Genomic DNA, 72,089 nt, shown 5'->3' on the forward strand with positions numbered 1-72,089 from the left:
TGTGAGATATGAGTTTGGTCCAGGAGAGACTGTTGCGGCGATAGTGTGTGCGAGAGACGTTGACAAGCAGATGAGATAGTACGAGCAAAAGGTGGGCAAATCACAGTCGTAAGAAGAAAAGGAGCCAGTAGAGAATTCTTGGAAATAAAAGGTTAGTTTGCTAAATGGTTAGTACTCTGCTAGTGTTTTATTTCTAGCCATTCGCATAACCTGAATTTCGATGTCACTTTGTCCATCTACAAAACTTTGGATAGTCAGTTGTTCCAGAAAGTCATCTGGGTCAGTAGGATAGGCTAGTCTGATAAGGTATGCTATATCGGCTTCAATTTCTTGTAGCTAATTTCTGCTGTCTGGGTCTTAACTGAGTTTAGTATACTTATTACAAATGTTTGTCACCATATCGCTTTTCCAATTGAGACACCAAGCTGGAAAAATTCTTTTGCTCTTCCTCACAGGTCGTCAGCAAAACATTCAGGGCTTCTTCTTGAAGGGAAATTACAAGTGCAGTGGACTTTTCTTCATCGGACTACAAATTGGCTTGTGCAAGAAACAGTTTCAGATAAACGGACCAACTAGTCGTGCCATCGAACGTTGGTGGTTTGATTTTAGCTAGGCTGAAATTGTGGGAATTGAAGACTAGAAGCAAAATTTACCTGACTCATTATGTCGGCTACATCATCTCTCAATTTGCGGTCCAATTACTGCATCTCTGTTTGCAGTTGCGAGGTATTCTCATTAACAGTCTCTTGTATTTCTGTACTTGTGTAGTATTATCACACACTTCCGCACGAAGTTCGGAACTGGTTTCTTGCATCCTCATCTCGAGCTCTGCGAATTTGATGAACATGTCGTCTTTAAGACCACCTAACTGTTTCGTGATTGGAGCTTGGTTTACTTTCATGGAATTCAGATTTTCTTGCAATGCAGCCTGACTGTCTTTCACATTTTCTTGCAATGCAGTCTAGTTTTTGGCCATCTTACTTGTTGAATTTTTTTGCAATGTAGTCATCAGACCCTGCAGCATGGCTAGTAATAAAGGATCTTGGTAGTTTTAAGATTCAACCAACTAAAACACCGATAATCTACTCATTCTTTAAATTAAAGTACATGCCCTTTGGTAAAAGTCAAATTATTAAAAAAAGAATATACAAAATTGTAAAATTTCAGTTTCACTATACAAACATTTTTTAGAAACAATTCTGTTTCCACGCCAACGACTTCGTCTGCGTTGTAGAGACTAGAGAGCGAGCGCCCCCAACTGTAGGGTGCCCACCGAATCGTTCCGCATCAGCCTCCGGTGTGGTTGGTGGCGCGGCATCGCTTTTTCTTTTGGAATAATGTGCGTCGTGCTGTGGCGTTGCGGCGCTAAGGGAATCCTTCTATCAAGTTTTGATTAAAGTAGGAGGGAAAGGGGACGTGTGTAGTTCCTCTTATATGATTAAAATATGTCGTGTAGCGACTTTTCTTCCTGGCGAAATGGTAAAAGGGAACTGGTCATTTTATTTTACTTGGCTCTGAACATATATAGAAATATTTTATTAGAATATATTTTCTTTTTACAGAAAAGCTAAAAAGCAAACATTGCTAGAAAGATTGGAATTTACAAAGTAACGGTAACCTCTATATCAGCCAAATATAAAACCGATTTTCGTCAAATGAGCATACTTAAACCTCTATGACATCATGGGCCCAAACGGGAATCCAACATTAATTAATTTTGTTAATAATTCATCATAAGTGGCTCGAAAATCCGTTGTGGATCTTAGCCTGCTCACAAAGAAGTCGCTACTTCTGTCAATTCCTGGCAACTTCCCTCCATCTCCTTAGAATCTGGAGGTCTTCTTCCACATCATCAATCCATCTCATTCGTGGTCGTCCTCTGCTTTTTGTGCCCTCTGGTTTTGAAAATGTTAATATATATTCAATCAATTATCCGGAATGAGAATAGACATAGGCGGTGGTAAATGTCTAACAACTTTATTTTTCACAGATGATCAGATGATCAGTAGTCGTAGCGAATGATGAGGAAGACATAGACATGTTTAGAAAACTAAAGAAATAATATGAAAAATGGGGCCTCAATATGAATATGTCAAAGACAGAGTATCTTAAAATAGGAGATGATGAAGAAGATCCAGAGTTAGAAATTAGAAACACAAAAACATGCCATGAATATAAATATCTCGGATCTATAATATCTAAAGAAGGCACTACCAAAAGAGACATCGAAAACAGAACGCAGCAGGGAAAAAAGCGGTAAACATTCTAAACTCTCTACTATGGTCTAAAGATATTGGAGAAGAAACGAAATTGACAATCTATCGAACCTTGGTAGAGCCGATTATGACTTATGGGGCAGAAGTTTGGCAGATCACGAAAAAAATAGAAAATGAATAGAAGTAGTATAAATGGATTTTCTCAGGAGAGCGTGTGATGTTTCCAAAAAAAATCATATCAGGAATGAAGGTATTAGAAGGAGGACAAATAGTGTATATTCCAGTGTAGACAGAATTGAAAAGAGACAACTAGGGTGGTATGATCACGTGAAGCTAATGAATGAAGATAGATGGCCAAAGAAAGCTTTAAATTACATACCACAACAAAGAAGAAGGGGAAGGCCTAACTCAGTTCAATTAATGAGTAAAGATTTTTTGAACAAAGCGCGTACGTCCTGATTTCTCAATATATCGCCAAACTACCACACACCTACAGTCTGTCCCAAACCCTTCTTTCAGTGCGTCACTAATTTTGACGTCATAGGATTTAAGAATGTCGAGAATTATTGCATGGCATTTTAGTTAAATCGGACAGTTGAAGGATCGTAATCGGCTAAATGTGAAAAGTTTATTTTTTGAAAATGTGGAGTAAAAACTTTAAGAATTCAATTTTTTTTTTAATTTACATATTAGAGGAGCCGTCCTGTATAAAAATTTTTATTGTGCATTATATTGGAACGGCAGTTTGTCATAATTCCTATTCTATACATTCCAAGGAAAGTGCTTAATTAGCTAAGATTTATTTATGTATTTATTATTATTTATTACAAACACTATGGCTAAAATGTATAGTATTTAAACTACTAATGTGAATATTTTTTAGAATAATTTAAAACTTACTTCAAGAACGGCAGAAACTGGTAATAAAGTTGTCCCAGCCTCTTTTTCTAATTGAAAATAATTTAATAATTTTAATATTAGTCTTTGTTCATTCTCGGTATATCTCGGCATATTTAAAATATTTTTATGACAATAAATACAAAATTAAATTTTCACTGTAAAATGTCTAAAAATACTATCCTGGAATGACAATTATCATTTTATCAGTTGACATTGTCAAAGTACTGTCACTATCGAGACCATCTGCGTCAAATTATATTTATGCGCATCATTGATTGGATATCTATTTAGCGTATTCTAAACTCCGACCAATTATATATCCGTAAGTAGAATTCGCTTTAATATGCAAATACCCGTGAACGAAATATAATTTTGTAAGTTCTATGTATAATAATCACAGACTCACGTTTTTTTCTGTCACTTCTAGCTTAATGCGTCAGAGAGAATTCGATAAACTGTGACGCACTGAAAGAAGGGTTTGGGATGAACTATACCACTGTGCCGACACGAGCGGCATCGCTGCGCGTCATAAGACCAACACTGCATTTTAACTGTGGCTTTTACTATAGTATCTTTGTTAAAATAGGTATAACTCCACAAATAAGAGTTCCGCTAATTTTGCGGAGCACTGTGTTTTTATGAATAAATCACAATTTGCAAAATACACTCTTTATTATTTATTTTCTAATTCCAGATTGAAAAACATTGTAATATACTTCTTTTGAAATAAATTTCTTTTGATAAAGAAACTTAATCGGTAAGTTGAAGCGATAATAATGAAAAATTAATCTTACACTTTTTAGTTTGTTCCCAGCAGATATAAATGCACTGACGTCGCTGTCCAACGTCCAACTATAACTTATTGTCAACTCCAACATGATACATCCATAACAAATTTTCAAAGTTAACAAATTACACCACACACAGTGTTCAAATTTTCATTAGTCCGAGTTCCAAATGTTATGGTGTAAAATAAACTATTTACTAGATGACGCAAAAGGGGATGAAGGGAACCCTCGCGCAATTTTGCTATATTGATGGCACTAGATTAATATTAATGGTCGTCAAAATGAAATTCCTACGCCGACGAAACTACCGCCACGCAATGGCGGCAACACGCGGTGCCGTCGTTTTAGTTTCAAGGGTAGAAGCACTAAAATGTAATTCTGTGCCGGTTTACTCATATTATTATTGGTTTTGTTCAAAATTAGCACAAGAGGAATGTTATCTAGATATATGGGTTTATGGCTTCTTCAAGAGACTACTACTCCTTTGAGTTGCACGTACCGATTTTATCAATAGTAAAATTAAGTCATTATCAGTTAATTATAATATAAAACCATAGAAATAAATATTTTTAATTTCTCATATTTACAGAAAATAAAAGTCTTAAACTTTTTTGGTTACTTTGTAATATTGTAGCGTTTACGCTACTGATGAAATTAATTGGATCTGTAAGTTTATGGTATTGTATTTAGAATATAAGTGATTAAGGTGTAATTGGTTTTTTTAGCCTTTCTTAACCCTTGGTATTATAAAATTAAATTAAATTATAGCGTTTAATAACTTTTGTCGATTACATATCCCTTCTGATTTTATCTGGTCTCCTGAGCAAATGGTGTGGCTGGTGAGCATAACATCAGCGTGGTCTGACACCAGAACGTTTTGGCTTTACTGTATCCCTCTTAAGGTTAATCCTGAAGCTAGTTCGTCATAGACAATAAAAAAAAATTCTAGGTTCAGAACATTCATAATACCCATGTCCTGATTGACGACAATGCCATCAGGTAATCTTTGAGTTAAACGCAGAGACATTACCAGACCGAGAATAATTTGGTCTACCAGAATAGGACGAATCAGGATTTCTAAAATTCTGACGAATAGGAGCTCTAGATACACTATCAGACGACCACGACAAAACTTCTTCCAGCTTCTTACATTTTTCAGTAAGATCAACAATCGAGGGAATATCTGTAAGTGCCAGACTAGAATGGTACGATGGCAACAAATTTTTCTTGATGATCCTGACAATATAAGGTTCAGAAAGAGGAGTCTCCAGACGTTTACACATACTAACAATCTTGTTAATAAAAATCATAACTTTCTCTTGTGAAGCTTGTTTACGAGACTTGATTTCATCGAGAAGATTATCCTAGTAGTTATAAGGGAGAAAATCTGATCTAAGTTTGGCAACTAACTCTTGCCAAGAAGCAAAACTACCTCGGTTATTGAGGTACCAAGTAAAGGCTGAATCCTTAAATAAGTCAGCAGCAGAAGAGTAACACTCTTCCTCGCTGTTACCACGTGCTATACACAGACATTCTTCCTTCTCCAAGAAACTAACAACATTTTCATTAGATTGTCCAGAAAAATGTACACCCCATTTATGAATAGGAGCAGACTTAACAAAAGGAAAGGAATTTACAGAAACACTAGCATTATGAGGAGGTGAATGAGCCTGTGGAGTCACTCTAAAATCTTCCAAAAGTTCATCTTCCAGAGTAAGAATTCTAAAATTAAGAGACTTTTTTAGTTCATCCTCTTCCTCTGTTGTAGATTCTAACAGATGAACTCTACCTGCAACATGACCTAACCGAGAAGTATAACGACCATTGGCAGTGTCACTAGGGGAACCAACAAAAGAACTAATTTTCACTTTCAGCTCTGCAAGAGTAGCCTCTATTTCAGGAATCTCATCACTAAACTTAAGATGGGAAGCTGACAGAACAACATGACTCCTATTTGGTGAAGCTTGCTTCAAAGCACCTCTCAACACATCCCTTCTTGTTTTTAAGTCTCCAATATTTGCAGGTTTCGTTTTATAAACAACATTCTTTAAATTAATCCACATAAAATAATCCAAAGGATTGAGGTCTGGCGACCTCGCTGGCTATTCCATATGTCCACGTCTTCCAATCCACCTGTTCGGAAAAATTTCGTTTAGGTACCTTCGAACATCTAAAGCATAATGCGGAGCATAATGCATAAACTTTTATCAAAACCTCCAAGATTAATTGTACTGGGGAATAAATTAACTAAAGTAGGTACGAGGTACCCACTTAAAAACTGAAGGTTTAAATTACCTTCGAAATAGTAGGGTCAGATGATTTTATTTCTTACAATGCCAGCCCATACGTTTACCTTTTGCGGGTATTGTGTATGATGTTTCCGCATCCAGTTGGAGTTTTCTTTTGCCCAGTATCTACAATTCTGACGGTTGACATCGTCATTTAATTTGAATGTAGCCTCATCGGAAAAAATAGTATTTTGAACCAAGAGAGGGTTTCGGTGGCTGATATCCATCATTATTTCGCAAAATTGTACTCTTTTATCTGGATCATCCTCGTTTAATTCCTGTACAACTGTGCATTTTACTTACTTTTACGTACTTTGTGTACCGTTGTTTTGCAAACATCGACATCACTACTAACCTTACGAACAGAAGTGTGCGCATCTTCTTCAAAAGCAAGTAGAACATCTAATGTTGTAACATAATTTACAGAGGGACGACCTGATTTGCGTGCATTTTTCAACCGTACCAGTTTCTAGAAATTTCTTTTCAATCTTACTTATTTTTAAAGAGGACTATTTTTATGACCGGTCTAGTAGACCGTGTGCGACTTCTGATACACAAAATTAAATTGCGTCTACTTAAAAGTTAAAAATTAAAGTTTTGTAATTGACACAGTCAAAAGACTGATGAGATCACAAAATATCCCCACAAGACTCTATCCTTCAACTATTAAATTTGTGTAGAAACCATGTTGGTTACTAACAATCACATTATATATCTGTAAAGATGAATTTGCAAGGAAGTCTTTGTAAATAGTTGTATTGAAAAAATTTTTTAAATACCGGAAGAATTGGTATCGGACGTTCTGGTTCACTTTTTTTATAAATTGGTAGCACTTTTCCAGTTTTTATATAATCTTGAAAGCCTATACTGGAAAGATATACCTTATCTATATTTTCGAATTCGAATGAGTAAAGCACGTTTACTTTTTTCTTTACCCAAACAATCTGTCCAATCATTTTTTTGTGCACTTCTCATTTCAAAGCGAAAATTATCTCTTTTATGCAAAGGTTTAAAAATTAATTATTAATTAAATTTCCAACCACTTACAAAACCGGAAAATTAAACATGTCGTTGAAAAATAGAGTAGTTAAAAGGATCTTAAAGAATATTATATATTTTCAGCAGACTCCAACGAGACTGGGAGTATATATGGCTTTATTTCAAAAGTATCTGAGGTATGGACGTAGTTATTACTTTTATAAAGTTTAATTAACAAAAATAAGCTCGAAAATTGAAATAAAGAAGCTGTGTTAAAATTCGATCTTAAATTTATATATTTTGCATTAAGTACCGTAAAACGGGGTCAATAGAAACAGTTTTGAGGCTTTGTAGTTAGGTTGCAAAAGATCAGTAGGAAGACGCCAGAACTCGTGGCTGAAAGACCTGAGATGGTGCGACCGCTCATCCGCAGAGATCTTTCGCGCAGCAGTTTCCAAAACTACAATTGCCATTTGGATCGCCAACCTTCGAAAGGAGACGGCGCAATGAGAAGAAGTTAGGTTGCTATTTATCTAATCGTTCACGAAAAATATGCAAAGTGTGTCACGGTTAATAGGTTTAAGGACCTAGTGAGCACATTTGAAAAAGATTCCCAATGAAAAAAAAATCGGTTGCCTGTAAAGTCGGTTTTACGGGCGAAGATTTTACGTGACAACGTCTTTTTCTCGGTAGAATATTTATTGATATGAATATTATTAAATTGCACAATAGGAACAAGGAATTGAATGAAAATAAGAATTGCATTACCGATTTATTAGCTATTTTATATATTATTTATATTTTATATATTATATTTTTATATATTATTTTATATATTATTTTATATATTATTTATTTTATATTATTGATCTTATTATTTTCTACAAAATTTATTTGAAAATTTTTTCGATATATCAATTAGTTGCGGAGATATCGATCATTGAAGTTATTGGTTGCTACCAGTATTTTATATATTTATTTTTTTCAGTTATAAAAAAATTACTATTTCCAATTGTGTCTACCAAGTATGGTCACATGTATTTGCCTACATATTAAATAATAATAAGTACAGATAATGTTATGTGACGTTCACTTCTGATTATATATATTTTAATATTTTTAATTTTAAAGAATCAATTTGAAAATCAAAACACTTATTCAGATCGAAGGTTCAAATTTTTGCTAAATAAATTTGAAATTAATTAAAATTTGTAAATGTAAATGGTAAAGTTGAAAATTAAAAAATTTACTAAAATTGGAATTTGAAATTCTTGCTAAACACAGTTAAATTCTAACTCCGCGCGTGGTGATTGGTCGGTTTAGTTCGTTTGTTTGGTCGCCCTGTTTTGACAGGTTAGAAGTTATAATTTGTTATTTTAAATGTTTGACTAGCAATACGCGCTGTTTCTTCTCAACCGACTGAATTACGATTGATTGCAGAGTGATTTAAACTAATAATTTACTTAACACTATCAACATTTGTCAATAGTATGACATAACCTATAAACTCAGTTTCTCAACTTTTGTGTCAATCTAACAATTAATCAATCAATCATAGTTTACGATAATGAAATATTAGTGTACAATTATTTACCTTTATTGTTGTAGTTGTTGTAAATGACGAATCTAAGCACTCCACATTTTCACTACAGACACAGCTGACGATACTTTCAACGATTTTCAACTTTAGCGATTCAACGCGCCTAATTCTCTAGTGCCGCGCGCAGCGGACCGATCATGTTTGAGTGGGAGAGAGACGCAAGGCATTCGCCGGTCCGGCGGGCCTCTCTCTCGTTCGGCGACTCACTGTAACAGACGTGAGCGGGCGTTACACTTTTTCTTAAATGACTCCGAGCCACAACCTAATTTAAGACGTTGTCACGTCAAAAAAAATAAAAAAAAAAGTAGTGTTTTTCTGTTCACCCTCCAAACGGCCGTACAGCCGAATTGTACGCCATCTTGGAAGCAGTAAGATTGCAAAATCGACTCATTCCTCCAAAGTAATAATAATTACAGACTCTCTAAGTTCCATCCACACCATCCAACAGTTATACTCTAAACATCCAATTCAGCTTAATAAAATCAGAATTATTATTTTTGAAGTTATACTTCTATACGCGCGTTCCACGTTGGAAATTTGTATGGGAGTGAATCTGTGAAATCATTACATATGTAAGATAATGGGTAAGAGAGAGACAGAAGATATATTTTCTCTCTCTTCCTCCCTGGAATATAAAAATGTTCCTTTTGTATATATATTTAATATTATATATATTATATATATACATATAATATTATATATATATATATATATATATATATATATATATATATATAAAATATTTATTAATACTCGTATTATTATTTATGTGATATGTTTTGTATTATTTATTAAATGTTCATAATTATATTAGTCTTTTGTATTTCAAAATAATAATCTCAATAAATCACTGTATGACCCAGAACTGTCAATTTTGAGATGCATTTGTGTCATGTATAGTAGTCATAGTATAGTAGTCAGTATCCCCGCCTGTCACGCGAGAGACCGGGGTTCGATTCCCAGTCGGGGAGGACTTGTTTATTAATATTATTACATGGTAAATTAAACATGTAAGTAGAAAAGTTATGTATATTATTGTCATTTTTAAACACTTATGAATATTGCATTTTAATTTGTATTGTATTATTATATTGAATTATGTTGCACTGTATTGTAGTGTATTTTTTTTATGTATATTATTGTCATTTTTAAATACTTATGAATATTGCATTTTAACTTGTATTGTATTGTTATATTGAATTATGTTGCAGTGTATTGTATTTTTATATTAATAACAAAATAAACAATGAATTTTACTGCAGAGTGTGTGTAAAAAAATTTTTGCATTCAACTCCTTTCATACATATATGAAAATAAAAATATACATTTTCATCAAAATATTGATTCAATCCTTCATTTACTATACTCCTATTACAGGTCAAATGTTTATTAATTGTTAGTAAGTTGTTATTAATTCTGTTTCTCTTTCTGCTATGTCTTATCTATAGCATGCGTGTATAGAATGCGTGTATAGAAGTGTAACTTCTACCGGCAGTCCCACTGGACTGCATCACCCGTTTTTTTCTTCATCAATTAGAAATTAAATTATTAAGGGTTCCATCACACGTAGGCATATAGGGAAATGAAAAAGCAGATTTTTATGCTAAAGAAGCAACAACCAGCACCAAAGCAACAAGAGTGTTACTCGACAAGAAACTAACATTCACGGAACATATCAACCAACAGGTATATAAAGCAAAAGCGTTGAAAAGTCAGCTCTCAACGCTCATAGGAAGAAGAAGCAAATTAAGATTCAAAACTAAAATCAGGGTTGCAAACAGCATCATCATGCCAGTCTTAACGTACGCCTCAGCAGCATGGGGACATACCTGCAAGTCGAATAGGATGAAGATTCAGAGATCTCAAAACCAAATCATACGAGATGCCTTAAAAATACCAAAATACGTACCTCTAAGATACGTATTCAGAGACTCAGGACAAACCAGGATCTTACGGACACTAGACGAAAGAGCATATGATATATTTAACGGATTAACAAATCACCCTAGCAGAATGCTAAGAGAGCTGACAAACTACAACGAAAACATCAGGACGGTACACAGAAGACCAAAACAGCAAATAGCAAGATATAGGGAGAACCGAAACGAACAATAAAGGATGTAATGGTGCATAGTCGTCAAAACCTCAAGATTAAGAAAGATAGGAAACCGACCAAAAAAATCATCTCTGGCGAGAGGGTACGCTTTTTCTTTTAGGTTTTTAGGTAGATTTAAGTCCAATATACACCGGGGTGAGTGAGAGCAGTATACACTTGGGAATGCTCACCCCAACACACGCACACAAATAGGATTAAGGAAAAAAAAGGAAAGAATTGTTGCCCAGGCATATTATAGTTCCGAAGCTCCAAGGAAGTCCACAAAAAACAAAAAAAAACAAAAACAAAAAACAAAAAAAAAACAAAAAACAAAAAAAAACGGTCTCACTATCTAAATCACTTTGGATCCATCCAATACTTAAATCTTTTTCACTCTACATTTATTGTATCTTTCATCATAGACCAAATATGGAGGGCCCATCTGGCTCTACATATACCGCTTCAACGGACTAGGCCCTTAAGGCAGATGAGATGAATACTGATATTCTCGCTAAATCCGAGCACTGAGGTCTTGTGCAGCATACAGGGGCTCAGTGGCCGGACCCCACTCGGGTGCCCGGCCGGCGAGGAGAACAAAATTTATTTTGCCAAATCGGCGGCCGAGTGACCGAGCACACACTCTTTTCCGAGCATAGAGTCGTCAGCCAAGGCTGGGGGCTCTATGGTCGGAACACACGCTTTTTTCTTTTGTTTTAGGGACTCAAGTCCCGAAGTCATGATAGAGTAACTTCAATAGAGTCAGTAACGTAAATAGGGAGAAAAGCCCAGATGTGGCTACCCCTACAGTTAGGTGGCATAACCACAGTCATTAAAAACAGAGGGTGTTCCATTACCCAGGACACCTTAAGTAACTTTCAGATCATAAGCTTCCTCACGTAAGTCACACGATGAGGAGGGGTGGAGGATAAACCTGGGGGTCAGATAGGTACCACTTCGACTAGCGAAGTGTGACCGGTTTGATCTTCGGACATGTGGATCCCATTCTTAGATTGGTATACACATGTTCCTAGGGGCAGGGTTGATCACTGCGTGTGTGTGTGTGTACGTGAAGTAATAGCGAGTGATATGAAAGCGGTTATTAAAAATAAAATAATGTGTATGTGGCAAAACAAGTGGAATTCGGCTGCAGTGAAACTTAAAACAATAAAACCGAGTGTAAAACCGTGGAAACAACTAAATATTGTCGTGTGAACCAAGTAAAAATTGACAGGTTATGCCTGGGTCATACAAGACTAACTCATTCTTACCGATTGAATAGAGTCAATCCTCCAAGTGTGAAGATTGACACAACAATATAAGAACTAACCATAACCTTGCAACTAACCTCACATCTATTTTAAAAGAAGACTGTAATTCGGTAAATGTTATAAACTTTTTGAAGAATGTAACTCTATTTCATCAGTTGTAATTGTAATGTAAATATATTTGTAGAGCAATGTAATGTAAGTGAGAGTAGAGAATAATACCACTGAAGAAATTGAAATAAAGCGAGGTGTGAGACAAGGGTGTGTACTGTCACCAACCCTGTTTAATCTCTATTCCGAAGACGTAATGAATAGAACACTCTCTGAGCATTCCGTAGGTATTAAAATAAATGGTGTTAGATTAAACAATCTGAGATTTGCCGACGACTCCGTTCTGATCGCAGAAACACTTGAAGAGCTACAGACATTGGTGAATAAGATAGCAGACTGCAGCGAAGAATATGGACTATCTTTGAATATAAAGAAAACTAAATTTATGGTAATATCGAAATCAACACAAAATGTCCAAAATTTATATTTACACAATGAAATTATCGATCGAGTTAGCAAATACAAATATTTAGGCACTTTTATAAATGAAGACAACGATAGCTCAGCAGAAATCAAAATAAGAATAGAAAAAGCCAGATCCATATTCACTAAAATGAAGAGAGTGTTCTGCGGAAGAGATTTGAGCCTTGAAATGAAACTTCGCCTGATGAGATGTTACGTACTTTCTGTGCTGTTCTACGGAATGGAGTCATGGACGTTGAAAAAGATTGATACCAAAAAATTAGAGGTATTTGAACTGTGGATGTATCGCAGAATCCTGAGAATATCATGGACCGAGAGAGTCACAAATGTCGAGGTCTTGAGAAGAATGAATAAAGAAAAGGAAGTCATATTTACGATCAAAAAACGAAAACTGCAATACTTGGGACACATTACAAGAGGCGAAAGATATGAACTGCTTCGAATAATTAGGCAAGGGAAAATAGCAGGAAAAAGGTCCATAGGAAGAAGACGAAACTCCTGGCTAAAGAATCTACGGGAATGGTATAGCTTTAGCAGCAACGAATTGTTTCGGTCAGCAGTTTCGAAAATACGTATAGCCCTGATGATCGCCAACCTTCGGAACGAAGATGGCACTTGAAGAAGAAGAAGAGGTAATGTAACTTATGTCGCTAATAACTCTTAGTATTTAATGCGAATAAATAACAAAAAAATTAAAGGCAAAATTTGCAAAACAGTTATCAAACCAATAATGCGATAGAAAGATGATGCGGATGAGGACGCAAGAAATCTTCTCACCGTTACCTCCAGACCGTTACGGATGGAGAGGTTTGATGAGGAAGGCCAGTGCTCGCATTAGGCTGTAAAGCAATAGGATGGATGGAACTTATGGACTTTGTTTCTGACCCCAGAATATAATGTTCTTCATCATCTATGCCAGATTTTCGAAGGGTTTCTATTAACTTTTTTGTTATACACTGTCGAAGGCCTAACGATAATCTACATGAAATCAGTAAAAAAAAAACGGAAAGGAAATCATATATAGAGGTCAAATATAATCGAAATAACTATTCAATTTTATTTTCTTTTCTGAACATATACATACATGTTTGCTTTTTAAATGTGAGTATATAAAAAAATGAAAAATAAGTGTTATTCCTCGAATAACCAATAAAAAACCGTTAAAATCTTACTGGAAACATAGTAAAACATTGTTCGGAGTTTCTAGGTGTACAAGATAAGCCCGTATCACAAATTTAGAACAGGATATCCTTTTTAGCGGTGTAAACGTTTTATTAAATAGTTAAAATAAAACCGAATGGTGTATGTCATCGGCTGACGAATAAGACCAAAGAAAAATTCCCACATTTTTCATCCAACGGAGACAAAAAACTGTTGAACATAAATTAAGTTACCTACCTGACAATTGCAAAAAGCTTTAATGTGTTGCTGTTCCAGATTTTTTTGTTTTATATATTCTTCTTTTTTTCTGCTATTAATTTTAGTGTTGTGTTTAATGGCCGGTTTTCACGCTACGTCTTATTGTACGTTTTGTTGAATAGGACAAATCCTATACAATAAAACGTGGCATGTAAACAGCAAAACGTACGTCTTGTCGAATCGAAATGAAATCCAAGGTCAGATCGTAGAAATGATGAGAGAAGCATAGTTTTGCGAGAACTGATAGGATAAAACGTTACGTGAAAATACATGTTCAGACAAATCGTCCGATCTTGACTTATTTGACGACTAGTTCCACTGCAGTTCGTTTCATTTTTCCCAAAAAAAGCCTAATAATGTCAGATTTGCGGCAATGCACCCACTATTTTCTCGGGGAATTTATTGAATTGTATAAAAGTTTTTAAGTAGTTATGTTTTAAAACCAAGTAGATTGCATTACAGGTTTTAGGAATTATTTGGCTTAACGCTGTAATATGTATGGTGTTACCAACTGCTATTTTGGGCTCAAAAAGTAATGAAAACATGTTAGGATGTTTCGAAAGAAAAGTACTAAGGCAAATCTATGGAACAGTGAATGACAATGGAGTGTGGAGAAGATGATACAATTTCGAACTTTATAGAATATACCAGGAACAAGATATCGTAAAACATATTAAGATCGGACGTCTGAGGTGGATAGGGCACGTAATGCGGGTGGAACAAAATGACCCAGCTTCTTCCAAGAGGAAGACTAACCTTAATGACATCGATGAAGACATCAGAAATATGGGAATACGTGCTTGGTGGAGAAAGGCGATGGATAGGGACGACTGGAGAGAAATTCTTGAGGAGGCTAGTACCCACATAGGGTTGTAAGGCCAGAATGATGATGAGTTCTTCCGCTTAGCAAAATATATATACAGGGTGAGTCATGAGGAACTTTACATACTTGTACCATATGTAGAGTCCCTCAGGGAGCATATCATGTGGCCACTAAAAAATGTCAACTCCTCTTCTTTATTAATTAACAGGGTGATTTGTGTAATTGACCATTTATTTCATTTTACTGTAGTGTTTATACGGCTCATTTGATTTTTTTAATTTTTGCATGATACAGTACACTACTATCAAGCATTCGACTGGTATTAGCTAAACTAAAAAATTCCAGGACTGGCTTTGGAAAAATTAATTTAGGGATTCGTATTAAATATTACACCCTGTGTAAATTTTTTTTTAAAATGCAATAAGTGATTTTCAAACTACATAAATAGCCAATGAAAACGACATATGCGACAATGTTGTCGCACTTTTATTAAATTTTTAGTGAACGATCAAATCTTACCAAAAATAGAACAACCATAATGAAGTATAAAATTATAAGGTATTAATTTAAACAAATGTTATAAATTTTAAACATTTTAATTAAAATGAGTTCCTACAACATAATCTAATACGTAGAAAATTAACATCTTTACTGTCACTTTGTATTATCTCTACGATAGAATCAATTGTTTTTCAATTTTAAATTTTTACTCATAGATCGTATTGGGGCATTATTTTTGATAAATAATAAATTAAATTGATTAAAAAGTCAAACCTCTTGTATGTGTTAGTTTTTGTTGATTGTAAATGATTAAAATTGTATGTCAAATAATAATACATTGCATCAACTGTACTAAATAAAAATAAATCTAAAAAAGTTTAAAATGAAGGTTGGCGTTGACCGTTTGACGTTTCTTGATATTTTATTTACATATTTCTTCTGTCATATCTACGTTAAGTACATTGTGCTAGTTTTGGTAGAGCTTTTGTTACTTTCGTTCAAAATGCCACATCAGTTTTCGACCACAGAATATGCAGACATAATATTTGTTTATGGATTCTGTAATGGGAATGGTAGGGCTACTAGTAGAGAATATCGCAGGAGATTTCCTAATCGTCGAACTCCCAGTCATCCAACATTTGGGTCAGTTTTTAATTATTTGCGAGAAAATGGCACTTTTCCTAGTGGAACAACAGAGCGACATGTAGATGAAGCGCAGGAAGATGACATTATGGACGCCGTTACTATGAACCCTACAATAAGCACTAGACAAGTAAGTCGAGAACTCAATGTTACTCAATCAAAAGTAAGTAGAGTCTTACAAAAAAATAATCTATACCCATATCACATTCAAATGGTTCAGCGACTACATGCTGGAGATGAGATCGATAGGTTGGAATTTTGTAGATGGATTAACAATAATCGACCAACGCTATACAGGACACTATTTACAGATGAAGCCCAATTTACCAGAGACGGGATAAATAATTCACGAAATTCACATGTGTGGGCAGAAGAAAATCCCCATGCTATTCGAGAACGTGGTTCTCAGTTAAGGTTTTCGGTTAACGTGTGGATTGGTGTCATAAATAACCAATTAGTAGGTCCTCACTTTTTTGATGGTCCTTTAACAGGGCAGGTCTATTTGAACTTTCTACAAAATATTTTGCCGAATTTGCTTGCCAACGCGAACGTTGCTATCCGAGGGATGTATTTTCAGCATGATGGGGCACCCCCACACTTTTTACTGGCAGTGACATCTCAATAATGTTTATGGCAACAGGTGGATAGGACGTGCAGGTCCTATTTCGTGGCCATCAAGATCCCCTGATTTCAATCCCGTTGATTACCATATTTGGGGACGATTGAAGCAACTAGTTTACGCAGTGAATATTAATAACCGAGAACAATTAATTGATAGAATTATACATTGTTGTAATACTATTAGAAACGATCCCCAGAATATCCCTAATTCAATACGTCAATTAACAATTCGGCAACAAAAATGTGTACAGGCTGCAGGGTTCCATTTCGAAAATCTATTTTGAATTACATATTTTTATTTTGTTACCATTATTGTATCTTTTCCAGTTCTAATTTATGGGTTTATCATAACATATTTTTAGTTTTTTTTAAATTGTTCTTCGTTATTGTTAGTAGTTACTGTTTTTTGTTGTGCAGTGACTCAGGAAATTTATAACATTTGTTTAAATTAATTACCTTATAATTTGATACTTCATTATGGTTGTTCTATTTTTGGTAAGATTTGATCGTTCACTAAAAATTTAATAAAAGTGCGACAACATTGTCGCATATGTCGTTTTCATTGGCTATTTATGTAGTTTGAAAATCACTTATTGCATTTTAAAAAATATATATACGAATATACGTAATATTTAATACGAATCCCTAAATTAATTTTTCCAAAGCCAGTCCTGGAATTATTTAGTTTAGCTAATACCAGTCGAATGCTTGATAGTAGTGTACTGTATCATGCAAAAATTAAAAAAACTCAAATGAGCCGTATAAACACTACAGTAAAATGAAATAAATGGTCAATTACACAAATCACCCTGTTAATTAATAAAGAAGAGGAGTTGACATTTTTTAGTGGCCACATGATATGCTCCCTGAGGGACTCTACATATGGTAGAAGTATGTAAAGTTCCTCATGACTCACCCTGTATATATATATATATATAATATCTCGCTCAAAAAGTATTGGGAATTTTAGGTGATATAATGATCTTACAAATTTCAACATCCTGCATCTAAATTTACCTGAGTTTCACGTTGTTTTCGGTGAGAGTCCGGAAATCGCCTCTATGTTGGTTATTGTCCTGATGTGGTACTGAGGATTCTTCCTTATATTGGTTGAACATCCTTTTTGGAAGTATCTGTTGTTCCTGGGTCATTATTGAGAGTTCAACCAAATAATTTTTTGTACTTTCTTGCTCATTGTTCGAAACGATTTTTTTTAGATTTACATTAAGGATAGTTAATAATGAAACAGTATATATGTAAAAAACTCCATTTATTTACTTATACCATATATCAAATTACAGTCACAATCTCACAACATTCGATAACAACGAGAACAGTGGCGGCTTTTGGGGGTAGGCAGGATAGGCCGGGCCTACCCAATAATTTTAAGAGCTTTAAAATTGAAAAACATATATTCAAAAATTATGTTAATGCATGTAAATAACTTTTAAATGTACTAAATCACTTAATACATTAGCGTCCGTTAAAACAACTATGTTATTATATTACCACAGAAAGCATCGAATCGTATTCAGGCATTTTAAATATCATTAATAGGCCCGATCGGAACTGGCCGACCCAGCTCACATAAGATCCCCGTACAAAAAGCGTTTGAAGTTAAGCAGCTTGCCGGAGAACGATTTATATTGTCGTGTTTATGCTTGCTGTTTAGGCACCAGACGATCGGGCCTACGCCGATCATCGTTGTCAATTGTAACGTAATTATCGAATTGTAATATAAATTTTCATTTAAATTTAAAATTTAAAAAATAATCTATAATTGTAACATATTTTTAAACAAACAACACAATTGCAAACAAGTGCACGGTTGCCCAAATAAATTTTAAAAATATCGTAAATTTCGAAAAAAAAAGATTCTCTCTCACAAAAAAAAAAATATGTATTACACACACTGGCGGCTACAGATTTTTTTTTGGGGAGGTCATGGATCTTGAGGTTGATTACTTTTCTCTGATGCAAGGTCACTTTTAGTCTTACCACCAATAGGATAAGTGGGTTTTCAAATATTTTTAAGGGGGGGGGGGGTCATGACCCCGTGACCCCTCCCTCTGGATCCGCCACTGATTACACATGGCTATATGTAATTTGCTGGCTTGGCCTACCCAAAATTTTACCACACCAGCCGCCACTGAACGAGAAACGACATTTTTTTACAAAAATTATATAGTTCTATATAAATGCATTTGATGCGTTGCTATAAGATTACACGCCCTTTAACCAGTCTTTAAAAATATAATTATTATTTTAAACACGATTCACAAAACGTTTAAGCTCAAATAAATTGATTATAATTTACTCTCTGAAATTTACAGTACATTTAAATATATCTGTTCAAGAAAAATAGGAATTTATTTGAGCATTTATTTTATATTTGTTTTAATGTCCCATGCCCAACTCGAAACTATACGCAGAATAGCCTATGGTGTGATTGGCAAAGAATTATTTGTACCCAATAGTCTTAAGGAGAGTTGCAAATATCTATTTACAATAATATTTGGCAAAATAAGTATTTTAAGGCACGAAAAAATGTAGAACTGAGGATGTAAGTAACTCCATTATTTTATAAAATAAATCAATTGAAACTAGGTACGAGTTCCTTCCCATATCAGTTGGACCACCTATGGAATTTGCAGTTAAAGTCGATTACCATAAACAAATTATACTCTGTATGTTTCTATAAGTTCCCATATTAATTAATATGACATTTTTATTAATATTTATTAAAAACATTACCCTTATGGTTTTTTCTTTTTTTTTCAGCAATAAAAAAATTCGCTAAACCCTCCAACTGATATGGGAAGGGGCTCGTATATCTTTCTGACACATTTTAATGGTCTCTATACTCCCGTTTTTCACGGTAAAAAAATATGGTATAACCTCCGATTTCCATCACCACGAATCGATTTTGATAAAATTTTGGAATTAATCTCTATTTACCCTTAACTTTAAAATCTACCCTAAACTGAAGTGTGCTCTTATAACAATTTCGGCATATTTTCCAAGTAAAGTTGCTACAAATCATAGCCCATGTTTATGTACTAGTTAGACCAAAAAATCAGTAATACAATTTATCACATAATAGACTATTCTGTGTAAATGTGGTAAATGTGAATTTTATATATAAAGATTTAAAAATTACGTAAAAAAATAATATATTCTTTTGTATCTTCTTTCCCTAAACTTACATAATTATAAATATAGTTGAATTAGAATATAATAAATAAATGTAATTGACAGTAATTATTTTAGCGTGGAAATACTTACTGTTAGGTCTCGCTGATGATGGTCTGATAAGACCGAAAAGGTTCTGAAATGTTTAATCCTTTTGGATATAATTTAAAATAAATGGTATGATATTTTATTTATTTATAGTATGTACAGTATGTATTTTATCCCTATTTCTTCTTTTTCTTCTTCTTTCTACTTTATAAATAGGCTTAATGCCTGTTTTACTTCGGTTTTTAGCCTCAATTGACGTTGTCTGACCATCTTTTCCTCGGTCGTCCCAATGATCTTCCATTTGGCGATTTGTCTCTTGCTATTCGTACTATTCTATTTTCTGTCATTCTTTCGATATGTTGATTCCATTCCAGTTTTCTTCTTTTGGTCCACGCATTTATTTCTTCTATACCACATCTCGCTCGTATTTCCTCACTTCTTACTCTGTCTCTTAGAGTTTGGTTTGTTATTTTTCGTAAGACTTTCATTTCTGTTGTTTCCAGTAGTCTTTGTGTTTTCGCCGTATCTGCTCTTGTTTCCGCTGTGTACGTCATTATCGGTCTTATTTTTGATTTATATATCCTGGTTTTCGTTTCCGTTGTGAGGTATTTGTTTCTCCAGATTGTGTTGTTGAGACATCCTGTTTGCCATGTTCACTTGTTTTTGCACTTCTTCCACTTTTCCGTAGCTTGACAGTTTTATTCCCAAGTATTCAGTTTCCATCACTTGTTCTATTATTTTGTTATTTACGACTAGTTTACATCGTCTCGGTTCCTTTGATATCACTATCGCTTTAGTTTTCTCTGTTGAGATCTCCATGTTGTATATGAGCGCCGATTCTTCGAATTCTTTAATTAATCTTTGTAGGTCATCTTCATTTTCGGCTGTTATTATGGCGTCGTCGGCGTAGCATATTATCCTTATTTCCTTTTCTCCCATTCTATATCCTCTTCTTTTTTTAACTTTCTTTATGATTTCATCCATTATCAGATTAAATATTAATGGGCTCAGCGAATCTCCTTGTCTAATGCCAGTTTCATATTTGATAGGTTGCGATAGTTTTCCTTTACATCTTACCATAGCTATGTTATCTTTATATATATTCTCAATGGTTTTTAATAAATCCAGTGATATTCCCTTTTCATATAATAAATGTATCGCGTCCCGAATTCTCACTCTATCAAACGCTTTCTTCAAATCTATCAGACACATATGTGCTGGTTTGTTGTATTCCAGCGACTTTTCTTTTATTTGTCTTATTACAAAAACTGCATCCGTGCATAATCTTCCTGTCCGAAATCCTTACTGTTCCTCTTGCAGAGATATTCGTTCGTTTATTTTTGTCGCTATTATTCTTGTTGTCAATTTGAGTATTGTATTTAATAGATTTATTGCTCAATAATTATTGGGGTCTTTCTTATCTCCATTTTTGAAGATCATCTTCAAACATATCTCCAACATCACCATGATCGCTCTCCTCCATTCATCTGGTATTCTGTTCGTGGTGATTATTTTATTAATAAGAAGTTGCAGTTGTTGTACAAGGTAATCACCTCCATATTTTAACGGTTCATTTGGTATTTGATCTTCTCCTGGTGACTTTCTGTTTTTTAATTTGTTTATTCCTTCTTTCACATCATTTTGGGAGATTTCGGTCTTTCCTCAGTTATTATATTTAGCGTTTGTGATAATCAGGTTTCTTTTTATCCTTTTTATCTAAAAAACAGCTTTTATCCCTATTTCATAGGGATACAAGCTGTTTTTTGAGCTACCCCTACAGCTAGGTGGCCTAGCCACAATCATGAAAAACAGAGGATGTCTCATTACCCAATGCATCCAAAGTGACGATCAGTTCATAAGCCTCCCCATCGTAAGTCACACATTGTGGAGGGGTGGTGGCATAGCTTGGGGTATCAGATAGGCACCACTTCATATCGAAGTGTGACCTGTGTCACGCTGTCCAATGATACACATATATTCCTAGGGACTGGGTCGAACGCATGTGTGTGCGAGAGAAATGAAATTTAGAAATTACAGAGAAAAAATATTTAACCAAAATAAACAAATCAAAATTAAAGAGACTCAGATATATGCTAATCAAAAAATACAAGATCAAAAACCAGGTGTTCTAGGGCAGAGAAGTAAAGGAAAGGAAGACTCAAATTGAGGAAAAGTTTTCTGGTCAGATGAATACATCTACAAGATACACCAGAAAGAACTCGTCTTACCAAATGGAAAAAAGCTACTTCCTTTCTATCTGAATCCTCAAGAGGAACTTTCGTTTGTGAAGGAGTGTCCAAGTGTAAAACCGATATAAAGAAATGATGACTGTTTCCTGATGACTCCTATAACCTGTGTGACTGTGGGATGGTACAAGGATATGTATTTAGTTGTCCCCTGTTAAAGAAACCTTGCTCCTGCACATAACTGACACAGCCATTCAGACCGCTCTTTTCTAGATGGGCAAGATTTAATTGTTTGAATTGGACACGTAAATAACAGACAGCTTCCGATAAAAAAGTGCTAGCATGAGAGAATCTAAGGTAGCAAACTATCAGACTCTCGTTTGGTATGGTTTACGTCTTGAAAGGTGTTGAAAGAAATTTGATTCAAAAGTGGCTGGACATAAGTTAAAACAAAATTAAGCACCATACTGGGGTAAAATAATACGAAGAAAATTACTAACAACAATCACAGAAGGCTTTTGATCTCAGCAGATAAAAGTTAAAAGAAGTTACAGAAATGTTGATTTGGCACACCTGAGAACACCTCTGTGACATAGATACGATGAATAAACCATAATTTAGGTTATGTGAAATTGGGCAAGAAACTGCTCAGGATTTCTTGGTGGCAGCTAAAAAAGGCAGTTTGGTAAAAAGACTTATAACCAAACACAGGCAGTATTTTTCCTCACGTGAGTTAAAGAAGAAGAACAGATCAAGATCAAACTTAATTGTACATTTTTTAATGAACACCAAAAAAATATTTAGCGATCGATAAATAAAAATGAAAAAAAAAGTAAAACAATAAGAGATTCCACATAACAATCAATTAATATATTATATTAACGATGAAGTGGGAAGTGGGGGGGGGCTTCAAAAAATAGTTTTCTACCACTTCTACTCATTAGAGTTGTTTATTTGATTGATCAGAAATCTTTTGGTTAAAACAAAATTCTACTATAAACCCATTCGTTTCTTTACATGAATGTAACCTCTTCAATACCCTCTATTTTCATATGATTTTCATTATGGGAATTGCGAATTGGGTTAAAATCTTCAATAAGTACTTATACGAACAAAATATCATAATCCGAAATATCTATGCACATATTTTGCCAAACATTAGCATTTAGACAGGATATCCCATACTCCAAGACAGGACAGCTTCATATTAAAATGGAAAACAGTAAAGAGTTGTTCCTGAAGTAATTGTCGGATATCCTTTATTCCGCTCGTCTATAAAAATATCTACTTTTATATTGACTATTTTCAAGATTAACAAAAGAAAGATTAATTGCAAAAGCACAATACACGATCGGAGAGTACGAGACGATTTGGTCACTGAAAATAAAGTGTTTTTAATAATTATGACAAGTCAAAAGAAGAAGCTTTTTATCGTTTTATCGGCTAAAAATAAAGTAAGCCTCGTCTATAGCATTATAAAATTTTACAGTAGGTTGTCGTTTTTTATTTTAAGAATAAAAATGCGTTTCCGGCTTTGCAGCATTGTTCCTTCCAAGAATGTGAGAAAACCCGATTATCCCTTCTGTGTACAGTTATGTGACCTTGACAGTTCTATGATTTTTCATTTATCAGTGCCATCCGCTTTGTAAGAGCATTTGAAAGTAGTCAAAAAAATGCTGATGTAATCGGCAATTTGGACTTCTCCAATCCTAAAAATGATGCTATGACCAAGTTCCACTGTATATGTAGGGTGAGACAAATATTAAGGTTGAGTTTCTAACGAAAAATATCAGCACCGTATTTTGTAACTTATGTTTTGGTAAAATCTAAGTTAGTAATTCTCAGTGACCAAACGATATGGTAATAATGCAATGAGTAGATGAGGGGACGAAGGAAGACATTTTTAGTAATTTTGTTGTTGTATCTTGAAAGGTACGTACAAAATGAGAAAAATTATATAAAAAATAGAGAATGGAAATGAACTGTCAAATGTCACGTCATGAACTGTCAACTGTCATGATCATTGGTTAAAAGATCATAATATATTCACTATTAGTGAGTAGTTAACGTTACCAATCTTCAATAATAACCACAAAGAACGAAGTTGAATTGAATGCTTGTCTGTTTGTTCTTGAAAATTTTCTTGAAAATCATAAGGCAGAAAATTACATAAAATTAGTAGAAAATATGCTTTCTGATTTTAAAATTTTTGGTTGTAATGTGAGCATTACAGTTCACTATATCCACAACCACTTAGATTGATTTCTAGAAATGTTAGATGACTTTAAGTGAAGAACAGAGAGAAAGATACAGTCAAGACATTAAAAGGAAGATGGTCCTCCTTATTGAGGAAGATGTGTTTGCCATAGGATGGCCGACTATTGTTGGCGTCATTCTAAGCGCCCACATACAAGAAAGTCGTATCAAAGAAAATTCTTTGGAGATGAGTCAAAAATTTGGATTGTTGTGTTTATATACTTTATAGTGTTGTGTTATAGACTTAGCAGGTTTTATAGGAACGTCATAGAGGAGATCGTTCTTGATAACTGATCCTTATGCTCCACGTGTCACACCCTGAGCAACTGCATTGGCCTCCAGGCTAAATACGTTAGGCTAGGCGAAAATTTCACAGAGTGATTGTCGGTATAAGCAATCCCCTCTACTGGCCATCAGTTTCGGGTGGGAGAGTTAGTAATAGGGAGTTTTTTGTTCCGAGTTACAGAAATTTCCCTCAAACGGTCCCTAGTCCTAATTTTTTATTGTTCATAACAAGGGAGCACCAGTTTCGAGGTTTTCAAAATATATACATATATATTCATCATCAGGTCCAGTAGTAGAAACTTTACAGGATATTCTGAAAAGTTACTGGAAAGTCTGAGAAGGTGGCATTCAACACTACAAAATACAAAAACCTTTCAGCAGATATCAATCAACAGATCTTGGAAGGCACACGATCGCTATATCTAACGTAGATGCTTAAGAAAGATCATACGAGAAGAACGAGAAAGATAAGATCGATACGAGGTCAACATTACTTCCACAGTCTTATTGCAGTTGCAGACAGAACTTAAGAAACAAACAATTTCGGAACATGGCCTACTCGATACCAATGTAATATATGTTAATGATCTTCTTCTAAATGTGCCTATCTTCTAGAGATGTTGGCGACCACATTGACCCATCTTATTCTATTCACAGCAGCTCGAATAGATCAGTTGACGTTAGACCAGTCCACCAGGATATACGTCTACGTCCAGGGCCTCTCTTACCCTCAATCTTACCTTGTAGAATCAACTATAAAGTCGGTATTTATCATTACGCATGATGTGGCCCAAGTAAGCCAATTTTCTGTTTTTATGGTGTTAATAATTTCTTTGTCTTTTCTTAGCCTCTGCAGAATAGTTATGTTACTTGTGTGGTGTATAGATGAGACCCTCAACATACGTCGGTAGCACCACATTTCAAATGCCTCTAATCGTTTTATGGCATCTTCTGTAAGGCTCCAGCTTTCTACTCCGTAGAGGAGAGTAGCATATCTAAAAACGTAACATCTAAGAATTCTTTTGCGCATATTGATACTTAAAGATAAGTTGCAGAGAATCTTCCTAAGTTTGAGATCAGTTGTATGTCCTTACCATCGAGTTCTGATGTTTTTAGGATATCGATTAGTTTCCCATGTGGGACTTTATCAAATGCCTTCTCGAAATCAATGAAACATGCATACACATCACAGTTGCCATCCCTGGCTCTCTGTATTAGAACTTGCAAACTAAACAGTGCTTCCCTCGTTACGAGTCCTGCTCTGAATCCAAATTGAACTTCACTCAGGTGTTCTTCTAATTTGGTGAATATGCGCGAGTGAATGATAGTAAGGAGTACTTTAAGTACATGGCTCATCAAACTAATTAATCTATATTCTTCACATTTTCTAGCGTTTGGTATTTTAGGAAGTGGAATGAATATTGATAGTAGCCAGTCTTTTGGTAAGTAACCAGTCTCGAAGATGTTGTTAAAAAGCTTCGTAAGAGCTGTGATTTGGTGTGCTCGTTTGTTATTTCTGGGCCATAGGGATTGTTTATTTCAATGCGACTTCGTGCTGCATCTTCGAATAATTCTTGCATATATTCTTTCCATCTTCGCAATTATCTTCAATGGTAGTCAAAATCTGGTCTTCAATGTCTACAACTATGCCTGTATTGCGTTGTTTTTTGATATTCTGTACCTCTTTAATTTTTTTGTGCATATGGCAATCGTCATGTTTGCGTTGTAGTGTTTCAGCTTCCGTACATTTCTCCGTCAGCCATGCTTCTTTTGCTCCTTTTATCTTCTTTAGTATAGTCTCATGCAACTTTTTGTATTCGTTGTCATTTCTACCTTTTAATTTTTTTCACTCTTCCATCATCTGCAATATTTTATTTGTCATCCATTCTTGCTTCTTTTCTCTTTTTGATTTTAGATATTTATGCGTAATTATGGTAATAGATGTTAATGATCACATTTTTATTTTTTCTTTTCAAAAATAACTAAGTTAGGAAATTTTTTGGTTGAAATTAGACACCAATACAATAATTACTGATTCACTGATTACTAATGATTAGACTTCGGCAAATATGCATATTGCATATTTTGCATATTGTGCATATTTTATGCAAATATTTCATATTTTGGCATATTTGTATAAAAGTTTGCATAAAGTGCATAAAAGTTCAGATTTTTATACTGTATTTGAAAATTTTTAAACATACCAATTTATTTCAATTCTTGTATAAAATTTTGTAGTCATTTTAATCAAGAAATGATCTAAGTACGTAATCTCTACAGGTACAAAACATTTACAATTTCAAAGAACTTCAATTTAAGTAGCCCTCAACATTCTTAGAAAGTCTCGGTCACTGAGGCATTCAGTTATTGGATAATCGCTAAGGGTTCGCTCATTTGCATTTTATGATCAAATCTATCTACAATTTATTGTATCTTAACAGCAGGTAAACGGCTAATAGTTTTGTTCCTAATTTAGGGATTTTCCAAAATCTCCCAGTTTATTGAATTAGGTACCTAAACATTTCTAATTTGATGCTCAGATTTGTAAATCATTTTTGTTTTGATATTTAAAGCGTAAACACTCGTTGTGCGTAACAAAAAGGAAGATTGTGATTTTATAATGCCTAAAACAACCAGTGCTTCAACTTGGATTAAACCTTATAAAGAGCTGTCTATGGATATGGGAAAAATCTACTGTTCAGTCTGTGGCAAAATTGTAAGTATCTAATATTTTCTATTAAACATCTAATATTTCATACATACAGGGTGTTTCCAAATGACACTTACAACGTTTGACTGTAGATACTTCTCGAAAAATTGAACAAAACGATATAGTTAATGAGGGGTCAAACTTATTTACTTTTCGAGATACAGGGTGTTAAAATTAAAAAAAATTAAATTCTTTTAGTTAATAACAACAATAACTTTAAAACCAATAAACGTATTTAGAAAAATTTTTCACCTTTACTTTTTTTTATGAAGTCAGCTATTCTAAAACACAATTATTTTTATTGTAATTGAATTAACAAAAAAAAACTTTTGTTGAATTTTAAAATAAGTTATATGATGTACTAATGGTTAGTAACAAAAACTAATTTGTGGATTAATACTGCATTTAAAACACTTAGCGAGTGTTTTTTTTTCCAAACCAGTTATTTGATTAACCAAAAACACCTTGTATATTTTTATATTTTAAAGGTTGGGTTAAAATAAAGGTTTTTATTTTTATTTATAGATGATAGCATGTGAGAAGAAATTTCAGATAGACCAACATGTGAGAACTGCTTCACACATTGCAAAAAAAGAAAAAATAGGAGGAAAACATCAAACTTCAATGGCTAAATGTTTCCAATCTACTTCAAAAAAATTAGATGAGCAAGAAACTTTTAATGAAGACTTGTGTCGCGCATTAGTGTCTGCAAACATACCGCTTTCAAAATTAGCAAATGTAAATTTTAGTTCGTTTCTAAAAAAATATTGCAAACTTAATGTTCCAAGTGATCGGTCTCTAAGAAGAAATAATGTGAACGGGCTATACTCGTCGGTGTTAATTAATATTAAGGAAGAAATTGCAGATAATTATTTTTACATATCTGTAGACGAAACCACTGATTCCTCAGGAAAGTATATTGCTCATTTATTGATTGGTGTTCTTAAAGAAGATACCTTACCCAAATCTCATCTTATTTCATGCCAGCAACTTGAGAAAACAAATGCTTTAACAATTTCGCGTTTTATACAAGAAACATTAGCAACTTTTTTTCTTCCGACAACTATTCCTTCTAATAAATTACTGCTTATTTTATCGGATGCTGCTCCTTATATGGTGAAAGCAGGACAAAATTTAAAAATATTTTTCCCAGATTTAATACATGTTACTTGTGTAGCGCATGGATTAAGCAGAGTTGCAGAGGAAATACGAGGAAATAAGAATTCAACTTTATAAAGAAATGCTACCTAACATTCCTCTTCCACCACAACCTATTTTAACGCGATGGGGAACATGGTTAGAAGCAGCTAATTTTTATGCAGATCATTTTGTTAAAATAAAGAACATAATTGATACGTTAACAGATGAAAGTTCCCAATCTCTTTTGGATTCTAAACAAACTTTTCAGAGTAACTTGCTTCAACAAGAACTTTCATTTATAAAATCAAATTTTAGTTTTGTTCAAAAAACAATTACTCAGTTAGAATCACCAAAACTGTCATTGTTCGAAAGTACAGCATTAATAAAAGAATTTGCGTCATGTTGTCGGAACGTTAAAGGTAATATTGGAAAAGATATTTTAGAAAAATTTGAAGCTACTATGGAAAAAAATAAAGATTACCATATTCTTTCTGAAGTAGTCAGTGTTCTAGCTGGAAATATTTCGGAAACAATTAATTTAGAACCAAATGTTTTGGTTAGTTTGAAAAATGCTCCCGTTACATCAGTTGATGTTGAACGAAGTTTTTCCATATATAAATATATGTACTCAGACAGAAGCCACAAGTTTTTGTTAGAAAATTTTGAACACCACTTGGTCATCTATTGTTACCATAATTCTAAATAAGTTTATTCATACTTAAAAATGATGTAGTTACTTAAAATAAATGTAAATCTTAATGAATAGTAGGAAATATTTAGTTATGTACACTTTTTTTTTTAAATAAAATTGTTACTATTTTACGATTTTTTTATTTATTTGTATGCATATTTTGTAAAATATTTGCATATTTTCGGGTAAACACGTGCATATTTATGCGCATATTTTCTACATTTTTATTTGCATATTTGCCGAAGTCTACTAATGATCGTGCGTTAGGCAGTGGTTAAGACTATAATATAGAATAAAATCTTTTATCAATCAACTTTCCTTCGGAGTCTTCCACAAGTTAACTAATCAATCTTGTATATGTATTACGGAATCAAAATTTTGATTACGTTTTTGATACAACAGTAGTTTCAGTCTGTGTAATTAAACAGAACCATGGAGACTACTCAAGGTTATTATGTACACAAACCAAAAGCGTCTAATTGTTTTTTTTTTAAACAAGAAATTTTTTTTGGTACATAATTTTTTTTGTATTTACCTTCAGCATAGCAATAAAATACACATTTACCTCAGAGGGTGATCTAGTACGATTTTTATTTACTTTAAAATTAATTTAACGAATATGCATCAGTACGGAACTATCATAATTACAACAAAAATTTATAAATTTTAATTCAATAGGTATAACAAATTATTCTAAAAAAATTGAAAAATATTCAGTCAAATATACAATATAAATTCAGGAAAACAACTACTATCTTTCCACAATGATTAAAAATTACCAAAAATCTCGAATACGTTATAATTTCTCGCCATCAGTTCGATTTCTTAATCAACCAAAATTTTTCTCGTCTGTTTGAAATTTAATAAACAAAATTCATTATTTCTAACCTTTTTGTTGAATAATACCATAGATATGTATCAAAATAATAATAATAAAGTAAAAACCAATTTCAACTCAACCTTAGTTTAGTAGTAGTTAGTAACGTCTGAAAACGTCTAATTATCTCTTAAATTGATAGCCCCAATTTAACAAAAAACCGGAACACGCCTATGCTGCAATATGGAGTTTCAAATTTGATGTTTGCAATGTTGCCAGATTTACCATTTTTCTGGTATATTAGTATTATTGGTATTTTAGCTATCTGAACTTAAAAAATGGTCACTATTACTGTGGAAAAAATTTCGAAAATATGCGGTGTGAGTGTTCGCAAAATTTATGACATTCCAGAGACCCAGTAAGGCAAACTGAACCCGGTATAAAAAAAAAGAAAGAAAGACAGTTTCCAGTCCAATTCACGTGAGAATACTTACGATGAGGGAGTGAAATCTCGAATAAGAAAAATTGACCATGATTTTTTTTAAGAAAACCTACCACCAACCATGGACGGCTTAATGAACAGAGTGAAGGACCATGAGGACCTACCAGCTTTTTCAAAAACCACATTTCGTAGGCTAATCAATGATATGGGTTTTGAATATGGTAAAACAGGTCGAGATTCAATAATGACGGAAAGAAAAGATATATCCTGGACACACTAGTACCTCAGACAAATAAAAACATTGAGGAAGAAGGATCTCTACTGGACTGAAAACTCCAACCCAAAGAAGTCCTCGGTTTGTTATTCTTCATGCAGGAAGCGAAACTGGTTTTGTGGCATGGGCCTAATTAACTTTCTTGCCCAAGAAGAGAACCGCTGATTACCACGACAAAATGGACGGGGATCTATATGAAGAATGGTTTGAGAAGACGTTATTTCCAAACTTGCCTAAAGACAAAGAAAACGTTGTCGTTTTGGATAACGCGCCATACCACTCCCGCAAATTTGATTTCCCGAAAAAATTGTCGAACAAAATGCAAATCAAGGATTGGCTAATCGAAAAGAACATTTTCTTCGAGAAAGACTACCTAAAAAGTGAATTAGTGGATACTGCGGTCGCATTTAGAGAATATTACGACAAATACAAAATTGCAACAATTGCGGAAAAATATGGCGTTAAGATTTTAAGACTGCCGCCTTACCATTGCGGGCTGAACCGGATTGAGATGGTGTGGAGTGAAGTGAAAAGGTATGTGGCATCAAACAACGTCGATTTTAAAGAAAAAACGGTAGAACGGTTGATAAAAGAAGCTTACCAACGCATATCTAAAGAGCAATGGCAAAATGTTTGCGGTGGACAATTTGTAAGAAGATATTGAACCGGTGTACGGTGTATATGTAACTCGATTATTAAAACGAAGCGCATACGGTCCTGATTTCTCAGTCTGTCGCCAAAATACCACACACCTACCACTGTGCCGACATGAGCGGCATCGCTGCGCGCCCTAGGATCAACACTGCATTCTAACTGCGGCTTCTATTATAGTAAGGATATGATAAAAATTTTATCCTTTGGCATATTATTCATAAAAATGGTTACAAATTAAATAAAAAAAACCTTGCGAATCATTGCAAACCTTACCTCATCTTATGAATTACAATTAAAGCATCTATTCTCTCTAATTAAATTCTAGGAATCGAACTGATAGCTAGATATGACTGTAAAAACCCATAAAGAATGAAATATAACTTTTTACCTAAAAATTTCACCTGTACAAATTATATTCGGGCTATATAACACTTCATTCCAAAGAAAATTATTTAGCATGACAGACGGAAGCTGGAACGATTCAGTTAGCAAACCATGGTATTTGATTCTTTAATACGGATACTCACCAGGAACGGCAAAGTTACAGCAACAGTGTGCACGAGCTTAGTGTAATATACAGAGATGAGTGCCCTAAGAACCGACAAAATAACGCAAAAGATAGAAAACATAATACGTTGTGAAATAAAAAGATATGAAAGTAGTAGAGGTGAGAAATTATCGATATAAACCTATAATTTACTTTACATTACATTAGAATTATCGAAAATTTCCCGCCTTTATACGTTAGCTTATGAGCTGGTTGACTTCAGTCATAGTAATACGTATCACGTAATGTAAGTAAAGACAGTTTAAGTAGGAATATTTTTTTATCCAAAATTAAAGTATTGATCAATAATAAACTATGATTTGAGACGTCGCATACACTCTTCTCAATACAGAATTATCATAGCTTGTTATTCTGTATTCGTCAACACAGAATTAGTTATCAAATTACTACTAATTAAACTGTTTATTTACATTTGCTTTATTGCCTTCAATCAATTTTTACTTTATGCGAAATTAAAAAAATGTTAATGTTCGACGTCATACTTGTAATATTATGACTGAAGTCAACTAGCTCATAAGCTAACGTCTAAATGTGGGAAACTATCGATAGTCCTAATATAATGTAATGTAAATTAGAGGTTTCTATCGATAATTTCCCACCTCTACTACTTTCATCTCTTTTTATTTCACAACGTATTATGTCTGCTATCTTTTGCGTTATTTTGCCGGTTCTTAAGGCACTCATCACTGTATACTACCCTAGTGAATAACCGTCTGAAAATACAATTAGAAAAAGTATTGAACAACTTTTGGTTTTTACAGGCAGTGGCAATTAGGAATATCTATACAATTATCAACATATCGAAGCCCCTGAAATAAATAAAATAATTTATGGGCATTACCCACTTAAATATTAAATTTGTTGCAATAAATAATAATACAAGGCAATTGTTTCGTATTGTTATTAAAAACTAGTTAGAATTATTTTTCACGATATACATAATGGATTAATACGCAGAGAAAATTTAGGTTTATATACAAATGTTAAAATAAGAAAATGATAATTTTCAAAATCATTTAAACAAAATCTCGTATGTTACATATTTTAACGGTAATATTATAAATAATAATTACAAAACAGTCTTACTTCCTATTACCAGTACCAAGAATAGAAAATAGGTAAAGTTAGTTATAAACTAAAATAGCTCCTCCTTTCATTGGCCCGAAGAAACTCCTTCGCCACCGTCTGCTTTATTATCCCTCGTCTAAGTTAGCCATCCCCCTCTCCCTACCCGCTAGTTCCTAAGACCTCAATAAAATAAGACTTCGAAATGGATGCACAAGGCAGAAAAAGATTAAAGATACTCCAAGTTAAGATCGGGAAGGCCAAAATTGCATCCCAACTAATATGCGCAAAAGCCATCGAGATTGGAGCAGACCTACTAATGTCCAGCAGTGGACGCAAACGGCTGGGAGAAATTAAACGGGCGAAGCATGCTTGCTCGGAGAACCTATGCACCTAGAAGATGATAGTATTGTAACAAAAACATTAAGCACAAAGATTCCATACAGCTTTTTTGTACAAACACGGAAGGAAATTGAAATAGCTAATACCTTATTTCCTGTTAAGCCTCCGCAACAGTTCACTCAAAATAACGCCAACCTGGCTATTTTTCGGCTGAAGAAATAGCAATAACAACCTAAAGTAAGAAAAATCCTGCGATGGTCCGGAGGATCTTCAATGAACTACTCCAGGAGCAAATGTTTCCCCAAGGGATTAAATAGGCAAGACTGACGTTAATACTAAAACCGGGCAAAGAGCCCGAAACTGCAAATTCTTACAGGCCGATCTACCTTCTAAACAGCCTGAACGTGAAGAACCTTAAAATATCAGCAGGTCTACCGCAAGGATCCTTACTATGACCAATGCTTTGGAACGTTTTATATAATGAAAAACTAGAAATCCACTATAGAGCAGAGACCAAAGCTAATGCATACACAGACGATCTGGCTATACATTCAATGTAACAACAATTTGAAGTTGTGGACTGTAGAAAAGTCAACAAATGGATGGTGAAACAAGTGCTAGAGTAGGCAACAGAGAAAAAACAAAAATTCTTATTTTTAAAAGCCCTCTTATCCAAATTTGACAGTTGTAATATGTAGTACAAGGATAAAGCCTATGTACTGGGCTAAATATTTGGGTATCCAACTAGAAACAGGTCTAAGATTTACAAAGCACCTGATGAAAGTAGTCCATAGAGCATAAGAGAGAACCGTGGCGTTAATAAAAATTATCCCAAATATTGGGGACCCAAGTGCCCTCAAAATAATAATGTACCTTCAGGCTCTATATTCTACCTTCTTATGCGGCACCTCCATCTGGTACTAAGCCTTGAGAATGGCTAAATATAAAGAACTGCTTACAAAGGCACAAAGAAAGTCCCTCCTAAAGGTAGTAAGCGTGTACCAGACTACTTTTACGACTGCCTACCTACAAATCATAACGGCTAGGCTCCCCACTCACCTCCTAGCTAAAGAAAGAGAAACTCTGTTCCAACACAACGAAAAACCGTCACGTAATGGTCACTTTCCTGAGCAGTAAACAAAAAAAGTTCCAACAAAAAGATGATCGTCCATCCAAGTCTTTAACAATGGTCTCAGTGAATTGTTTATGTTCGGTATATTGAAAACGAAAGAATGAAAGACGAGCTACTCTTTTCTACAGAGTTGGAGACCACAACAAAAGCTATTGATGTTATGGAAGTAGTGTCCGACTTTTTTGACAAACATGTACTCTCTTGGCAAAAACTGATCGGTGTATGTACGAATGGCGCTGCTTCACTGCTTGATTCTCGATCATGATTTGTACAATTAGTAAGAGAGAAAAATGCTGATGTGACTGGTATACATCGACAAGCCTTGGCAGTAAAAACATTTTCAAATGAACTGAATGCTGTCTTAAAGTTGTGAATTACATAACAAAAACAGTGCGTTGAATATTCGTCTGTTTAAAACTCTTTGTAAAGATTTAGGGGGTGATCACAAAGCACTGCTATTTCATACAAAAGTACGATGGCTCTCAAAAGGAAACATGTTTACAAGATTATTTGACCTTCAAGATGAAGTAATCACCTTCTTGGAACAGCAAAGGCAAAATGAACTAAGCGTGACCTTCAAAAAACATTGTACCAAGTAATATTGGAGTAATATGTCAGACATCTGCAATTATTCGAGTTTCCCTAAAGTAGAGCCAATCTCAGAAAAAACACGCTTCAAGGACATTTATGAAGGATCAAGTTTGAAAATCCAAATATCAAACCATTTGGAGAGCCTAATTGAAGAATTCCAGAAATACTTCCCAAATACTTATGACGATAGTATTGTCAGAATGTCAATTCACCCATTCCATGTCAACATAGACTCCCTGCCTGAATCACCTCAAGAAGATGCTTTGCAAATAAAACATGATTCCTCTTCCAAATACAACTTTGATATAATGGACAAACCTTCATTTTGGTTAAAATATTTCAAAGTGTATCCTAGTGTATCACGGGAAGCTCTTCGTTTATATTTGCCTTTTTCAAGCACCTATTTGTGCGAAAAAGCATTTTCAACACTCGTGGCAATTAAGTAAAAAAAGTATCGGAATAAACTTAATGCTGCTAGTGACGTTGTGCACTAACTAAAACTCAGCCACTAATAGGCATATTAGTAAAGAAAATACAAGCACATCAACCTAATCTATATTTCTTTTATTAATAATTTTTGTATTTTATAAACACTGATATTGTGTCTTATGGCAGTATAAATAAATGTTTTGTTTTCTATGTAACACTTATTTGTTTTTGTTTTATTCCTAGGCCCATACAATTTATTGTTAAGGGGTGGGGCGCGAGAAACTTCCATTTCAACAAAAGGGGGCGTGGTACAAAAAAGTTTGGGAACCCCTGGTCTAGTGGCTGTTTCGTGACGATCATTTCAGTAATCGGGCAAATGCAAGTACTTGTTGGACTGCGATGGCCCATGTTGGGCTTCGATTATACAATCATTTACCCAAACACTTAAGATTTTATATTAAAACTGAAATTTTCTTCAGAAAACAGAAGTTAGATTATTACATATTCACGTGCTTCTAGATTTGCTATTTATATAGTTAGTTGCTCGTTATTTATAATTTTATAAGATGACTAACGACGAAGGAGACAGCTAATATAAGTTAAGAGTATTTCTAGAACATAAGTATATTTATAATATATATCTTTAGCCATGTCCTAACCTGCAAATATCATAATAAGAAATTGACTTCGTGAAACTATAAGTTGTCATCAAATGATGTCAGCTGTCAGATAATCGTTCCAACATCGAATGTTGTCGAATTGTTGTCTCATCGGGCGATATAAATTATAAACATGCGCATACAAAATGGTACAAACAGTTTCGTGACGATTTCTGGGCCATAAAAAATTGTGTGTTCAAACAAACCTTATTAAGTGTTTTTTAGAGGTATAGAGAACTTTTAAATGGAATAAAACAAAGATGATTTTTATCAATTGACATGAAAATGAGTTTATCCGAGCTGCCGTGACATGTTGCGCCGTTTTGATTCCACCAGACCATAAAGCACACCAAACAGTCAGTTTTTCTGGACGTAATGGTTTCTCAACATACATTTAAGGATTATCTTAACGCCAAATGGGGCAGTTTTGTTTGTTGACGTAGTCATTCAACCAAAAGTGAGCTTCATCGCTAAACAAAATTCACGTATGAAAATCGGAATCAACGGCAATCTTCTTTTGGACCCACTCACCAAATCTACGAATCTACGCCTAACTAGGTGATTATGTACCTTGACTTCTTGTATGAGTTGGCACTCATGCCAACGCACATGAGAGCATTTTGTAAGCATGCAAATCAAGATCTTTCCGCAAAATCTTCCATAAAATCGATTGGCGCGTATCCAATCGCTGTGCACGATGGCAAATAGACTAATTCTGGTCTTCCTGTATGCTACACTCTACAGCAGCAACAACTTTTTCTGTACGACATGTCTGTGGATGCATATTATCACTTAGAGTAAACGTGTTACAAAACGTTCCATGGTTAATCGAAATACTTGCTCTGATGGACTATTATTTGACCATAAAATGGACGTAATGCGCGGTAAGTATTTCAAAAAAAAGTTGAACAATTTGGAAGCGTTGTTCAGACGTCAAGTCTACTCATGCTGAAATGCCAAACCAAACTTAACATAAATCATTTGACAGCTGTCAAAATGGCCAACAGTTAAAAAAGTGTTACCAATTTACATATCTTTACCTCTAAAAAAACACCCTTCATACATATATATTGTCAACTATGTATACAAAACTTCGTATCTCGCAGTAAAAACGGATAAAAATAATAAGAAAATATTTTGATGTCATATAAATTCATCTCCATAGTCTCCTCATATTTAGTACCTGTTTTAAATACTTTACTACTACATAGAAACAATGTTCCTTGAAAATCATAATAAAATCCTTTCTGTATAATTTCCCTTGTGACTGACTGACAACAAAGATGCATAGACAATGTTTACAGCAGTTTTATTCAGGTAGGTACTGTAAGTTTAACAGAAATTCCTCACATCAACTATGTGATTTTATTGTCATATAACTTGTTTTATGTTTTTGATCATAAATAAGTTAACTGTGGTAATGACATTCATTTCTTTTTATAATTCCTTGACCTTGGCATTTTAGTATGCTTACAACAAATCAAGCAATAAAAAATACAGAAGAATGTGATATTACTGAAACAAATATTTTGTTTGGTAAGTTGTTTTTAACAATTAGAAGCACAAAACAAATATTGATTTATTTAACATTGCTCTATATTTAAATGTACCAATAATAATACAGAAAATGTTAATGGAAGAACTTCATCCTTTTATAATGTTGTCTTTTGTTCTAAAGAAGGAAGTTTTCTATTGTTGTTTCGAGTATTATATAAATAAAAGTTATACTGTTGAAAAGATATGACTAGATAAAAGTGTAATCATTGTTTTAACATATGTTTTCAGATGGATTATCTAGAGGGGAATCAAAGCATCCTGGGATAAAGACAAAATATTACTGTTTACCCATATCCATAGAGTAGATGGCTTTTTAAATGGTGAATACTAAAATTTTAGTCAATTTACAACAATGATTCATAAACATGCATGCTGAAGTTTCTGAAGATAATTTTAAAAAACATATAAAAGCTAATTCCAGTAGATTTCTTAATAATTTTAAACAATGCACCATATTATTCAAGGTCTAAAACATTACTTACAACTGCTTGTAAAAAAATCAAAATAATTCAGTGGCTTTCAGAGAAAGAACAACTGTTTGAAGATAATACAGTAAAAAAAGAACTATTGTCAATTACAAACATCAATTTCTAAAATATGTTTTTGGCAAGATGGCAAATAACAGAATATTAAAGTTCGTTTAGGCTCAAGTGATAGGTAGAAACATATTCCTATTGTATTCAGACATTTTTCATGTTTAAATGTCTAAGTATAGAAAATTATTAAAATATTTCATCCATTTTGTAAATGTTTTGCATTAACACATAATTATATTTTATAATTTTATCTCAATACCAAATACAGTATACTATTGTACAGTTAATTGAGATTGTCACACCAATGGAGGTATGCAAACATTTAATCTTCAAATTATCCAGTAAATAACTATAGATTTATTTGGTGTAGATATTAGAATTATGGCACATATACAAACACTATGACAGATCCTAAATAAATAGCCAATACTTGATGCCCATATCTATCAACCTAACAAAAAACGGAACAGATGTGGACTTAATCATACAGCTAAGAAATTTTTTATATCCAGACACAAAAATCTCATTTTAACCAATAAAAAATGGAAAAGAATCTAGATATTATAAACACACAACTAAGGAATAGAACAACTAGTTGTGATAAACCTAATTTTTGACTGCATATATTTGTTGTGTTGACTCTACGACAAACAGAAAGAAGAATGATAGATGCCACTGAAATGTTCTGTTGGAAAAGAGTGTTACAAATTATGTGGACCAACCACAGGACAAATATTTCAATTTTAAACGAACTAAAAGTCAGCAAACAGCTATCTGGCAAAGTCTATCTCCAACAATTAAAATACTTATGAGAGTGACATGTTATGAGAGCAGACACAGAAAACATGGAAAGACTTATTATCCAAAGGAAAGGTAGAAGGCTGAAGATGACAAGAAAGATCCCCAACAGGATGGATCGATCACATGAATACAAGAATATGCAAAAGACCTATCCATGGGTTAAAAGAAATGACCAAAGACAGAGATCTTTGGAGACAGACAGTACACTACATCACGATGATCACTATACTCCCTCCAGGGATCAGGATTGAAGAAAGAGATAGATCTATTGTGTATAATTAAGTCTATACTTTCATATAATATACATAACACAAAATTAATTCCTAATGATTAATAGGAGCTGTAATGGTCAAATTTACAATTTGGTTATTAAAAAAACGTTTTTTGTTTTACTGTTTGTAGGAGCAATTGGACACATATCATTCAGTAAAACAGATGGAGCCACCATAATGTCTAAGAGTGAAGCAGCTTAAATAGTACATTTTTAATGGGAACAGACCTTTTATTTGGTTTAAGTCAAGGATAACTATCAGAATACCCTGAAAAACTACAATGAATAACACATTGCTAAAATGAGGACTAACACAAGATAAAGCAGCATTGGTAGACTGATATCACAATGGTTAGAGGATTTGAAGCAACTGACTGAACATTAGATAAGAATATATGAATATAAAGAAATCTATGGAATTTCTGGTAAATTCATAGAAAATAGACATTTAATTTCTCAATGAACAAGCAGATATTTTATTGTTATTGATTGGAAGGTAACAGAGGTTTAGTACTACCAAAGAGTGTAATATTCTATGTTCCACACTAAAATAGTCTAAAATTTCTCTTCTGTGGAATCTGCATTTTAGGAATACATGTCAATGTATTTCCGCAGAAAGTAGTTTTTATGTAGCTTTGTTAAAACTATCTAAAAAGTAGTTAAATTAGGTATATAAAATATTTATAAATGGAATAAGTACATATTTTAAAGAAAACTATAGGATTGACCCAGATTCAGCAAATAATTTATAAATTTCCAAATTATGATAAGAAAGGAAGTGGTTCAATTTCTTCTAAAATAAAAGTCTTATCGGCCCTTCTGCTTATTTAAAATAGACTTTTATGGAGTCTATAAGAAACAAATGAATCAGACAATGAATACACTCAGGATTTTAAAAAGTTTGTATGTCTACACTAGTGACTGAATAGTGAATATTATCAGTTCATAGGAATAAGGGAGATGTTTATATTTCCAAATTTACCTACCTAAAAGTAGAAATATAAGGCAGTGGATCAGAAAGCATAATCATAATAGTATTATCAAGATTAAGGGAAGAGATACTTCAAAATTCCTAGTGTGATTAATGATATTGAAAAACAAACAGTAATACCAATATATTTTATCTTGTACTTATATCCTTCTATCCATTTCAGGTGACAGATAAGAGTTTTTTGAAAATATAAAAATTTGGCTTGGGTCAACAAAATACAAGAACATTTTGGAGACATGTATATGATACAAACTCTTTCATATATACCATTAACATTTTAAGTACCAAAAAGTTGAAGCAAATGTAAAATTTGGAAGAAACACAAGAATGTGCAGGTTTATAAATGACAGTGATGTTGACAGATAGCGAAGAAGATCTATAAAGTCTGATGTACCAGAATAGTAAGAATTTATAAAGAATTTCGGAATGAAACATTTGGAACATTAGGAATGAAAACAAAAGTTTTACTTTGGAGCTAGTCTAGAGTACTTAAGAGCTAGGCTATGTTTTCAATGGTATTTGAGGCATGGATGATGATAAAAACTTTAAAAAAGAATTGATGGTATTTGAATTGTAGTATCATTTACAAATACTGGTAATATAATGGATCAGTCACACAACGAATATTGAAGTACTCCAAAGAATGAGAAAAAATAAAGACTAATCAACATGTTAAGGATAAAAACATTAAATAGTTCAAATGTACAGGAAATCAAAAATGCAACCTGCTACAGCTCAGTATTGAAGGAAAGATTGAATATAAAAGAGAACCAGTAGATAAACAAATCCCTAGCTTCTAATGGAATATCCATTAAGACCTACTGGATGGCCAAACTGATACTAAACAGAAGACAAATAAATTAAGAAAATGGGAGGAACGATATACATGAGTGTTGTCATTTAAATACACAATAATTATAATGAATTGGAGGCATATCCAGGCACATGAAAGGCCAAATGAATTATGTAATAATGCAATTAGGGTAAGACTGTGGTTTAAGGGGTTGTTATATGTTCACTTTAACTTATATTAGCTGTATATATAAGAACTTTTTGCAGTACCTACAGCAAGGATTTAAATGATTCATTATAGGATAAAAAATTGTAACATTAGTCTAAGAGGAAAATTATTTTCTCTGCGTACTAACAATAAGTGGTCAATTTTGTACAAAACAAATAAATTATAAATAAAGATCCTCAAACGCATTACCTGACGTCACAAGTCATTGTCCTCGGCACAAAGAGTCACTGCACCCTATAACATGGACTGCATAGATGAGTGCAGTTTTTTTTTTATAAAATTCACCGTGCGTCCATACTAGATTCGGATTGGGATCCGTGATCCGATGAACTACTACTCGAAATTGTTTCTGAAGTTTTAATTTTTGGTTTATATTCTGTAATTACAACGGTAACACTGTTTACTGTAACCTCCCTTGTTTGGGCACTGCTCCTATCGATGTTTTTCAACCTGGGCGGATGGCGACGTTTTTTCATAGATTTCTTGTCTTTTTTCTCCTTTTTCTGGTTGCTTGTTGCTGGCAAGAATTGGCTGGCTACCTGTTGGGCCACTAATTGCGGATTAATTCTAGGTTTTCTTGTTGAAGTTCCTTTCCTAACATCACACATTAAACATTTGAAAGCTTCGGCTGTGTTTCTAAAAGTACACACACTGCAATCCCAGAAATTATCTTCTAAAACTTTAGCAGAACGTTTGGCCCTTCTTATGGGGCTTTTTTTATTATCCATTTCAAGGTAAATTGCACTAAAAACTTAATATTTTTATAAAAACTGACAACTGCTTGCTGCGAATGGCGCCATGTTTACTCGCTGTCGTTTGACAAGCGAGGTTGCCGGTTATAACTTTGTAACATTCTTTATCCAATATCAATAATAATAATTACAAGCTATTTTGTGGACTAAAAAATGTATCTTCAGTAGAAAAAAACCTACGCTTTAATGAGATTAAATAACATATTATTATACAATACCTGAAGGTATTTATAGTATACAGTAAGTAGTGGAAATAAATCCAAATAACTATATCTATAAAATTTTAGAACAATAATAGAAAAAAGAAACCAAATAAATGAAAACATAATGCAAAAAAATACATCAAAGGAATGTACGTAGAAAGAATTACAACACTAATAAACATTGGATGCATTAAAGAAGAAGAATAGCAAAGAGAAATATCTATGAACAAAACCTTTCAACAGTATCTTAAGAATTTGAAGAAATAACAATATATCAAGTTTGGTAAGAATTCCTAAAGTACATTCTAGGATGACGCCAAACGGTTTAAAGATAAGAGAAAGAATAGGAAGAAAGCTTAATATAGAAAAATACCTAATTATATATATATACACATATACATATATACACATAAAAAATGTCTTATTGCTTCGCCTCCTTTCGAAGGTTGGCGATCCAATGTAGCTTTGGAAACTTCTGCACGAAAGGGTTCTGCGGATGACCGGTCAAACCATCCCCTCAGGTCTTTCAGCCACTAGTTCTGGTGTCTTTCTAATGTTCTTTTACCCTGTACTTTACCTTCCAATATGATTTGAAGTAATTCCTATCTTTCACCTCTCAACACATGAGCCAAGTCTAAAATAAGATATGGTCGGTTCATTTTTATTATTAATTAACATATCTGAAGTTAATTTGAACTAAATTAAGTATTTGTTTATAATAATATATAACATTGGTTTTATAATGTACAAATTTGTATTATTTTATGAGTTTGCCGTATTTTGTCAATCCCATGGCAACGCTGAGCACGGTCTAACAACTGATTTTAGTGCATAGAATTGTGGCAGCAACGTAGATGCATTCAGTAGACAGTGGCGTATCAAAATTAAAACTCAAATATTATTTTTCACATAATATTAGAGAATTTGTGGTATATTTTTTGTCCTTTCTTAGCAATAATTCAACTCATCTAAGTTATAATAATAATAATGTTTATTAATTTCATGTACGTACATTGTATAAAAAAGAAGTATGTTATTTACACATCAAACTCTCATATAGTCTAGCAAGATATCTAAGGGAGTCATTAATATTCAGCTCATGGGGGTGATATTGCTCCGAAGTGAGAAATTCCATAAACAATGGATCTACCTGTTTTATGAAATGATTCCTTGTTTATGTAATTTCACACCTCTAACAATAGCAGCACGCTGAGCTGAATACTAATGAGTATCTTAGATAGCTTGTTAGACTATAATACCCGTTAAAACCAAAAGCGGTCGAGCACGGACAGAATGTGTACATTGTTTATTGATACAATAATAATACAATAATAAAGCACAGTTTGTACAACTATTTTTATATTTTCATGATGAATATTGCCTATACTTATTTTTTTTATTTTACGAAATAGTCGCATCAACCTCTGAGGTTATTAGCGATATAAATACATATACATAAGATAATTTATTTACAAATGTTAGATTTTGTTAAATACATTGATATCTCTAAGGAATTTTACCAAATGTTCAATTTTACAATTTTCTCCTAAGATTTCATTCGTTGATCAGATGATGTGGTTGTTCTGTCTCTGCAACTGGTATCTTGGGCACTATACAAGTACATGCTTAACACTTAGTGGGATATTACAGTTTTCACATAAAGTGGGAGTTGGAATAGGTATTTGGTATCGGAATTTGTAAAGTTCTAAGGGTTTGCCTAACTCTTTCGTAAAATGGCGGTTTCATGTTCCTATTTTCAGTATATAGGTTTTTGAAACGATCAGTAAATATGTTACTTCTAGATGGATTGTTTGGATTAGAATTAGCAGCAAATTCATATGTGAGAGATAAGTGCATTCTTCTATATTTAAGTGATGGCTCTCCAGTTTCTGCTCGTAAACTTTCTATTGGGCTGGTCCGAAATGCTCCTGTAGCTATTCTTAATGCAGTATTTTGAATTACGTCAAAGTAGTGTAATAAGTATTCTTTAGCAGATGCATATACTATGGAACCGTAATCTGTTTTTGATCTCATAAGGGTTTTATAAACATAGATGAAGCAGTTATAGTCAGCTCCATAGTTTTTATTAGAAACAGTTTTCATAAGATTAATTCCATTTTGGCATGTTTTTTTTATTTGTAGAATGTGTTTTTTCCATGTGAGTTTAGTATCAAAAATCATCCCTAAGAACCTAATGTCATCAGCATAATTCAGGATCTGGTTACATAATTTTAGTTGCGGTTTAATCGGATTACGTTTCTTTGAAAATAACAAACACTTTGATTTGCTGAGTGAAAACTGCAATCCTGTTTTCTTCGACCAGTTTTCGAGTTCATGAAGTGAGGTTTGTAAGTGACGCTGTACTGATGAGATGTTTTTTTCCTGAAGACACTAATACCAGATCATCCGCATATAATCTGCCACGAACTAAGCTGGAGTTTGATGCTATAATATTATTCATGGTAATTAAAAATAACGTTGCGTTTATTACAGACCCCTGAGGGGTGCCATTAGCTTGACGTCTTGTTGAAGATGTGCAGTGGTTGACTCTTACTTGAAAACTGCGTTGGTTAAGGAAATTTGAAATGAAATTAATGATATTACCTCTAATATTCCAAGTGTGTAATGATCTGATAATATCATAACGTCATGCTGTGTCAAATGCTTTTGTAATGTCTATGAATACTGCAAATGCTTGTTCGCGAAAGATTCAAGAATATCAGATTATAAATTAATAAGGTTATCAGTAGTAGTTCGATTTTGTCGAAATCCACTTTACTCGTTAACCAGTAGGTGATTTTCTTCTAATATCCATAGCAATCTTTTATTAACTATTTTTTCCATGACTGCACATTACATTGGTGAGAGAGATGGGTCGATATGAGGAAATTTTAGTTCGTGCATTGTTAGGTTTGAGAATAGGTATAACTATTGAATCACTCCAGGAAGTTGGAAAGATATTATTTAACCATATTCGATTGAACATTTTTAGAAGAGTACATTTAGCATTGTCTGGCAGTTTTTTCAAGAATACTAAAGGTATATTATCGGGTCTAGGAGCAGAGTTTTTTGTAGTAGGTATTAAAGGCAAAGTTAAGTTCATCTAAGGTTAAAGGAATATTGAAGGAACTATTATCTCTATCTTCACAATCGAGTTGTTATTTTCTGTGATGATTTTGTGTTGTATAAACTCTTCGAAATAGTTGCTATTGCTGGTGTTTTTTCGAAGTATGTAGCAAAAGCATCAGCTATTTCGTTAGGTTTTGTTATTGCATTAGTATTATGAGTAATAAAAGGCACTTGGTAAAATTTGTTTTTTCCTGATATTTTACGAATATTGGATCAGACTGTAGATAAAGGTGTTGTACTGTTTATATTTGAGACAAATTTCCTCCAGTTGGTTTTTCGAGCATTTTTTGTTATATATCGAGCATGTGCTCTCTGTTGTTTGTATTCAGTTATGTTAGTTATGTTACTATGTTTTTTCATTCTATTAAAAGATGCTTTATATTGCTTGATTGCATTTTGACATTCTGTATTCCACCATGGTAGAGGTCTGTGTTTCGTTAATATTTTATTTTTTTCTATATGCTTTTCTGCTGCGTATGTAATAATATTCGTAAACCTATACTTATTTTGATTTTATGACTCTCGGATAGTCAATATATTTACTAAACACAATACAAGAATATTGTCGTTTAATCCATTAAATTTTACAAATAGCCGCAATCTAAATTGAGAATATATTTTTTAAATATTGACGTTATCATTACTAGTAAGTTGAGAATAGTTAGATATATTTTATACATATCAGATAAGGCATTGAATATTCTTGGAGCTTGATAAAGGAAGTATCTTTGACCTAATCTTTTTTTGCTACCTCCAGTTTTAACATGTTTATTTGTTTTATTGCGGGTTTCATAGGGGTGGCATAGTTTGTGAAGTATATGTTTTATGCTTCTTCTTCTTCTTCCTCTTTATAAGCAATTCTGCTTATTCATTTGCAGATTAATACCTCTATGGAAATTTGTCACTCCATCTTTTGCGCGGTCATCCGATACTTCTTCTGCCGATTGGTGACTCATCTCTTGCTATTTTGACGATACGTGTCTCCTCCATTCTGCTTATGTGGTTATTCTATTCTTTTTTTCTATTTTGTGTCCTTTTACACTGTACGTTACATTTTCTTCTAATGTCTTCATTTCTCTTTTGATCTCTCTGCGTATTTCCTGTAATTTTTCTCAGTACTCTCACCTCTGCCGTTTCCGGTAGCCTTTGCGTTGTGGCTGTGTCGGGCCTTGTTTCTGAGGCATATGTCTTTAGAAACCTATTATTGATATTCCAGTGGTTTTATAAATTCTTGACTTCATCTCAGTGTTAATGTGTCTGTTTCGCCATATAGTGTTATTAAGGCATCCTGCCGGTCTATTTGCTTTTTGTACTTGATATCACTTCTTTGTCCAGGTCTCCATAGCTAGAGAGTGTAATTCCCAGGTATTTTACTTCCATTACTTGTTCAATACTGATACCATCAATTTCTATTTTACATCTGGTTGGTTCTTTTGCTGACTACTGTTGTTTCAGTTTTCTGAGGTGAGTTAATATTAAATTCTTTTGCTCTTATGTTAATTCTGTGGACCAGTCTTTGCAGACTATCTTCATTTTGGGCTATCAATATTGCGTCGCCTGCGTAACAGAGTATTTTTATTTCTTTGTTCCCCATTCTGTATCCTCTTCCTTTGTTAACGCTATTGATGATTTTATCCATGATCAAATTGAAGAGCATGGGGCTCAATGAATCCCTTTGTCTTATTCCGCTGCCTATTTCTATAGGTTCTGTAAGTTGTCCAGCTATTCTGACTTCCATTTTGTTATTTTCGTAGTTGTTTTCGATAGTTTTTATAATATTTAGGAAAACTTCTCTATTATACAGAAGATAAACTGTTGTTCATCTGCTAAACTTTACTACTAATACTACTGCTAAAGTTTTAGCGTTGTATTTAACAAGTTTATACCTCTGTAGTTTTCTGACAGTTTGTATCTCCTTTTTTTAATAGTACAATTAGTTCTTCCGGTGTTTTATTGTCCTAACTCAACTGCATGATTGCATATATATTTTTAGTATATAAAATTATGAACATTGGGCCACCCTTATAAAATATTCTCACAGATGAAATGGAAACTAGGGCCGCTGGCACCGGCACCATGGCGAGCCAGTATCGGTGGCGATAGCTTGGCAGCGGCTGGATGTTTGCGGTTGACACGCAATGCAGCCTGTACAACCGGCAATGTTGCGTGTTGCGTCATAGTTCTACGGACGAAGGATTTCTTCTAGGGTTTGGCATTACAATTCGAATAATAGAAGTTGGATGATAATACAAAGATAGTTAGAAATAAAAGTTCATTTTTACTCAATCAATCAATTTAAAACAATGTACGGAAATATAAATTGATATTTCTATGATACTTCTACAGTGAGAAGAAACTCAAAACTCATTAACTTTGTAAGATATAAGGTAAACCGGCCTAATAACGGCCCAGTTTAGGTCGGTTTTTTTACTGAAATAGGTACTGAAACTACTTTTTTTTGAATTTTATCTTTACATAAGGGAAATATAAGGGAATGTGTCTTATTTAACGATAAAAAATAATAAAATAATAATTTTTGCATTAGCTGTCAAAATATGTCATGTTCTTTTAAAATGACAGCATTAAGAAGCAGTATATATTAGAAAATAAATCTTTATTAATACAAAAATAATTACAAAGTATGGAAGACCTTAAAACATTGTTTAAGGTGTAATTGTATTTTACATTTTTCGCACAAAAATTGAACCTTTTTCTTGCAAAGTCCGCAACGAGATTGTTTTTCTTGATAAACAATTAAATGGCTCATACCATCATATCTTGAATGTAAGACGGGTTGGGATTCCGTCTTGTTGGGCCCTTTTTGGTATTTTTTGTAGGTTTCCAGAAGATTGCAATCTATTTGCCTTCTAAATTCAAGCTGATCAAGGCTTCCTCCGTCTTTTCGGTCCAATTGCCACGCGTTTTGAATAGCCATGTCAATTCCATGTACTATTAGTGGAAAGTACCATTTTTCCATCTTAAAGAGATCCGATAAAGACTAATGTTTTGGTCACAGCGGTCTACGCCACCCATAAAAGAATTGTATTGCTTTATCATATTTGGTTGAGAAACAAAAGTGTGTCTCTTCTCCTTATGGGAAAACCGTTTGACTAGGTGATGTGGTTTTATATTATTATTACATAGCGGAAAGGCAGGGTGGACGTAGGAGCTTATTCCCGATCTGAGGCCGTGGTTTGAATGTAAGTTCAGGAAACTAGACTACTTCCTGACGCAGTTTGTGACCGGACATGATAGTTTTGGCACCTTCACAAATAGAATAGGCAAATCTGCCTCGGCACTGTACTGTTTGTGGGATACCGGACGCTCCCGCCCACATTTTTAACTGCCAGAGATGAACAAATGAGAAGAGCGATTTCGAGAGGCGAATGGGTTTCGGGCTGGATGAAAGAAACGTTGTAAACATAATGTTGAGAGGAGAGAAAGAATGGAGAGAAGTACACTCTCTGATTTCTGGGGCGATGAAGAAAAAGGAGCAGGAGGACAGAGGAGGAAATTGAGCCAGGGATCTGAAATTTATGGTTAATATTATTTATTAGTTTATGGCCTAACGTCTGAAACATTTTCTGATGTACGGTAATAGGTATGATTATTTATAAATTCCAGCATTGTACAGATCCTAGTTTTTCGAAAATAATCGAAGGTTTTGTTTCTTCATTGCCTAGTGTGGCAAGAGGTACGTCGTCGTCGTCGTCGGAATCAGACACTTCTGCACTCTGATCTTGATTGTCGAAAATAACCTCCACGTCATTTCTCAGCTGGCTTCCTGGTAAATGGTCTATCGTTGTGACATCCTCGTCTCCTGAATCGCAATCTGTTATATTATCATTTGAATTGTCTGAAGGAAAAATAATTATACCATCAGAAGGCGTTAGAATACCATCTGTCTCAAGTTCTGCAATTAACATGCAATTTTAACGGTTTCCTAAAAAATATAAACCATTTTGTAGTGCCTGTTACTACTGTCCTTTTAAAAGAACAAAACAAAAATGGCCGTACACAAGAAAGTAACAAGAAACTCAAAGCAATATTTCCACTACAATTACACGTAAGTAAAGCCATGACTAGCAAATCATGTTAAACGCCCACATTTAATTTGTAATTAAAAAAAACTTACCTTCAATTAGCAACATCCATGTTTAATTAAAAAACAAAACAAAACAAAACAATGCCGGTATGTAAACAAACTTTTAAAGCCAGCAACTGAAATATCTTGATCGATATGTTTGACAATAAACCCCACAGGCGCCATCTATCAACGGTAAGTTTAAGTTATCAATTTAAGGGACATAGATCCATTGCCTTTTAAAATGACAGTAGTAGTATGTGGATTATGAGTTGACTTTAGATGTAAATATTAAGTTAACGAAATAATAGAGAAAATGGATTTAAAGTATATTTGATAACTTGATGTTTTCTTTATCAAAATAATTAATAAAAAAACTGTGTTTTTTATTCGACAAAAAAAATTGTTTTCACTGAAACACAAAAAAAATTATTTCACAGTAGGGGAATATGGACGAAAATAAATCGAAATCAACAAGAATTTAGTGCAAGTTCAAGGAATAAATGAAGTTAATAAAATATTGGAAATTGCCATCATTTGAAGAAGCTAATAAATCAGGTGGAAATACAAAAAAAATTAAATTCTACATTTGACCACCGTATAGTTTGAAAGGTTTAGGTAGATTCAGACTACTACATTTTCATTACATGTAGCTCTATTGAAAACGATTTACACACAGGGTTCACCAACCACCAAGAATCTGGGTATGGCACGAAAAGAATTTACGCCTTTTTTCTTTTTCTTAATCGCCAATATATTGTTTGTTTTAATTGTATCTAATTTTATGTTGTAACACGTAGTTGCTTCAACTTTATACCGGTTTGCTATAACATTTCGAAGACTAAACACACGTATGTACGAGGAAGTTTTGTTTTTTTCTAATTAACGAGGGCCGTTAGTAATTAACTAACGCTAATTAATTGATAGACAACTGCAAATGGGTCGGTTTTAATTTTAATGAAGAGCAAGTTACGTTACACCGCTATGTATGGCTCCAATGACTAACTGTGTCTCCTGTGGCCGAAAATCAAACCATGAACATTGAGTTTAAGGCTTACGTAAAGTGTGTGTTAAGTTTGTAATGATAATAAAACGGCAGCTGATCGATAACTAAAATTATCACAAATTATCGTATAGATACTTCTCTTTCTTCTTCTATATTCTTTTTAGGCAATTCTACCTGTTACCTGTTCGGGATGACTCCTAGGTGCGAAAAATAATCCTAGTTTCTCTTCCATGGTAGTTCTTCTTTTAATTTTCAGAATACCAGTGTAGTTAGTTTAGTTAGAATATGTTAAATTAGGTGAACGTTATTACACATTTGCTGCTGGCTAATTGGGCATTCAAGCCCGATTGCAAAAAAAATTCCTCTCACACTAGTAAGCTGTGAACGAGGTTTTCGGAAATTAAAATTATTAAAGACCTTTTTTTTCTTATTGTGCCGTCTCCTTTCGAAGGTTGGCGATCCAAATGGCAATTGTAGCTTTGGAAACTAGTACACGAAAGATTTCTGTGATCAACTGATTTTTTCCAACATTTTCAACTGATCTTTTACCCTGAACTTTACCTTCCATATGATTTGAAGTAATTCATATCTTGTAACCATTGGTAACTTTTTGTATCCATGGAATACTCAGCATCCGTCTGTATCTATTCTTTTTTCTGTTTAATATGTCTTTGACTCGTGTAGGCTGTGTGGTGATTTTGTTTTTTGTGCTTCTATCTTTTGAATGATTGGTGTAATGTGTATGCTGGCCATTTCAGGATTTTGGAGGCAGAGTTCTGTCAGAGCCTGTCCCCATTCCTGTTCATGTCCATCTATAGTGATAGACACTTGTGATGTGTGTGATGTTGTGGATTGTGTTTCTGTGTCTGTGTCGGGTGATTTTGGTGGTTCTTTTTGTTTTCGTGCTCTTGATCGTGTTCATGCTCATGGCATGTTTGTGTGGTGTGTGTGCGAGTGTAATTAATGTGTATATGAAATGTGTAAATGGTAAGTGTATTGTGTGTGAGATGTGTGAATAATGAGTGTATGAACTTGTGTTGATTTGTGTAAATTGTAAGTGTATGATTTGTGGTTTAAGTATGTGTGTGTGTGGGTGCGTGTTGGCTTTACCTGTGTTGAGTGTGCACTTGCGAGGAGCTCCTAGTACAGCACCTAGTGTCGATATTCCCTTGTCACCTATTTTATTTTTCAATAAACGGATTCTAGGAATTATCTTTAGGGATGCGTGATGGAAAAAGTCTTGCTTATAGATGGAATAGTAAAACGATACGTTGACAAAAATAAACGTTTTATTTTAACATAAATTCCTTTCTACATGATCTCTTTAATTTTACTTGTTGACATTGACACTTGTGTCACTGACAGGTAATGCCAACACTTAACATAAAAATGTACAATATAGAATTGTAATACCAACACCCTTCTGCAATTCTATATTAGCGCAACTACAAAACTATTACAACTCAGTAACATTTAAAAGTTCCCTAAAATAGGTGAATTTAGATTTTGACAATGACTTTGTAAAAATGTCAGCTTGTTGCTGATCAGACTGTACATACTGTAAAGTAATAAGTTCCTTTTCTAAACAATCTCTAATAAAATGATGTCTAACATCAATATGTTTGGTTCTTTTTGATTCCAATGTAGAAGCCATCTTAATACATGATTGGTTATCTTCATACACATGTACACTATACATAATTTTAAAAATCTCTTCCAACATCTGACTAAAGAACAAACTTTCTGTGACACATGAAGATAATGCCATATATTCGGCTTCTGCACTAGATAGTGACACTACATTTTGCTTCTTAGTTTTCCAACAAATAACATTATTGTTAAACTTTATAACATAACCACTAATACTTTTTCTGTCGATTTGATTGTTTGCAAAATCTGCATCAACATAGGATACTATCTCTATTTCTTTGTTTCTACCTTTAACAAAACTTAAGACATAATTTTCTGTAGATTTCAAATATCTCAAAACATTTTTTAAATTTTTCCAATGTTCTTCAGTGTAATTATTTTGAAATTGACTAAAATAAGACATACAAAAACTTAAATCTGGCCTAGAGCCTAACATTAGATACATCAGACAACCAATCAATTCCCTGTAAGGTAACTTAACATTTCCTACCAAATTTTTATCTTTACAAATTGACAGATTAAGTTTAGGTTGCATTGGAATATCTGAAATTTTACAATCAATCATATTAAATCTGTGCAAAATTTTCTTAATTAATTCCTTTTGTGAAATATAAACTTCATTTCCAATTTTACTTATATGTAAACCTAAAAATACCAATTTTTCATCATCAAACTCTTTTAATTTAAATTTTTTCTTTAACTCAGTTTTTATAAAAATAATATTGTCTTCAACTTTTGAAAATATTATCAAATCATCAACATACACAAGTAAAAATGTAAAATCCTTAAAATACAAACAAGAATCCTTCCTAGATCGTTGAAAACCAAGATCAGTTATACTTTCATGAAAAAGTGTATTCCAACATTTAGGAGCTTCTTTTAGACCATATAGTGATTTACTTAACTTACAAATTAAATTTTTGTCATATCCTTCAAGCCCTTCTGGTTGATACATATACACTGGTTCTTTCAACGTTCCATAAAGGAAAGCAGACTTAATATCTAGCTGTTTTACAAAAAGATCATATTCTACATACAATGACAGTAATACTCTAATTGTAGCCATTCTTGCTACTGGGGCATACACATTTTCACTAAAATCATTCTGTTGGAAGCCTCGAGCTACCGATCTAGCTTTCTTAACTACCTTTCCGTTCACTTCTTTTTCACGAAAAACCCACTTGGAATCTATTATACTCACATTTTCAGGTTGTTTAACTAAAGTCCATGTATTGTTTTCTTCCAAAGACTGAAGTTCATCCTGGATTGCTTGTTTCCATTCCATGTCCTTGACTGCTTCAGAGAAGGTTTCAGGAACATCATCAAGAAATTGACCTACTGATAAAGCTGCTAGTAGATTCATCTCTGTATTATACTCACAATCATAGTCTTCAAGATATGTTGGTCTCTTTTTATTTCGTGTACTTCTTCTATTTTCATTAATTCTTTCAACTACTTCTTCTTCTTCGTCATGTACATTTTCTTGTTCAGTGATTCTTTCAGGAATATTTTCCACTCTATTTTCAGTTCGAATTTGAGCAATTTGTTCATTCTCAGGTAGTCTAATTTTATTATTTTCAATTGAATTTTCATCAAAAATTATATTCCGTGCATGGATTATTTTTCTTTCTTTTGGATTCCATAGTGTGTAGCCATTATCTGAATAACCCACCATAATCAGTTTTTCACTATGAGGATCAAGCTTAGATTTCCTATTTTCTTTAGGAATTAAATTATAAGCATTACAACCAAACAATTTTATCTTTTCCATATTTGGCTTTTCACCATACCAAATTTCAGCAGGTGTTTTATTATCAGGTAAAGTTCGAGTTTCTGTTCTATTAATTAAGTATGCTGCTACTCTTACAGCTTCACCCCACATGCTTTTATCTAAATTTGAATCAAAAATTAAACATCTTGCTTTTTCCATAATGGTTCTGTTAAAACGTTCAGAAACACCATTCTGTTCTGGATTCCTAGGTACTGTATACTGAATTTTAATTCCATTATTTGAACATAATCTTTTAAAAGCTTTTGATGAGTATTCACCTCCATTATCACACCTAGCCGTTCAATTTTTACATTAAATTTAGCAGTGACCATATTAATATATTCTTTAAATTTATCTATTACTTCAGATTTTCTCTCAATTAAATAACATATACAAAAATGTGAATAATGGTCTATAAATGTAACAAAATAAGTTTTATTATCATGAGTTATTGGATCTATAGGGCCACACACATCTGTTGATACAACTTCTAAAATTCTTTTTGCTTTTCTTTCAGCGTCAATGCTGTGAAAAGGTAATCGTGATTGTTTTCCTTTTAAACAGATTTCACATATACCAGATATGGGATACTTTGCAGAGTGACCCATTTTCCTATGCATTAGCACATTACGTTCAACAGTTGTAATTTGTGCTTCTGGTAGATGTCTACATCTTAATTTAACAATATATAAGTTATTTATTAACTCACCAGTTATCACAGCATGATCTCCTTTCATTATGTTGACTTGTTTATCTTTGAACACAATTTGAAGACCTGCTTCTTCCATTTTCTTCACAGACATTAAATTATATGAAAGTTGATTACATACCCATACATTCTTCATCTCAATTAGGTTACCATTTACTGCTTCTAGATTCAAATCACCTTGTTTTATTGCCTCCAATGATTGACCCTTCTTTGCTACATGTATATTATACATTACTTCCTGGATATTATCTAAAAACATTTCAACATCCTTTGTAACTAAGTGATTTGTAGCACCACTGTCTATTATGAAATTTATTTCACCAGATTCTGAGTTGCTAACTAAGGTGGTTTCCTCTGCTGTCAAAAATGTTACCTTTTCGCCATTTTCTGCTGGGAATGCCCTATTTCCATTTTTATTTTTCCAACACTGATAGCGCTTGTGTCCCATTTTTCCACAGTTATGACATTTAAATTGAAATGGTTTATTATTTCTCACATTACCATTACTTGTTCCAGCTTTATTCTTCCATTTATTCCATGGCTGTTTATTTGCTACAAATGTAACATCAGGGTTTGTTTCATGGTCATTTTTATTGTGCCTTGACTCTTCCATTAGTAGCTTGTTTTTAACAAACTCTAATGTAACTTTAGTTTCATCTTGACAAAACATAATATCAATTGCTGTAGTAACTGCTTGATATGCTTCAGGCATTGCAGAGAGTAACTGTGATATAACTTCACCATCTTGTACTTGACCTCCTGCACTTTTAAGTTCATACACAGTTTGATTGAATTCTGTTAAAAACATATTTAAAGACCCTGTTGTATATTTCAATGACCTTAGTTTCTGCTGCAGTTGAACCTGTGTCGAAATTCCCTTCTTTTTGTAAGTATTTTCCAATGTACCTATAATCTCTTTTGCTGAGGTATTTGATTTAATCATTTCCAGTACATTATCATGCAAACATTGCACAATTAGATTCCGGGCTTTCACATCGTTTTTCTTATATACTTTTCGAGAGACATCATCTGCAGGTTCATCTTGAGATAGTACAGCTAAGACACCAGCCTGTTCCAGTAACAATTTAACTCTGAATAACCAGTTGGAGAAATTATTTCCATCAAAGGGTTTGATGTTTACAACATTTGTTTCCGCCATTTTTGTCGTTGAGTTCCGTACCACGTTCTCCGTAAACACTTTTGTTTTCTGATTACCACTACGCAAGCTTTTTGAATTTCCACAACTCTGGGACCATAACCTTTAGGGATGCGTGATGGAAAAAGTCTTGCTTATAGATGGAATAGTAAAACGATACGTTGACAAAAATAAACGTTTTATTTTAACATAAATTCCTTTCTACATGATCTCTTTAATTTTACTTGTTGACATTGACACTTGTGTCACTGACAGGTAATGCCAACACTTAACATAAAAATGTACAATATAGAATTGTAATACCAACATTATCGACCGCCTGGCACCACGCCCGTTCGTTTTCGATGCTTGATTACCGGTTTTGGTACCTTACATTATACCTCCACATATGCAATTCCGCATCTAAAGTCTGTTTCTGGTGGTCCACGTGTCCAGATTCGCGCTCGTTGATACACGTGTATACCGTTTCGCGACCCGTTTCACGAGTTTTCCGATTTGGACCGTTACATAGCCTTCTCTTGATGCAACGGTTTTCTGGAACTGGAACTGCTTCTCTGGTGGGTGACCGTTCCCGTTGCAAGGTAACACGCGACTCTCGACGAAATGTGTGCACTACTCTTCCTGTTTAAATCAGAATGTTTCTCTATCAATTTTGTAACATTAACTGCTTTTTCTTGTTTTATGTGTAAACTATATTTTGGTATTATATCAGAACAAAACTGGTCAATATTTCAATTCCTTTTCGTGGCTATTTATATTTGTTTATATCGTGTCGATAAATAAGAAAAAAGGTGAACCTGTTTGTTTTACTAGTTGCTGTTGTAAGTAAACTAATTATTTATGAACTTCGTCTGCAGGTGCATTCAAAGATATCTCCTTTTTTGTATATGGTGCAAAGTATTCCAATATTTCAATAATTGGGGAGAGATTTCCGTGTCCATATTTCTGTTATAAGCTGTTGTTATGTCATTATGGTATCGCGGCCATCTTCTTTATATATTTCAACTGGAAGATTATCTATTCCGGGTGATTTGTTTCTGACTAGTTTTTTAATTGCATCTTTAACTTCAAGAATCGTTGGTGGTTCCTCTTTGGAAAAAAATACGCAAATAAAACTTTAGATCGGAAAATAATATTGGAAATTTCTTCATTCTTTTTAATAGCAAAGCACCTGTTCAATCCTCGGTCTCTTATAAACAGACACATCAGCAGAATCCATTAGCTAAGCGTAATTATTATACATAGTAATATTTTTTCATTATTTTTGGCGCTGCTTTTAAAACTTTTTATTAATCTCGTAGAAATCTGCACCTGTTAGAATTGAATCCACGGAATATTTTCGCAACAAACTTTTGTATTATTATAAGAAATATAATAGCTTTAATTATTCTTACAATGATAGACTAATTAGATCAATTAGTGTGATTGCATCAAAATAGTGGGACAATTATATTGAAATGATCTTACCTAGACTTTTTAAAGTTTATAGTGGTTATGAAATAGTTCTAGTTTTCACAATGTTACATTCATTTAAAAAACCACAAGGAATAGGGCAAAAACTGGGCGAATGATAAAAATGTAATAGCATACGGTGATGGTATTTAATGATACTTTATTATTGCTCAAAATTCTATTCTATTGGGCTTTATTGCCCAAAGTTCTATGGAGTCGAATGCTTTTTCATAATCAACGAAGCCAAAGTATAAGTTCAAGTGATATTCATTGGCTTTCTCTTCTCTATTAGCGTTCTGACTGTAAGAAGATGATCCGCTCTACTGTAACCCTTTCGGAATCCTGCCCCGGTTGATAGCTATCGAGCTAACCTGTTAGTTATTACTCTCATAAACAGTTTGTACATTTGGGACAGCAAAGAGATTGGCCTATAGTTCTTCAAATCTCCCCTGTCTCCTTTTTAAAGAGAAGTATTGTCAAACTTTCATTCCAATCATCTGGGACTTCTCCTCTGTGAAGACATTCATTGAAAAAATGTTTTAATTCTTCGAGAATAATTTCACTCCCCTCCTTGAACGTTTCTACAAGTATTCCATCTGGGTACGGAGCCTTATTGTTCTTTAGTTGTGCCATAGCTTGTTTTATTTCAAAGGATTCTATGTTAGAGAGTATTTCTGAGTTGACATTCGTTATCTCTCTTAAGATCTTCCTTTGCAGTGTTATCTGGGTTCTTGTTTGAGGAATATAAATCACGGTAAAATGTTTGAGTTACGTTTGGGATTTCGTTATTTTTTCGTCTTTTTATCGGGAGATATCCACGTCCATTTTCGGTTTGCTTGTTTCTGGAAGTGTGTGTTCATGGCATATAAATTTTCTTGTTCTAAGAAGTTACATAATTTTTCTCCTCTTGTGTTCGTGTGCCATTACCATGCATCTTTATTTTAGTTTCAGTATTTTCTTCATTTTTACCTAATTTTGCCTTGAAATCTGCCATAATGATGGTATACTTTGTATCATTTTCTTCTAATGCTGTTATCAAATCTTCGTAGAACATTTCAACTACCTCTTCCTGATGTGTTGTTGTGGGAGCATACACTTGTATAACCTTGATCTTGGTTTTATTATCTAGGTCTATTATAATATAAGCTACTCTATCAGAAACGCTTTTATATGTAGAAATGTATGATGTGAGATACTTTTTGACAAGAAATCCTACTCCACCATATGTTTCGTCTATTTTCCTTGTATAATATAGGCGATTTCCAGAGTTTAGATGCACGCATTGTTCGCCTCTTCTTTTTACTTCTGACAGTCCTACAATATCCCACTTTGTCTTGGATAGTTCTTCTTCTAATTCGTAGACTGTTTCATCTTTAGCTATCGATTGGATGTTGTATGTGGCTAGTAATAACTGTTTTTGTTTGTTCGTATCTATTTTGGCGCGTTTTGCTGAGGCCTCCTCCGTGTTTTCCGGTGTGGGATTCTGAGCTGCTAGCTCTACCCATCTGGTGTACCGTCCCATTTTTTTTAAGTTCAACATGTTGTGTTTTGAGGGGTATATTGGCATTAAAACAACTCGCTTGCCGGACGGGTTGGTGAGTGTTCGCAATATCACAGCCGGTTAAATCAGCATTTGATTTTCGCCTGCGACTTTGTGGTACCGCACCTGTCAGGAACTGTATTCCTCAGCCACGGGCCACTAATGACACAGCTGCTGATCTGTGTCATGTCCTCAGTTAATCCGCGGGTACCAATTTGGCGAAGCCTTATTCATACCTGTCCTGCATATCTACAGGAACGTTCCCTATTAGCCATTGTCGGGGTTGAGGACTTCCCCGCCCAGTCTGTCTGTCTTGCACAAAGTACTGAAGGACCCCTACTCAGTTCAGCGTCCCTCCTCTACACAAGCTGAGACCAGCACAGTGTTTCTGCTTCAGTCAATGCATTTTGAAATGAGTCTGAATCCGAATTGGAATTTTGAAATGATGTTGATTTCTTCTAGGAATTCTACCAGTCTTTCCTTCAGGATCCTCTCGTAGACTTTACCTAGAGTGTTAAGTAGAGATATTGGTATATATAATTCAGTGTTGGTCAGGGGTTTCCTTGGTTTGGGAATCATGATTGTACTGGCTACTTTCCATGGAGTAGGAAAGTAATTCAGTAAGAGGCATGCATTGATTATATTGTAAAGCAGTGGGATGGTACTCTCTGAAAGTTTTTTGAGGCATCTCCTGTGTATGACATCTGGGCGAGGAGACGTGTTTTTAGCATAGTTACACATCTGTCTGACGGTGTCCTCCTCCACAGGAGCCATAATCGGTTGTTGGATGTTATAGTCTCCAAAATGCTGTGGAGTGTAGTAGACTATATCTTTTTATCAGCTTTCGATTTAACGTTTAAACCAGTTTTTGAAATTAGTGCTGTCATGGGTAATAAAAGTTACCTGTAGTGTATTTTTGAAGGCTTCGGCTTTACCTTGTGGATTGGATATTATGATGTTTACTTTGAGATGAAAGTGAGGCCTTGACTTTTGCTTGGTTAGGATTTTGAATTTGTTCCAGAGCCAAAAACTGGAACTTTTCATCCCTTAAATATTCACGCCACTGGTGCACCCGCATGCAACGCATCCCACGTGACTGAGTTTTCTGCAACTTTTTTAAAGGTAAAAATAACGTGGGCGTTTCATAGCGACATAACATGGCAACGTATGTATACGAAACTCAAATAATTAAATGACAGTTTTCAGATGGATCGTGTTCGGAAAATAAGTGCTATCGATATAATTAAAGAAGTAGAAAAACATCCTATTATTTACGATTTCAAATATACTCCACCTTGTGATCAGCTGACGTCTGATAAAAAGAAAAAGACATGGGAAATTATTGCTGAAAATTTACATGGGAAGAGATGGCAAATTGCAGGTGAAGTTGAGCGAGAAAATATAGGTAGATATATATTTATTAAGACAGCTTTTTTAGAAACAAAATCAAAAATTAACTTTAAAAACTGTCATTTAATACTAATTTTGTTCTCCCAAATTGATTGGTAACATGGCAACAGGGTTTTAAATTCAGTCTCTAGTGTTTGAGGTTATGTTTAGTTTTGTAATGTTTACAAATTTGCAAGATATTCGCTAGAGATTGTGTAGCTCTTGATAAATACATCTGTATGTAAGTTTCCATCAATAATTATTTTAACCATTTTCTGTAACTGTTTTGTATGTTGGTTTTGTTAAATTTTAAATATGTTGATTTTTGAAATAATTTATGGCTCCAATCTTGTTGGTTCTATTCAAAGAATTGGATTTAGTGAAGTTTTAATAATTGCATCTACTTACTGTAAAAAAACGCATGTTTATTTGGTATTGTTTATTTGTCTAGAAATATTTTGACACTTTTTAGCTTTATGGGTATATAATGACCCCATTTTGTTAACAGTCTCTTAGTGTCAATAACAATAAATTTCATGACTATTATTGAAAGATGACATCCAGGAACACTCTACACTATCAGGAAGGACTCCTTTAATAGTATCATTCAACATAATATATTAGCTTGGGTTTAACTAAGTATTTTTAAATTTGTCATTACTTGTAACATATCATGGATCATTTGCTTGGATTTTCAAGTTTAATTTGCGAACAGAACAATTCAATTGAATACCATATGTACCATATTGGCTTCATTATAGCCTTTATATTATAAGAGCTTTTTTATTAGGTACGGATAGATAGATTTAGAGAGGTGGCCTTTTGGCCTATTCCAACGCAACCTTTTCAGATCTATTGTGGTCCTCTAGTCTTAGATAACATTCTCTAACCTGACCCTTTTTAAACAGTCTAATAGCTTTGAGACTGTACCTTCCATGTAGCTATTTTCTGGTGGATTTTCTTCTCCTAATGCAAAAAACCGCTCATTTGCCAGACTGTCACACTGACATAATGTGCTCTGCTGTTTCTTTTTCGAGGTGATAGTTATTAGATATAAGTATGATTTCCTGTCAATACCACATGCCATAGTTGATCCCCAATTTGTTTTTATTTATTTAAAAACACAAAATCCATATCAACCTCAATCGCACAGGGTTTTTAGAGGAGTAATGGACACAAGGATTTGATTTATTTACATTAAATAGATGTATATAAACATAAATCTTTTAAATACTCTAGTATATGTTCTGTGGTTGTAGTCAAGGTGGTATTTTCTTCGTAGTACTGGCAATCAAATAGAATGTTTCACCATCAAACTAAGGGAAGATTTTCTGTAGGTTGGTAAAGATTCTTTTTTGATTAAGTATTTGTGGGTTAGTGCAGTATTTCCAATTCTTAGTTGGTTAATTACTTATTTCTTGGTCTTTTCGAGTTAATGGATTATTCAAGTTGGTCTTCACATGAGGAGAGATTTCATTTAGGTTGGTTTTTGCATCTTTGTAGCAGTTTTGCCATACAGTGAGCTTTAAGTAAGTTTTTAAGGTCAGTGTATTGATAATTTCTAAATTTTATTGGGTATTGAATTGAATTGTATTGTTTGTTGAAATGCTTGTGGAAGATGGTCACTAAAGGCATCAGCTATTTGCATTATTCTTTGGCCATTATATTGTTCTTCCTTTTGGTGTTATTGATACTTAAAAACATTTTAGTTTTCTCAATTCTGTCCATAATAGGTACACAGTTCGTGACTTAATGTTGGCTTAAGTTCTTCTAAATATTGTTGAATATAGACTTTATTTTTATATCAAGTATTATTTTTTAGTTCACTTACTGCATTATTAAATCCTTATTGTTAACTGTTGTTCTTAGCACATTTTCCCTGAGATTTTTTCTTTGGGGTTATATTAAGTTATAGGTTAAGTTATATTGTTTTATGGAGTACAGTCTTCATAGAGTTTATAACATCCACTATGTTTACAGTTACAGTTTCAAATCGCCCCTGTCATTATTCTTCTTAATCTATTAATTTGTTTCCAAACATCTCCCCAACTTCTCTTTAGATCATCTGTTATCTTGCCTGGTTACTTTTCATTTTACAGAAGAGTCATACTCTGGTCATCTCTATATTTCATCTAAGGTGATGTTAAGAATGTTTGGGTACAAGCTAATAGCATTAAGAAGAATAACCGAATAAATTGAGGAGTCAGGGGGAAAAACAATGTTAGTCCACAAAAACAGTTTTCATGGAAATCGAAATATATTGTTTCAAATTAAATTAAAACAAATTGTTTTAACTCTACTGTATAAATCGGTAAATTTTTTCAGTGGTATGTTGACATGTTTACAGAGGAAAAATCAAGAGAAGACAAAAAATATTTTATTTGCAACATCATACAAAAAATTGAGTGTGCCGGCATCGACCATGAACGTTCTTCCCCAGTATCTGCAAGCTTCTGCATTACAAAATGTTTCTTTCTCCGAACTTCTCTCCCGTTCAGTACCTTGTGAATCAGTGTAGAACTTTCTAGAGTTTTCATTTTCCAAATATTTGGTCAAGTGGAGAAGATCTTGTAACTTAGCAGCTTTGACAGGAAGTGGGCGGTTGTATAAAGTTTCAGGTTGATTGTGGCTAGTAACTTCCAGAGTTGTGATATTAACTTCGTTTCATTTAACTTTGCATTCAAACAGCTAGCTTGCAAATAACCCAGAATAGGTATTCTTGTGAAAGATAAATTGAGGGTTATTTTTCCTGATTTCCAACACTTGAATAGGTCTGGTATGCATTGGGCATTTCTTGGGATACTTGTTGGGGAAATGTTTAGTCCAATTCAGAAATTTGATATCTTTCCCACAGTCCACCACTTGGAACAGTTTCGGTTTCATTCTGCTGTTGCAGAGGACTTCTCTCTAATCATCCAAAGTTTCTATATAAGCTTTCTAGCTAATCTAGAGTCGCACTCTAGATAGGAATGTCCTCTGATGGGAAAAATTACTTTCACAAACTCAAACCGTCCTTCGGTCTGAACTAGATAATGAAGGAACCGAAAAACTGTAATTTTTATTTTGCTCTCCAGTCGCAAAATATTATCAGATTTTGAATCTGAGATGACACTACGTTATAGACAAAGTGATGAATCATCGATCACACATCGTCAGCCCCTTTTTTGTTACCGATTTGTCATAAGTACAGAAAACAGAGGTAGAATCGGCCAATATATGTACATTAAAGCTTACAAAATTATAGTGTATTTTTATGTATGAGAGAGTAATAAAACAATAAATTATGTATGCAAATCCCTAAACTGTTGATACGGGTGACTCAATGAAAAACAGATATTTGTCAACAAGTTTACAGAAGTATATAGGAAAACAATTTTAAATTGAGTATGACCACCAGGTATAAAGGTTGGAGCAGAATAGAATACAATAGTTGTGAGGGTTACTAATCCCTAAATAAGGTTGCCAGTGTCGGAGTGATGGAGGTTAACAGGTACTAATGAATTTGCAAGAAATGTAAGATGTTTATTTTATTGGTTATATATAACCAATAAAAGTTTAATAAGTACCTACCTATTTGCAAAATAAAGTTTAATTCTTTAGATAAAATAAAACGTTTTATTTTATCTGAAATGAGTGCATTCCACGAAGTAAGGGTTTCAACAATCAAACATTTAATTCTTTAATTCCAGGAATCTACGACAGTAATTGACTAGATAATTACCTTCTAAACTTATTCCACAGAAAATGTGATGGTGGGTTTTTCCATTTTGTAGGAAGGTCCAAGTGACGTATTCAAAATTCTTAACAGTTCACTAAAAGTAGGTACTTCAGTTGCAAGGTGCAGTTTATTGTGTATACTAGTGTTATGGAAAATTTGGAAGTGCCTTGTAAACGCCGAAAAATTGGTCCTCTAACAGTTAATGAAAAAACATTAATATTTAATTGTTTTAAATCATTTACAGACAAACGTTTATGTGAAAGTGTTGATGAGAACGTTGAGTTAGTTAGCAGTACACTTGGTGTTGGGAAATCTACGATTTACAGAGTTATTAAAGAAGAGAAATGTGGTAGTTTTCAAATGCCACGTAATGCTCCAGGGAAACCAAAATTTCAAATAGAATATCATTTTAAAGAAGGACTTCGACGGAAAGTGCATGAAATCTTCTTTAGACAAGAATTTCCAACATTGGATAAAGTTCTTGTCTCAGTTCGAGATGATAAGGATTACCCAGAAATGAGTCGAAGTACGTTATGGAAACTTTTAAAAGAAATAGGCTTCCGCTGGAAAAAGAATCCCAGAAAGTCTATTTTATTAGAAAGAAGCGATATTGTCATATGGAGAAGACATTTTCTAAGAACCATAAAGGAAATGAGAAACCAAAAAAGAAAAATATTTTATCTTGATGAAACATGGATCAACGAGGGTCATACACCAAATAAATTTTGGCAGGATGAAACTGTTACAAGTCAAAGGCACGCTTTTGTAAATAACTTATCTACTGGTTTAAACCCACCATCAGGAAAGGGACGCAGGCTGATAATAGTACACATTGGCAGTTCAGACGGTTTTGTTGAAGGTGGTTTATTAACTTTTGAATCAACTCGTACCGGTGACTACCATGAAGACATGAACGCTGATGTCTTTCAAGAATGGTTCGAACAAATGATAGATCTTCTTCCTAAGAACTGTGTAATAGTAATGGATAATGCAAGTTATCACTCCAGACTTATAGAAGGACTGCCCACAACCAAGTGGTTAAAAAAAGACTTGCAGAATTGGCTGAGTTCAAAAAATATTACGTACCATCCCGGATCTATAAGAAACGAACTTTATTCGTTGTGTGCCCTTCATAAAGAAAAATTTAAAAAATACGAAATTGATGAAATTGCCAAAAATCGTGGAATGACAGTACTTAGATCCCCACCATATCATTGTGAATTAAACCCGATTGAACTGGTATGGGCACAGATAAAGAGTGAAGTTTCAAGAAAAAATACCACTTTTAAAATTCATGATGTTAAACAGTTGTTTTTGGAGGCCGTAAATAATGTAAAACCTGAAAACTGGGAAAAGGCAGTAAATCACACTATTAAAGAAGAGGAAAAAATGTGGAAGCTGGACAATATTACTGATAAAATGATCGAGCCAGTTATTATAAATCTTGGTTCTGAAAGTTCATCTTCTGAATTTGATTTGGATTTGTAACAAGTAGCTGTAAGTTTTATATTAATATTTTTATTCATCTATTTAACATACCTTAGACGGTTTTAAAAACTCTTTTTCTCTTTTGTAATTTTTAAAAATTAAAAAAAATGTGAATTTTTTAAAACCCTTTTTAATGTAGGCCAGTCAGTTCTAATATAGTGTGTGATAAAAGAGGTCACTTTTGTTTACATACACATAACACTTTATAACACTGAAATAATTCATTTATTTTTTACAATTATTCAAAGTAATTTTTCAATTAATCTTGAGCACGCCCATGGAGTGGTCGGAGCTACCAGTTAAAATTATGCTAATTACTCTCTCGTTCATAAAAATAAACTATAAGTTGAGTTTATAGTAGACATCGTTTGAGGTAACATTAGGGGTTGGTAATTTTTTTTGAAAGTCTATGGTTGTGGCTCCGGTATCGATTGCTTTTGACGACAATTTTCGATATTTTCTTTTCACAGAATAAAATTTTTCACTTGTCCCAAGATGAAGTTGTTTCTCGTTGTTTTTTTTTCATTACCGTAATTTTTTTTAAGTAATGCGATCTTCCTTTTTTTCCGGGAGTAATGCGATTTTCTTCCTTTCAGGGAATCAATAAATTCTGTCACTTTGAGGATAGTATCTTCAAGTTCATTGAATTGAGTCAAAATGCGTCGCATTTCGGTGTCATTGACGTTCCCAAAAATACGAAAACGCTGGCACTTGCAATCTGGCCCTACCTCATGAGTGGTGACTCGGAAATTTCATAACGTCACCTACACGGCCTGTTTTTCTTCTTTTTTTTTTTAGGAGCAGTCCCCACATCTACATCACAATAATCGCCACCACTACTATCCATTTTAATCAGTATGTACTGACTACTTTACTATTGTTCAAATAGAATCAACTGGCACACTAGAACACACCAACGATGTCGCTAAACTAAGAAAGAGAATCACAGAAATGCTGCACCCGACCCGACCTGTTGAGACAGCGAGGGGGTGCCTTCGGACCCTTACGGTTATTTCCTCGCAGCGCGCAGACTATGATGGTTCTTCCCCACTACACCGTTTCATTTAACATTTTTAATAAAAGGACTGTAAATGTTTTCCCTTTTACTCCGTACCATCTGAAAGTAATATCTATTTATCACTAAAAAACTTCTCAATTTCGACCAAAAGTGAACTGTGATTGTTTTTCCCCCTCACTCCTCAATTTGAATATGCATAACTTAGTGGATACGGTATATACTCCAAACACTGTGAAAAAAATAAGCTAAACAAACACTACTTTATAGTGGCTATTTCTCTCCTATTCCAGCAAAAGAGATACAGTTTAAATGGAAAAATGTTAAGGATAATTTCATGAAGACGTTACGAAAGGAAAAGGAGGATGAAGATAATGGAATATTAGTTTCTAAGAAAAAGAAGTATATTTACTATGATTTATTAAGTTTTCTACGTCCATTTGTGTTTTCTCCAAGAAAGTAAGTGAATGAATAGCAAATCTTTTTATGTTATAGATTTGATAGTTACTTTTTTAACACAAATAACAGCTATTAACAAAACTGTCATTTAACTATATTGGACAAACTTTTATTAGGAATAATTACGTTCATAGAAATAACAGTTAAGATTTGATTTCAAGTATAGTGCCCCTACAATTCGCTTATATGTATTTCGTCCTAGCAGGACTCATTAGAGGGCAGGGTAAAAGCCTTGAACGTGAAATCAAATCTTTTTCGGCAAAGGAAGTAATAATAAATTAATTTCATACAGACGCATACGATGCCATCTGAGAATAAAACAAAAAGCAGAAATCCGTATTCGTATCCGTAAATTGTAGAGGCACTATTCTTCTTCTTTAAGTTACATCTTCTATCGAAGGTTGGAAATCATCATGGCTGTGCGAACCTTGTTGACTACCGCTATAAGTAGTTCTGCTTTATTGCATTCAAATCACTCCCTCAAGTTGTTATGCCAGGATATTCTTCGTCTTTCCTCTTTTGCCTTTGCCTTGCATAATAAGTTGCAATAATCCTAGGTGCTAGGTACTCAGGTTTTCTTCTTTTGATAGTCAACAATATTTCAGCTTCATTTCCTATTCTTCGAATCAATATAAGAATAATGGGATGAATCGATATGCCCTGGAATGCAATTTTTCAGTCTCTATGTCGATGTCGGCCATTCATCGTCTGCTTGCTTTGAAAATTGTAGAAGGTTGCCAAATTTAGGCAAAAATCTGAATATTGGTTTCGAACACAAAAATTTTCGGATTTCTGCTTTTTGAATTACGTTCATACAGTTCGTTAAGGTTTAAATTAGGTGTACACACTATAAATGGCAACACTGCACGCCGTCGACTTTCCACGAACCTCCATTGCCCCGTCGCCAATAATTTGTCATTATACAGTGGTTGTTTAAAGCAGTAACAGCATAGATTTTTAATTTATTTTTGTAAACAACATATCTGTTTTATACGCCGGCTCAAATAATAAAATGGTGGTAATTCTGGACAACAGTATGTAGATTTATTTTCTGTGTCTTTCTTCTTCTTCTTCAAGTGCCATCTCCGCGGCGGAGGTCGGCAATCATCATAGCTTTGCGGACTTTTGAGACGGCTGCTCTGAAAAGTTCATTTGATGTACATCCGTACCGCTCTCTCAGGTTGCGCAGCCATGACATTCTACGCCTCCCTATGCTTCTCTTTCCTTGGATCTTTCCCTGCATAATCAGTTGGAGTAAGGTGTATTTCTCTCCACGTGTAATATGTCTGAGATATTCCAATTTTCTTGTTTTAATTATATTTAAAATTTCTATTTCTTTATTCATCCTTCTCAGAACCTCTTTGTTTGTCGCATGTTCTGTCTACGATATTTTCAGAATTCTTCCATACACCCACAGCTCGAATGATTCCAGTTTTTTCATTGATGTCGCATTCAAGGTCAAGGATTCCATTCCATAAAACAATGTCGAAAAAACATGGCACCTCGCCAACCTAACTCCAATTTTAAATCCCTTGTACATAGCACTCTTCTTATTTTGTTGAAATTTGTTCTAGCCTTTTCTATTCTGATTTTGATCTCCGGAATGTAATCATTTGTGGAGTTAATCATTGTTTCCAGATTTGCATATTTGCCCACTTGTTCGACGTTGGTTCTCTTTGGTACTCTTTTCCTTTTTTTTGTGTTTTTTTTTGAGGGGAGACCAATTCCTTGTGTACAGTCAGTTCATAATATTGTTAAACATTTTGAGAGTTGTTATTGCCTCAAAAGTTGCAGAGAATGTCACGCTCAAGAAATGTCACCAGAAAAAGTTGAGGAAAGAGTATACCGGAATACACAAATTATTTTTTAAATATTTATCGTGTTTGGACTCTTGAAGCTGAAGTCGATTAACTGTGACTGGTGGAGAGTTATCTCGTTTCGTAGTAAACGTTACATAAACAGATTCACTGGCTTTCATACGCCAAATCTGTAACCAGTTTTCTATTTTGTTGAGAGCGATATAGGCAGCTTCAGGCCTAATATGTGTTGCCATATTAACAGTGTCGTCAGCACAAATTGCAACTAGCTTAGATGTGATTGCAGGTCATCGAGTTAGAATCTATGGAGAGGGCATCACGTGACTAAAAACGACCTCACTTCGGCCATATTGTTAAGATTGTTTTGACACTTTTGACAGATCCTATATGTTTGTTTACGTTTGTTGTTTTTCGAATATTTTTAGTTTTATAATACTTTTATAGAAACTGTAATAATATATTGTGATAGTGCATAATAATAGTTTCTTGTTCTCAACGTAGTTGCAGTAGCAGAAGCAATTTAATAAAAAATCTTCAGCAATAACGTTCTACAGGTTAGTATACAAATATGTAAACAAAGTAATGGCCCGTACTTCAGAGAATAAATTAATAGTATTTGACTGTATTAATTTATCTTTACGTATAATCTATCGTGTTTTTAGTGTTTACCGCGGGATAAATAAATCATAGTTTATTAAAAATGTATTGCACTTTTTTAGATTTTGATTAAATCTTCTGAATAACTAGTCATATTTTTATAGTAGTTTTAATATTATTGAGTCCGGCCATGATCCCTCCGCCATATTGGTATCATCGTTAGCCACGCCTACCTACGCCGTTTTTAATACACACGTTAATATGCTCATAGCTTCTCCATAGATTCTAACTCGATGTTGCAGGTTGAAGGCAGTAAATGACAAGTACAGGGTTTGCCCCAGTATGCTTATAATACTTTTGCAGAGATAGGAAAATTTTCGGAGGGGTTGCTTTATTTTAACTTGAAAGTTGCGCATACGCAGATAAGATTTGATTATTTTATAGAAGGAGTATGATAAGTTTAGTTTTATTTTGTACAGTAAGGCTTCATGTCATACTTTATCGAATGCCTTACTTTTGTCTAGAAATGCTGCACTTGAGTATCTTTTGCCTTCTAAGTCATTAATGATTTTTCAACCACACTTTGAATCTGTTCCACAGGGCTATGTTTGTTTCGGAAACTAAATTGATGGACAGGTAAGTTTTCTTTCACTGATTTGCTCCATCAGTTGCTTAAGTATAACTTTCTTTAGTATTTTTGACAGCATTTATTAGCAACAGAATTATAGGTCTATACGAGTTTAGTTCTTTTGTGGTTTTCCCAGGTTTCACGATTATTAATATTTGACCATGATCAAAGTCTGATTTCTCTTAATGGAGAGGAGATCTAAAGGGTAAATCATTTCAAATACCTTGGCAGCTGGTTAAATGTAAATTGTGACTCTGATGAAGAGATAATAACCAGGATCGAAATATCACGTAAGGCTTTTATGACCAGGAAACCAGTTTTATGCAACAGAAACCTGTCGATGAATATTCGTAAGGTCCTGAAATGCTATGTGTGGTCCATCCTATTGTATGGTTGTGAGACATGGACGTTAAAAACCACAATGCTAAACAAGTTAGAAGCATTCGAATTGTGGTGCTATAGACGAATCCTAAAGATATCGTGGGTTTCGCACACTTGCAATGAAGATGTTCTTCAAATGATCAATTCAGAACGTCTGCTCATAAACACCATAAAGAGGAGAAAAACAGAATACTTCGGCCATATAATTAGAGGACCTAAATACCATCTACTTCGCCTTATAATACAAGGAAAAGTGGAAGGAAAGAGATGGATTGGTCGAAAGAAACTTTCATGGCTGCGTAATATTAGACATTGGTGTGGTTCCACAGTAGAAGAATTATTTCGCGCAGCAGCCGACAGAGAAAGGTTTCAGGAAATTGTAAACATGATGACGGCCAACGTTTGAATACGGACACGGCACCCAAAGAAGAAGAAGAAGAATATTTGACCAATTTTCCAGGGATAGGGAAAGTAATTTAATTTTAGTACTGCGTTGATTATTTGCTATCAACTTTCTATAACAGGTAGTTCTTGTATAGTTTTACCGGTTATTAGATTACCACCAGGGCCTTTCTTAGAGTTTATTTATTTTATTAGAGAATAAATTTATGTAACCTTAACACTCCCTAAGTGTGTCCAATCGAAGTAGATTCAACACGTATAGGTAGAAAGAAGTATTGCTAGAGAGTTAGATTTAGCAATGTTACTGTGACGAAAGTATGGAAAAAGCTCGGTTCAAAGAATTTTAAATATTCGAAAACGCAGCAGCTTTATCCAGACGACTACTTGCGAAGAATGCAGTTTTGTGAAACTCTAATAACGAAAGCTAATGATGAACCCAATTTGATTAAAAACACTTTATTTACTGATGAATCTTCTGTTTCGTTAGTAGAGAGACAAAATCCTGCCATTACGAGGTATTGGGCGTGGGAAAACCAGCACAGAAATGTAGTTTACCGAACTCAACGTCCTCAAAAAGTTAACGTCTCGACTGGCATTTTAGAAAACGACATAATAGGTCCATTTTTTATTGAGGGCAACTTAAATAGTAGAGTATACCTCGATTTGTTACAAAATCATGTTCTTCCCGCTATTTTCAATCTTTCTGATGTAAATCTGGAGAATGTTTGGTTCCATCAAGACGGCTGTTCAGTTCACAACGCCCAAATAATTAGGGAATAACTCTGACATCTGTCCGCAGAAGTTTTTATGATAGATTTGGATACTGTTCTGCCGTAGAAGGTCAAATATTTGAATCATTTTTGTAGTGCATAAAGAATTATTCCTTATTTTATTAGGAATTATTTTTTATTTTCAATAAGAGTATATTTTTTGTTTTATCTTTTTAAATAAATGAGCTTTTATTTTTAATTCAACCACAAAAAATTGTTCACATTATTAAAAACCGATACAAATGCACCGCTTTATAAAGGTCAGTGTATTTTTATCGAGTTTATATTATAAGAAATGAACCGGGTATACGTAAACAAAACAAAAAAAATCGACGAACGGAGTTGCATATCCTTTGCGTTATGTGTTACTAAATGGTATTCGTTTTCTGTCTAGAAGTCTAAGGTATCAGAGGGAATCGGAGAATTACAAGGCAATATTGCCAACTTTAACGCTTTATGTAGTTTGCAATATCTAATCCAAATCGTAACGTACTGTATTTGAAGGCCTAAGTAGATAATGGTATCATCTTGCATTGGTTCAACACAGGAGCTTTTTGTTTTGTGTAGTGACTATTTCACCAGATAATTTCATGTTGTTTTTCTTTATGATTGATAATTCTCACGAATCAATTATGATCTTGCTGT

The 72,089-nt window shown here is 33.7% G+C and overlaps 2 protein-coding genes across 3 annotated transcripts in view; one reads left to right on the forward strand and one right to left on the reverse strand.

Annotated features, from left to right (window-relative positions):
• Positions 1–17,923: 17,923 nt before the first annotated feature.
• Positions 17,924–42,130, reverse strand: RYBP (ring and YY1 binding protein). The gene has a single exon (XM_072542368.1). The coding sequence runs from the start codon at positions 42,054–42,056 to the stop codon at positions 41,610–41,612; it is 447 nt and encodes a 148-aa protein (XP_072398469.1). The 5' UTR covers positions 42,057–42,130; the 3' UTR covers positions 17,924–41,609.
• A 17,780-nt stretch (positions 42,131–59,910) lies between these two features.
• LOC140448253 (uncharacterized) overlaps positions 59,911–72,089 on the forward strand; it is a 19,586-nt gene continuing 7,407 nt past the window's right edge. Inside the window, exons 1-2 of one of the 2 annotated variants that reach the window (XM_072541356.1) lie at positions 59,911–60,185; positions 66,684–66,849. In XM_072541356.1, the coding sequence (XP_072397457.1) occupies positions 59,987–60,185; positions 66,684–66,849 (365 nt within the window). In that variant the 5' untranslated portion in view covers positions 59,911–59,986. Of the gene's footprint in view, positions 60,186–60,294; positions 60,411–66,683; positions 66,850–72,089 lie in introns of those variants that run through there. The other variant, XM_072541357.1, reaches the window with a different exon arrangement.

This window comes from Diabrotica undecimpunctata, chromosome 8 (assembly GCF_040954645.1).
Source record: "Diabrotica undecimpunctata isolate CICGRU chromosome 8, icDiaUnde3, whole genome shotgun sequence".
NCBI classification, from domain to species: Eukaryota; Metazoa; Arthropoda; class Insecta; order Coleoptera; family Chrysomelidae; genus Diabrotica; species Diabrotica undecimpunctata.

Excerpts from the sequence above, each read along its gene's own strand:
- RYBP (XM_072542368.1), bottom strand. The coding sequence starts at position 42,056 with ATGGATAATAAAAAAAGCCCCATAAGAAGGGCCAAACGTTCTGCTAAA.